This window comes from Lycium barbarum, chromosome 12, assembly GCF_019175385.1.
Source record: "Lycium barbarum isolate Lr01 chromosome 12, ASM1917538v2, whole genome shotgun sequence".
Classification (NCBI taxonomy): Eukaryota; Viridiplantae; Streptophyta; class Magnoliopsida; order Solanales; family Solanaceae; genus Lycium; species Lycium barbarum.
The window spans coordinates 72,024,182-72,096,270 of record NC_083348.1 but is presented as its reverse complement, the minus strand read 5'-3'; the positions used below and the strand labels follow the sequence as shown (position 1 = coordinate 72,096,270).

The window sequence follows — 72,089 nt, the reverse complement described above, 5'->3', positions numbered from 1 at the left end:
AAGACATCATCATTACCGCGACGTAGTTGGGCTATTCAAGGAAAAGAAATTATTATGTCTGATCCAGCCGCATCTATTTCAACTGGTTTGGAAAACATTGTGATCTCTAGTGGTCCGCTCGAGACTTCCAAACACAGAACTAATATTCAACATGATGAACATATCGCCCGCCTGACTCAAGAAATTGAGAATCTACGGGGAGAACTAAATTGGGTTAGGGACTTGACCAATTTATCCCTCACACTCCAAAGTCCACCCCCTGAACCTAGAAATACCGCACCAAACCCACCTTGTTTTCCATCACTCGAATCTCCAGTTCCTGAACATTTTCCTCCACAAAACAATGCACCTACCAACAACAACTTACCTCCGATCACCCCCGCAAATCCACCAAATCCATCATCCCTCTATACCCCTCCACAGAGTCAACCACCCACCTACACTACCTATGCTACTCCTACACTACCTATGCTACTCCTAATCCGGTCGGTCAATCATTGTTAATGGGTCTTAAAGGATGCCTAATACCTTCCCTTTAGACTAATTGAACCCTTACCTAGAATCTTAAGTTTCGCAGACCTTAAACAGAGCTAACTTTAGAAAATAACTTTAATAAACTTTAGGTGTCCTAATTCACCATAAATAATTAGGTGGTGACTCCTTAAAACAAATAAACAAAAAATAGGAATCACCAATATGTTGTACTCTGCTTTAACCCGGTTAAAATGGGGTATGACATCAGTTCTGTTCCATGAAAATGTGGTAAACAGGTCAGCTTTGGGTTTAGTTTCAGTGTCATATGTTGGAGCTTGGGTCGAGACATTCAATCCTGTTTGGTTCATGAAAATAGGGCCTAAACTTCATTCATTAGGATTAGAATGACATTGACCTGGTACTTTAAGTAAAAAGACTACTTGTGTGTTTATACGAATGACTCATGCTCAAACCATGAAGCCTTTTCCATTAATGTGGTGTTAGTATCAATATTACAAATTTAGAACATGTTAATAAGGCTGAACAACATTTTAGATTCAGCTTCAGTATCTTCAAATATATGCTAGGGACTCTGCTAAATTCTGAAAGTATATTTGAGGTTCCCTATTGATAAAACATGCTAATGGTATGCTATATGATCACTCCCTGTTGAGTTGAATATGTTAAGTTTAATTATGAGCATTGTATGAACCATGAGTTTTCTTCCATCTCTCTGCACATTTTGAATCTGTTCGCATTGGCTTATCCCTTCCCTACTCTTTTGTTGATCAATAAACATGTTTATGTGGTCATGTGTCTAGATCCACATACAGGTTTTAACTCTAAATGCCTGACCTTATATCTGTTGGAATCCTTTCGCTAAATGGAGACTGTCATTCTCTTGTCAATTAATCATATGCTAAGTCAATTCCTTTATGTCATTTGCATATTTTCTAGTTCTTTCCAAAATCTCTATGTGGTCTGATACATAATTATACTTGGAACAATTGGTGACTATTTTTCCCTATGTTTGTCCATGTCCACTTAGTTGTTAGATAAGTCTGATGTTGTGCTTTCTATGTTTGTTTCCTTTTCTCTAAATAAAGTGGATACATTATTGGTTATATCATTGAGACTCACCTTTTTTTTAAAACTAAAATAAGCTACTGTCATACTTTTTTTGCAAGTTGTTGTTTTCATTTAAACAAAAACGGATGCTACACTCGAGCTGTTACTCGTGGCTATTACCATGAATTATTACCCTTTGGCTGATGATATGCTCACTGATTGAACCACTATTATGTTCGAGACGTTGTCCTATATTGTTGTCTCGCGACTGTTTGTTGTGGCTGCCCTTCATTAATATCTACTGTCAAATAGGCCACTGATGGGCTGTTGTTATGTTTCTCCGAGAAACAAAATACTACCTTTAAAAAGGAAACAAGCTTCTCCCTGCTAGAAATAATTAATTGGTTCTCTGTTAAAAGCCGTTGTTTTGGCTTCGAATATTATGAGACTAAACATTGTCTGTTGCCCGATGGAATTGATCCCCTTCTTTCTCGCTCTGTTTTCATAGTGTTTTCATAGCAGCCCTCTCGTTTGGTCTGAAATCTGTTTTTCCCTGGTTTTCTTTTATGTGTAACAAGGTTTGTAATTTTGAATTTGTTCCTCGTTTTTGTCTCATCTTCCGGATACTTTTGAATAAAAGGAAATGAAAGGTAGTATATTTTGTTTAGTAGTTCGATGCCTTGAAACATGGTCCTTGTGCAATGTTGATGCGCAGGCTTGAGATGCTGAATATTCGACCTTTAAATGATTAGTTCGGTCCTAATTAATTCTGCACACTAGCTGCCCATTTAGTACATATCAGTAGTGTATAATAAAAATATATGTTAAGTGTATACATCAAGACACATTCCAAGTACACACTTATATATACCGGCACCTTTGTTAAAAGTATTGGTTTTTGGATTATTGACTGTGCAAACTGGACTGTTGCTGCAAATATTTTTTTTATATATTCAAAGAATATATTTTGCACATCTGCACTTTACTAATCTTTTTCTTTTGTTCTTATGCATGATTATCGCATACGAGTCCCTCAGACTCGTCATCTCCAGCATTCGGCGTCGGGCCAAAGCCCAACGGAATCCTCTTCTCGAGTCAGCCCATCCACACAATCTATTAAATTTCACTGGGCCGAAGCCCAACAGTAGCAGAACAGCGACAGTCCTCAATGGGCTGAACCCATTTAAATCATTTCATTCCTCTTTTTTTTTTTACTCTGTGCATTTAATTTGTACTGTATGACTAACACTTTACTTGTTTTATTTGCTTAGATTAGGTGAACCTTAGCGGAACTAGTGGGTTTGATTTTAGCAAAATGGGTAGGAAGAAACAATAATGAATTCCTTAGTTTCATTTTCTTCTTTCATATTAAATTATTTATAGTACCTCTAATATTTATCTATATTAAAGCCATTGATTTTCAAGTGCAAAGCCATAAATACATATTTTGAATTATATTTTCATTCCTACTATATCGAAAATCTCAAAGTATTATTGATATAGAAATATAAATTCAAGTATATTTTATAAATAACTCTCCAACTTTAAATCAGTCACGTACATTTTCAGCTAGGCGTACTTAGCAAACATAATAAAGAAGAAGGGAAAGTTCCATCTTGTCTGTACTCTTAAACAAAATTAGTTAAGGTCTCCCCCTTTTTGAGTTATTTTCAAATATATTCCGCGCTTCTTCAATTTATAACTAAACTCTTTTATACAAATTATTATTTTTACAAGTCTTATTTCTAATAACATTGTTACCTTTTCCTTTAAAACTTTAGCTATATTCATAAGTTATTTCCCAAACATTTATAATACTATATTTACCCTTAGCCTAACTAATCATAAGTCCGGTCGGTTAACCATTGTTAATGGGTCTTAAAGGGTGCCTAATACCTTCCCTTTAGACTAATTGAACCCTTACCTAGAATCTTAAGTTTCGCAGACTTTTAAAACAGAGTTAACTTTAAAATAACTTTAATTAACCATTAGGTGTCCTAATTCACCATAAATAATTAGGTGGCGACTCCTTAACATAAACAAAAATAGGAATCACCTATATGTCGTACTTCTAATTTAACCCGGTTAAAAAGGGGTATGACAGCTTGGCGACTCCGCTGGGGACTACTTAGGTTCTAACCATAACAGACTTAGTTCGAATAGGTTTTGTGTGCTTATTTTAATTACTTTATTTATTTGTTAACTGTTTTTACATGCTATTAATTGTGTGTTTGATATAAACTGTATGTTTGATATAAACTGTTTATGTGTTACTTGCTTTGATAAAACTGTCATTCCGTTCATATTTCTTCCACTCCTGGAAAACTCACACATATTCACACACTTAAAGCGGTTTCGCGGTTCGCGGCCGTACACTACTAAATCACCCTTAGTTGGATTGATCTTGTGGATTTAGTCGATCGGCGGTGCAGTCGACGGCCACGGACCTTCCACTCCCAAGTTGTCCGCTTGGGGGAGCCTTGTGTCATAGGAAAACAACTCTTAGTCAGCCTAAGATAGAGCTAAACCAACACCCTTTATTAGGAACATACATTTCATGACCAAGGAGGTTTAATACCCTTGGTGTATTAAACCCATTAGTTGACTTTACCCAAACGTCCAAGCGGGTTCACGGCCCCGAGTGACACCAATCATACTTTATGTGCATGTTTGAAGGATAATTGTGCCTAAATATTGACTATTTGCTCTAATTAATTAAGCTTTAGGAGGGAGGGAATGACTAATGTTTCTATGACAGGTATGGATTTGCAGCGGAGAACAACGAATGACGAAGACCAAAGACATCACAAAATAGAGCTAGACGTTGTATTACTTTACTTAGATTAGGAAACAGTTTATGTTGTATTCATTTGACATGTAATAAATATTACACTACTTTTGTACTTTATTTTCGGGAAATAGAATTTGTTTAATTAATCAAAGCAACGGGATGACGTATTATGGCACACTTTTGTCACGACCCAACCCCGTAGGCCGTGACTAGTGTCCGTGCTGGACACCCAAACGTACCCAATAATCCAAACCAGTAGACTAGCAGATTATATAAATATAAAAGTCAGTCGACATTACTAGTGTCATAGAGGAACATATATAACACATGGAAGCCGATAAGGCTATCACAAATCAAAGCAACCCAAAACATATACAGAACCCACATGTATGTCTACAGACCTCTACAGAACATAACAGAAACATAAGACAGGACAGGTCCCCGTCGTACCCCTGAATAGCGTACATATATCCAACAGCAGCAGACTGTACCAGAGTATAGGCTCTGGACAAAAGAGCGCTCCAGAATAGCAGAATAGGTGTCCTAGGCAGGTGGGTCAGCAAATCTGTAGTCTGTACCTGCGCGACATGAAAACGCAGCCCCCGAAGAAAGGGGGTCAGTACGAAATATGTACTGAGTATGTAAAGCATGGAACGTAGTAAACAAAGTCATAATCGGAACAGGAGGTGCAGAAAAATGAACGGAATATCCAGATTAGCAAAATGCTGATCATAAAGCATAAATAGTACTTACAGGAAACGTATGTCATACCTGGTCCCATTACAGAACAAAATCATAATCAGAACAGAACGTACAGAAATGTGAGTGAGATGTCCAGAGTATCAAATGCATATTTTCAAAACATGAAGAGTATGTACAGAAACATATGCCATATCATATCCGGCCCCTGCCAAGGGACTCGGCAGACAGAACGTGGTCACCCCCCGACACTGGTGCCACAACACATAAGGATCAGAAAAGGGGAATAACCCCGTAACATAGCATATCATATCAGATGGCCATATCAGATCATATCAGAACAAGCGTACATGGCACAACATACTCCACAAACCCATGTACGCGTATACCTGCCCCCTCACATCGAGGCACGGCGAACAATGCAAAGGATCACGCTTGACAACATATCCTGGCCCGGGCTCAGTGGGGGAAACATTGAGGCATCCACGAACGGAGTAGTGAGAAACTAAATGCACTAAAAATACCATATATATATTTCCAGAGACTCAATGAGGCATATCGAATGTCAAATAAAATCAATGAAATCGGACGGAAACATAGTAAGTAAATTTAGATGTCATAACGGGTTACGGAGGCATAATCTATCCGAGATCGTTTTCAAGATTCAAAACAATTTATAAGACTTAATGAAATATTTAAAATATTTTTTATTTAGTAGATAAAGGAGTAGTTAGAGTATCTCTAACGAAAACGCTCGAAGACAAGTCATAGACACATAAAGGGTAAAATTGGAAATAGTGGGCCCACCTCGGAACCAATGAAGCGGTGGGCTCAAATTACGTATTTTTAAGCTTATGGGGTCACCTACAAAGGTTCTAGGACATTCCATAACTTCCTAAGCAATTTGGGAAAAAATTTCATAATTTTTCATCAAAGCATACTTAAGGAATTCAATTCTATTGAATGAAAAAGCGACGATTTCAAACGCGGATTCCGATGGACAGAATATTCCCCGAGGCGTAAATCCAAGCCTAGTACATCTAGGACATGCCAAGAGAAGAATCGGGATAGCTTTACATACCTTTCTTGCCCTTTACGCTTGCCAAAACTCAAATCTTGCTTCGTCCAAAACCTACAAATGGTCACATTTACCAATTTACTATTCATAAGACTTAAAATTTCAACCTTAACCAATTCTTGTCTATAAAAATTTGAGCAGCATCTCCCCTATATATATATCATCCCCGAGGTTAAAACTCGGCTAAAACAACAACAACCATACCAACAACAATATATACAACATCAATAATCGACTAGGAACGCATTCTAGCGTAAATAGTCTTATTTTCCAAATAATGCGACAATTCCAAATCCAACTTTGCACTTACAACCCGATATCAATATTTTCATATTCACATACTAATATAAGACCATTCAAACATAAACCAAAAGTATTCCAAGCTATATATTCAATATTCAACAATTCCATCAACTTCCATATTCAATCCAAAATTCTTATATATGCAACAAAACCATTCCAACACATTTTCTACTTACTAATTCATCTCCAACAACAATCTACCACACGGCCAACATGGCTTCTTTCCAATTTCATCCAATTTTCATTCAACTTCCATTTCCAATACAAATTCCACAATAACCACAACTAGTATACAACTTAAAATTCAACTCATATATGTATACAACATATATACACCCATGGCTACATATATAATATATATACCCACTTTGCAAACTTTCATATTTCCATAAATTCTACTAATTTCTACATACTACAACACAAATAAACCTTCATAACATAAGAAAAAGGAATTGATTCTTACCTTGTTTTTATGAAAGTAGCAAATTCTTCAACATCTTATTGTTCCCATGCTCCTCTAACTCCAAACAAAATTATATTCGTGATTATGCGTTGCCCGGACTTCGATTAGTACTTCGTAGCTTGAAATTTCACTCACAATCCTCACTTTTATGTGAGATTTAGGCCCCTTTTTGTTGCTGAATTTTCTGGAAAATTTGAGAAGTTTTTAGATGATAAAAATGGGGGTTTGCCCCTTTTTATAAGGGCTGAAACGGCGTCACTGTAGCTACAGTACTGTAGCAGTGCTGTAGCGTGCTGTAGCAGTGCTGTTTCTGCGCGACAGTTCAGTTTGTAGCGTCTATAATTCTCTACTCCGACGTCCTATCGATGAGTGGTTTGTTGCATCATAAACTAGACTTGACGAACTTCATTTTAGGCTTTTGAAACGCCTTAAAACTCCAAATATGCATAGAGATATACCCCTCCAAAGTTGACTAAAAATCTGTCCAGCATTTCTCAAATTTTCGTCGAACTTATTTTCTTCAACTTGCTCGATCTCGAAATATTCCGAAACCCTCCATACATGATAATGACCATATTCTTGTGTTTTAAAATACTCTTTTTCGATTACGACTTACAAGATCATAATCATCCATTATTTAAACAATATACTTAATAATGCCTCATTGCTCATACTCCAAAGTTGTTTTACCTAGTCGTAACTCGACATTCTTACATTCAAATTTAACAGTGTTTCTTCGAAGTACGGGGTGTAACAACTTTACCCTTCAAACAAACGTTAGGCCTACCTCTGGCACAAAGAGGTCACATGCATATTAGGACGCGGTATTGTTTTACATTTGTTTGACAACTTTATGAATTATTTGCTACGTGACTTACTTGACTTTACGTGATCATGACTTTACCTAGATATGTTAATGAGACTAACATCATTTACACTTTATGTTTCTTTTATTTTATTCCCAAAAAGTTGATTCGTGTGGACACTCGATGGCCGACAATCCTTACCTCACAAGGTCAAAGACGTCATCGTTACCTCAACATAGTTGGGTCGTTCAAGGAAAGGAAATTATTATGTCTGATCTGGCCGCATCTATTGCAACTGGTTCGGAAAACATCGTGATCTCTAGTGATCCCCCTGAGACTTCCGAACATAGAACTACTATTCAACATGATGAACATATCGCCCGCCTGACTCAAGAGATCGAGGATCTACGTGGAGAACTAAATCGGGTTAGAGACTTGACCAACTTATCCGTTACACTCCAAAGTCCACCTCCTGAACCTAGGAATGTCGCACCAAACCCGCCTCGCACTAAAAAGAAGAAAAAAGATGTAGCTGCAGTCATGAACATCCAAGGGCATAAGCCGAGACAAGCCATTACCTACTTTAACCATCCACAACAACCTTTCTACCCTTACCGCTACACTGAACCCTACCAAGCTCCACTAATCTTTTACCCTGTCTACAATACTCAAGCAAATTACTACCAATCCCGAGCACCTCACTATCAAAACCCACATTCATACCAATCTGTTCAAACTCCCACTTACCAAAATCGACCACATACTACACATAAAGCCCGTCCAAACCATGACATCAAAAATACCCGAAATTACACTCGGTTCGCTAAACCCTTGGCTCAATTATTTGAAAGACTGAAAGCGGCTGGCGTGGTACAACCTATCGAAGGAAAAATTCCCGACCCTATTCCAAAATGGTTTGATGGCTCCAAGTGTTGTGCATATCATTCTGGAGTTGCTGGGCACGCCACTGAGGATTGCTATGGACTCAAAAACAAAATTGAAGCCCTGATCAAGGAAGGAGCAATCCAGCTCACTGGAGCTCGGCCCAACGTAGATAACAATCCTCTACCTACTCACGAAAATTCCAACGTGAACATGACAATTATCGAGGAATATAAGGATTTGAAAAGAACCATTATACTAGTCGGAAAAATGGAAAAGGGGATGTCATCAACTTTTTCTGCTCCCGTGGGAACAGTCCAAAGACAAACACCAACAGAGATTGCTGCAACAACTACTCACAACACCAAGACACCGACCATGCGGGGTGCCGAATCAGGAGAGACTCTGAAGACTTTGGCTTGTACTCCGTCCTTGGCTCGCCGAGAGTCTTGGTAGATTGAACTGTAGTGAACTTTTGAAACAGCACGATTTTAAAAATTGATGTTTGCCCAAAACTTTATTTGCTTTGCTTCATCTTTTAGATGTTTTAAAACCTATGAATGCATTTCTGAGTTGCCTCAATTGTCTATTACTGTTATTTCTACTTTATTTATCAAAACTGCCAACTCTATGATTGTGACATGAAATGAACGAATGAATAACGTACATCTCGAGAGAGTAACAAAGAAAACTAGAGGAAAATACAGGATTCCACTTGGAAGAAATGGATATAGCCGATAGACAATGACACAAGCATGAAAGCTATCAGTCAACAAGACATTGAAAGACAATATTAGATCAGACTACATAGTTTGCAACCTTTCCTTTAAACACGGTACGAACTACGTTCCGACCTGATTCCCGTGGTGGGATACGTAGGCAGCCCACATAGGGTTCGGTTGCATTATAACAAAAAATCCAAAAATCCTTATACAAGGAGAACAACACATGGCTTAATTCCCTCGGTGGGATTCGTAGACTATCAACATGCAGGTCATTCACATTTAGGTAGAAATCCAACAAACCTTTATCATTTACATAACAGAACTACGCTGACCTGATTCCCTTGGTGGGATACATAGGCAATCCACATCGGTTTCGGTCCCTTTATGAGAAAATTTCAAACCATTTTTTGTGAACCTTACGAACTACGTTCTGACCTGATTCCTTGGCAGGATACGTAGGCAACCTATATAAGGTTCGGTCACACCACAACATAAGTTTAGTATACCCCCACGAGGACAAAACTGGGGCATATTTTGAAAGATTAGACAAGAGCAGAGTTAGACATTGATAATATTAAGACTATCAGACACGAAGTACTTTAGACAAATGACCTTTCAATTGTTTAGAAATGTCACAATTTGAAGTTGGAAGAAATATTTTACAACTTACATACATATATATATATATATATATATATATATATATATATATATATATTTCACAATTTATATATAGTTATATTTCCTCATACATATACTTACATACCTACCCTGAAAATGAAATACTTTCTTTCAATTGATTCACTACTGTTCATCTACCGAGGCTTGAACGGAGATCGCAAGATCCAAACAAACAAGACGAATGGAGCGCCAACAACGTCAAGCTTCGAGTCAAACACGAATCAACTTCCCCCTCCCAAACTAAGAATTCTTCTTTGAGTGCAGGAACCTAAAATCGCGAGATCAACAGTCAAGTCTATCAATCAGGGCCAAAAAGCATCATTTGGCTCATTATGGCCTCGCCTCAAAAGCCATACGGCTTTACTTCCAACTTTATCTTTTAATTTATTTTATTTTTATCACAATAATTTTATGACTTTATATACCTGTTTTTGTAGGTTGACGAGATTGAAGGCGAATTAAATCAGGATTACGTGTCCTTAATTTGGCCTGTCACGATACCATCAATATCATTAGCCGAGCGAACTGACTCTTACTTTACTCTCCGTTTTATTATTTATTTTAAATACTTTAATGACTTTACTTTAAGTTTTGTAGAAATCAATATCACACTCCGAGGATAACTATACACTTTAAGCTCGTCCGCCTTTAATAGGACATTTTAGGCTCGTCCGCCTTTAATAGGACATTTTAGGCTCGTCCGCCTTTAATAGGACACTTTAGGCTCGTCCGCCTTTAATAGGACACTTTAGGCTCGTCCGCCTTGAATAGGACATCTTAGGCTCGTCCGCCTTTAATAGGACATCATTTCTTCAAAGGCACCGCACTGCATATGCACTACTGCTTTCAAATGCCCGCACTGCAAAGGCACCGCACCGGCATTGCATTATTATCTTCAAATGCCCTGCAAAGGGACAACATCATTGTTCGCAAACGCACAGCATTTAGGCTCGTCCGCCTTTAATAGGACACTTTAGGCTAGTCCGCCTTTAATAGGACACTTTAGGCTCGTCCGCCTTGAATAGGACATTTTAGGCTCGTCCGCCTTTAATAGGATATCATTTCTTTAAATGCCTCACACGGCATATGCATCATGTCCTCGAAAACAACCGGAGACATACACGGGTTTGTCCACCCTAAAATAGGATACATCGGGTTCGTCCACCCTAAAATAGGACATATTGGGTCCTTCCACCCTAAAATAAGAATTCACATTTTTATCTTGAATTTTACAGGATTGGCGTCGAGTCTCCGAAGACAACCGGGGGCATCATTCGGCTATACAGTCTCATATGCATAAGCCAAACGGCTACACTATGACTTTACTCTCTACTTTATCATTCAGTTTACCAACTCTAACGATTTTACCCTGAACTTTGCAGGAATTATCATTAAATCTTCGAAGACAACCGAAGACATCATCCATTTTACGACTTTACCCCGGACTTTACGGGAATCTTCATCAAATCTCCGAAGACAACCGGAGATATCATATCATCGAGTCCCGATAACAACCGGAGACATCACATGGCTACACAGCCTCACCTGCATAAGCCAAACGGCTATACACCTACTTTACTCTTTACTTTATTACTTTACTTTATCATCTACCTTACCTACTTTAACGACTTTACCTTAAATTCCAAAGACATCATTTATCATCAAGTCCAGGGAGATAGCCGGAGGCCTCATTACTATCATTAAAATCTCCAAATAAAACTGGAGATATTATTACATCCCCGGCATACACATCCCACATTCATTCAAGTCCCTGAAGACAACTACAGACAACATTTGGCCACACTGCCTCATCATAAGCCACACGGCTTCATACACACTCTCACACTCATATTTATTATCATTTTTTTTACATTCTTTTGTGCACTTTCAACTTTATCCCAGACTTTATTACTAATTTTGACATGAATTTCAGTTCTGACAGAAGGTACAATCTACAGAGACACAGCACAACGTGGAACTTTATCTTACGCAGTGAACTGGGGGCAAATTTGCTGAAGAGGAATATCAAACTCATAAGCAAAGGTCACGAATCTACTCTTGAACTCGATTCCGCCTACGTCCCCAAACATGTGATACGTAGGTTATCCAAAAAAAAAAGTTCTTTCATATACATCGCTAAGACTCTATTCAATCAACTCTTTTCACAATCTCGTATCCTTTTCTATATCCCAGTGTCTCCATAACTCAACACTGGGGTATTTTTGAGAATTTACATCGTGTCTAGTAGAGTCCTACTTATGGGTGTGTTGCGCGCCACATTTATAATTAGGAGACTATAGGCGTATGTTCCATTCTCATCACCTGTCCACAACCCTTGCAAAGTTATAAATCCATAAATAACATTCTCTCGACAGGTTCGACCATAATTCCTCCTGCCCTCATAATATTTTCCACCAATTCCCCTATCCTATATTTTCTCAAGTTCGTATTTCTTGGTCGGAACGAAATTGGCTACTACGTCAACTTCTTCGCCCGAAGACTCTTACATCATCTCCGGTTGAAGAGGGGCATCTGTTGACACCCAATTTTGTCCCTCCTTTATTTCAATTTATTTTACTCGGGCTTCTAAATTTACTGAAGAGCTAAATACTTTATTTTCACTATTTTTATTTTTTATTGCTACTACTATTAATATCGCTACTGTTATTTTCAACATTACGAGCATTACTTTACCACAAATTTTAAATGATTCGTCATCATTTCATTTTTTTCAGGTTTGGACTCGTTAAATTAATTACAGAACAACACTTTGTTAAATCCTTATTTTTTTTACATATTAATTATTAATTGTCTTCATATATTATATATTGTACTAATTGTTAATTAGAAGCCCAAGAATAATTAAAATAGAGGATGAAGGGTCAACAATTTCAGCCAAATAAATGGCCCAAATTATCAGCCCATACTCTAATTAATTCAACCAACCCACATTATTCCCTACCCAAAACAATTCAGCCCACATTATTTCCCTACCCAGCCCATTACCTAATTCTACCCGGTCCAACCCAAAAAACTACCCGACCCGGCCCACTTATTCTTTTCCTAAACCCTACCTCTCTTCCCCTTTTCTCCTTTTCCTTTTCTTTCTCCGCCCCCCTCGTCTCTCTCTACCCTACCTCTTTTCTCCGCCTCCCCCATCCCCTTCAGCTCTCTCTCTACTCTCCCTCTCTCGCCTCCCTCACGCTCCTCTCTTCCCCACACCACTACCCCACTCCCGCTCTTTATCTACCCTACTTCCCTCTTTTTTTCTCCTTTCATCATCATCATCATCGCCGCACCCCGCTACCCCACTCTCTACTCACCGCCGCTCCCCTTCCCTTTTCTCCCTCCTCTCACGCTCTCTCCCACTCACCACTGTCCCCCACTTCGCTCCTCCCACTTCCACCACGCCTGTCCCCCGCTCCCGTCTCTCTCATACGCTTCTCTCTTTTCTTTAATACAATCAAAACCCTATAAATGAATCGAAGTTGAATCGTATTAGGGGGGGGGGGGGGGATTTGTCAATGGTTTTGAGGGACATGGAACCCGAAATCAACTAAAAAGGGAAGAAGAGACTGGATAATCACAAGATCTGGAACCCCAAAATTCCCCTACAAAACACAAGTTCTAATCGCCTCAAATTTTCCAGAAATCCTTAGATTTTACAACTTTCATTCGTTCGATTATCGTTCTAACTTTAAGACCGTTAAACATTCGCTCTGTCTTGGTGGACTTTGACCACGACAGAGATTTTGGACTCATTTGTATCGAGTCCTAATCTGTTCCCAACGAGATTAGATTCGAGGCCTCAACGCCCCCGATTCACTGCACCAACAAAAGGTCAGTAAACATCTCTACCTTATATATCTATCGGCGAATTAAATATGTCCTGTTATCTTATGTGTTTTATATGTTTGTGTACTTATTAGTTAGCTGATGGACTAGTCTAACAGTCGTTGATAATAGATGTTGAGTTGGTTTCTGTTTGGATTAGGCTTGTGAAGTTTTCATATAGATACAGGTCATAAATTAGTTGATTAATTTGGCTTTGCTGTGGACTAGCATATAAGTTAGTTTTGTTCCAGTTTATCCACCTGTGTTAGTATGCAATGGTTGGATTTAAGTGGGCAAAAAAAAAAATCAGATTTAGACTAACGACAATTATTTTGCGATAGGTTAGTATGTGTCAGTTTGGTTGTGTGTGTGAGTGTAAAATCTGAGTGCCTTCATGTGGTTTATTTGCGACTAGTTTAATTCATAATGGTCCCTCGTTTAATCCAAATCAGTAATCTTGGTTTTTTAACTTGTGGTGTGTTTGGTTGCCTGAATTTAGTTATATAGGGAAGTGGCAATGTTTGTATAGGTGTGTTTCCCCTTTACTCCCTGATGCCTAGCTCAATTTTCTTTCCCTTTCATCTTTGGTTTCAGTTCTGTTCCATGAAAATGTGGTAAACAGGTCAGCTTTGGGTTTAGTTTCAGTGTCATATATTGGAGCTTGGGTCGAGACATTCAATCCTGTTTGGTTCATGAAAATAGGGCCTAAACTGCATTCATTAGGATTAGAATGACATTGACCTGGTACTTTAAGTAAAAAGACTACTTGTGTGTTTATCCGAATGACTCATGCTCAAACCATGAAGCCTTTTCCATTAATGTGCTGTTAGTATCAATATTACAAATTTAGAACATGTTAATAAGGCTGAACAACATTTTAGATTCAGCTTCAGTATCTTCAAATATATGCTAGGGACTCTGCTAAATTCTGAAAGTATATTTGAGGTTCCCTATTGATAAAACATGCTAATGGTATGCTATATGATCACTCTCTGTTGAGTTGAATATGTTAAGTTTAATTATGAGCATTGTATGAACCATGAGTTTTTTTCCATCTCTCTGCACATTTTGAATCTGTTCGCATTGGCTTATCCCTTCCCTACTCTTTTGTTGATCAATAAACATGTTTATGTGGTCATGTGTCTAGATCCACATACAGGTTTTAACTCTAAATGCCTGACCTTATATCTGTTGGAATCCTTTCGCTAAATGGAGACTGTCATTCTCTTGTCAATTAATCATATGCTAAGTCAATTCCTATATGTCATTTGCATATTTCCTAGTTCTTTCCAAAATCTCTATGTGGTCTGATACATACTTATACTTGGAACAATTGGTGACTATTTTTCCCTATGTTTGTACATGTCCACTTAGTTGTTAGATAAGTTTGCTGTTGTGCTTTCTATGTTTGTTTCCTTTTCTCTAAATAAAGTGGATACATTATTGGTTATATCATTGAGACTCACCTTTTTTTTAAAACTAAAATAAGCTACTGTCATACTTTTTTTGCAAGTTGTTGTTTTCATTTAAACAAAAACGGATGCTACACTCGAGCTGTTACTCGTGGCTATTACCATGAATTATTACCCTTTGGCTGATGATATGCTCACTGATTGAACCACTATTATGTTCGAGACGTTGTCCTATATTGTTGTCTCGCGACTGTTTGTTGTGGCTGCCCTTCATTAATATCTGCTGTCAAATAGGCCACTGATGGGCTGTTGTTATGTTTCTCCGAGAAACAAAATACTACCTTTAAAAAGGAAACAAGCTTCTCCCTGCTAGAAATAATTAATTGGTTCTCTGTTAAAAGCCGTTGTTTTGGCTTCGAATATTATGAGACTAAACATTGTCTGTTGCCCGATGGAATTGATCCCCTTCTTTCTCGCTCTGTTTTCATAATGTTTTCATAGCAGCCCTCTCGTTTGGTCTGAAATCTGTTTTTCCCTGGTTTTCTTTTATGTGTAACAAGGTTTGTAATTTTGAATTTGTTCCTCGTTTTTGTCTCAGCTTCCGGATACTTTTGAATAAACGGAAATGAAAGATAGTATATTTTGTTTAGTAGTTCGATGCCTTGAAACATGGTCCTTGTGCAATGTTGATGCGCAGACTTGAGATGCTGAATATTCGACCTTTAAATGATTAGTTCAGTCCTAATTAATTCTGCACACTAGCTGCCCATTTAGTACATATCAGTAGTGTATAATAAAAATATATGTTAAGTGTATACATCAAGACACATTCCAAGTACACACTTATATATACCGGCACCTTTGTTAAAAGTATTGGTTTTTGGATTATTGACTGTGCAAACTGGACTGTTGCTGCAAATATTTTTTTTTATATATTCAAAGAATATATTTTGCACATCTTCACTTTACTAATCTTTTTCTATTGTTCTTATGCATGATTATCGCATACGAGTCCCTCGGACTCGTCATCTCCAGCATTCGGCGTCGGGCCAAAGCCCAACGGAATCCTCTTCTCGAGTCAGCCCATCCACACAATCTATTAAATTTCACTGGGCCGAAGCCCAACAGTAGCAGAACAGCGACAGTCCTCAATGGGCTGAACCCATTTAAATCATTTCATTCCTCTTTTTTTTTTTACTCTGTGCATTTAATTTGTACTGTATGACTAACACTTTACTTGTTTTATTTGCTTAGATTAGGTGAACCTTAGCGGAACTAGTGGGTTTGATTTTAGCAAAATGGGTAGGAAGAAACAATAATTAATTCCTTAGTTTCATTTTCTTCTTTCATATTAAATTATTTATAGTACCTCTAATATTTATCTATATTAAAGCCATTGATTTTCAAGTGCAAAGCCATAAATACATATTTTGAATTATATTTTCATTCCTACTATATCGAAAATCTCAAAGTATTATTGATATAGAAATATAAATTCAAGTATATTTTATAAATAACTCTCCAACTTTAAATCAGTCACGTACATTTTCAGCTAGGCGTACTTAGCAAACATAATAAAGAAGAAGGGAAAGTTCCATCTTGTCTGTACTCTTAAACAAAATTAGTTAAGGTCTCCCCCTTTTTGAGTTATTTTCAAATATCCCGCGCTCCTTCAATTTATAACTAAACTCTTTTATTCAAATTATTATTTTTACAAGTCTTATTTCTAATAACATTATTACCTTTTCCTTTAAAACTTTAGCTATATTCATAAGTTATTTCCCAAACATTTATAATACTATATTTACCCTTAGCCTAACTAATCATAAGTCTGGTCGGTTAACCATTGTTAATGGGTCTTAAAGGGTGCCTAATACCTTCCCTTTAGACTAATTGAACTCTTACCTAGAATCTTAACTTTCGCAGATTTTTAAAACAGAGTTAACTTTAAAATAACTTTAATTAACCATTAGGTGTCCTAATTCACCATAAATAATTAGGTGGCGACTCCTTAACATAAACAAAAATAGGAATCACCAATATGTCGTACTTCTAATTTAACCCGGTTAAAAAGGGGTATGACAAGCACAACCTTAATGACAGAATTGTCCATATATAATGTTGGGTTAGCTCCGCTCAAAGGTATTTTTATCACGGTGTGATATTATTCCTTTAGACCAAGAACTTTCCTTTAAAAGAACTCGCACTATTAAGAGTATCTTAAACCTTATATTAGTTTATTTTTCTTTTCAATTATCATGTGTGACTTTTGTTGGCACACCAGATAATTTTTCTTTCACAGTACTTATCACTAAACTTCTCAAACTAAGGTTTACATGGCACATCGTCAAACCCGTTAAAATAAGTTTCACATAGCCCATCACTATGATTCATGAGCTAATTAATTATTATATGGAATTATTCGAGTATTTATGACCATGTCCACATGCAAGCGTCTCTTTGTATGTGCATTTTTAGGTTCTAGGTAAAGGCAATGAACAAACTCCGCGCTATCACTCTCATACGCATCTTGTCGAACTATTGACTCTAATTTCAGTTACTGAGACAAGCCAGCCCAAATATACATGGATCAATCCATCACTAATTTCCCCCAAAAGGAACCATCAAAAGTATTTTTTACCTTATTATATGCAAGGTCGGATTTATCATTAGCTTTTGTCAAATTCTATATTTGTCTTAGAAAGATCATATGTAAAATTAAAATTATAAATTTAGAACTCAGTAACTCGATAAATAATGCTAAGTGATGACGACATACTTCTCCGTATATACTTCAAATTGGAAAATCATAAAATTGAAAATACATAGCAAGTTGTCTGATAAAATTGAAAATTAAAACGATTCTCAGATTGATTAAAACCTGATTATTAGCATCAAGCTCTAGCTAGCTAGCTGAGTTAGCTTGATTCTATGACAAAAGTCAAGGAGTTGAGAGTGAAATTAGGATCTATTTCCAAGGGTGAGCTCAAGAGAGATAGTATTATTCACATGATCTAAACTGGAAGATGGCTCTAAGGACATGGTGCTACCAGAGGCTTCCTCTTCTTCAAGATTGATAATTGTAGCTGCACTCTTGTTTAACCAACTGCTACCATATTGTTGTACCACTTTATTCCCATTCCCTTCCTGCAAAAAACAAATTTAATTCTAATTAGTTAAGTAGTCACAAGTCACACCAATCTATTGTTTCTAATTTATTGTATCAAGTTAAAGGAAGTCATTAACTTATAAAAAGAAGTGAAGGATTTCGTTAATTACTTGAACACTGCAGCCATTGAAGAAATCCTTGAACATGGTGCAAGAGTTGGACCTTCCTAATTCCAACCTTGTGATATTATTGTAATTTTCCCTCATCTCTTGCATCTGTTTCCTATTCAATTGAAACAATGGAAAGGTGTGAAGGCAACGCCGTTCCATTTTAGTGTTTATGCATAACCAAGGAAAAAAAAAATGGTGCCTAATTAATTAAGCAAGAGTTGTAATTAATTTAACATATTATAATTGGTATAGGTCAACTTAGTCTCAGAGAATGTAAATATCATATAATAATAATAATTATTTTGCTATGATTGCTTGCAATCAGTGGTTGTATATTAGGAGTAAGGTCTAGTCCCCCATTTATTGCTTTCAATAAGGGGTCGTTTGGTTTAAGGTATAAGTTGGGTTATCTCAGCACTAATTTTTATACCATGTTTGGTATAAGGTATAAATTAGTGCTGGGATAAATTTATACCTTGTACCAAACATGGTATAAAAATTAGTGCTGGTATAACCCAGCTTATACCTTCTTAACCCACTTATACTGGAATTATTTTATACCATCTTTTAGATGGTATAAAATAATCCCAATAGATGGGATAAATTAGTCCCGGGATTATAATCCCGGGACTAATGAATCCTTAAACCAAACGACCCCTAATAATATACAACGTAACTCTAGCAGGATTCATCCTGGGATTATTTTTATTTTATTTTTAAAAAAAAACATGAGATAGTATAATTGGTTAGCCGCCTTATTTTTCAGGTTCCATAATTCCACTTGTTAATGAGCTAATTAAGCAAAGAGTCTAACTTATATAACGCAGCTCATAATAACTTGAAAATATGGCAGACCACCTGTTTTTACAGGTTATATTACGCTATTCCTACAAAAATTATTCACACTATGTATATAGAGAAAGTTATACTCAGGAAGGAATTATATAGGAAATACTCTAACATCAATTCATAGATGAGCAAAACAAAAAGATTTGAGAAATGAGACAAACCATGGAGGAGGCAAAATAGTAGGCCTGGAGGCAAGTTCCGCATAGTTACTGTTTAATGTCAAATTAGGATTGCCATCAAAGAATGCTTTGCTATTATAGTAATGATGATAGTTCCCATGGAGATAATTCATTTGATCTGAGCCTTCCATTCTATTCTTCTTGCTCGCATTTGCAGCTTCTGATTAACAAAAAAAAAAAAAAAAAAAAAAAATCAAATGAATTTGTGGTGAACCTAATTAACTCGTAACATGAGTATATGCGTAAGAAAAATAAATTAAGATGAATTTGTGGTGAACCTAATTAACTCGTAACATGAGTATATGCGTAAGAAAAATAAATTAAGAAGAAAAATTATAAACGAAATGTATAGGATTCACTACCCAAACACTAATTTTAAATTTTGAATCCACATTCTATTATATGAACAGTACTTTCCTTGTACTATTAAAGAGTCTTTGTTTGGATAGTAGAATGCAACTACCACCACATGGCAATTTCTCAGACATATTTTTAACCCTTCCAACAAATTCTACCTAAAATAATATAAAGGATGAAAATGGGAAAGTGAATTCTCACTTTTGGTCTTGCGAGCAATAGACTAGCTAGTAACAGTAGTTCTATATGAACCTTTTCCATTTGAGTAACCAAAAGGAGTTATCGTATGGAATATATATGGAGTCAGCAAAACATAAAGGGTGAAATGAAACATAAAAAGATTCCTCAAATGGAATTTCACTTCAGTCTTTTCTTGATTGCATCACTGGTCACTCATTTACTTACAATTATTTTCTAAAAAACAAATGATAAAATAAGCATATATAAATTTTCAAATGACTCATCAGCTTCTTTAGATAATAAAATCATGCTTCAAGCCGGTCAAAATTTTCCTTGCTATAAAGACCAGAAATACTTTTTTTTTTTTTCAAAAAGAACAAATCAAAAAAAGTTAATTTGGTGCGCCTGAACATAGAAGAAATGGAGTTTGATGAAAAGAAGCAAATGTATACCTTGCATCATCTGTTCGTGCTTCATGCTTCGGTACATCTGTTCATAACAAAATAAATCTTAAAGCTAGCTATATGAAACCTAAAAATAAAAATAAAAAATAAAGAAGAAGAAGAAGAAAAAACTTGCATTTCAAATAATAACCTAAAGGTGACTCTTAACTTGAGCTATGGTCAGGCCCTTCACATCCATCAGTTGTAGCACCATCTTTGAAGTTGCTCCTAATTATTAGTACCACAACAATTCAACAAATAAATATTAGTCGCCAAAAAATCATTAGAGAACGTATCACACTTTTCCTAGATAGTTAGTGGAATATTAAACCTTTCCTCTTAAGCCGTCATAGATCCACTCCTCTTTTTTAGAGAACCAAAAGGAATGGAAATTAAATCCTTAATTAAGAAAGGAAAATTTTCTCCTTTTCATGCACTTAACTCTCTCTCTCTCTCTCTCTCTCTCTCTCTCTCTCTCTCTCTCTCTCTCTCTCTCTATATATATATATATATATATATATATATATATATATATATATATATATATATATATATATAACTGATTTCATGCAAGAAGAGATAGGTAGGCTTACGATCTGCTCCACCAAGTCTTTCAACAGCATGTACAAAGCTGCGGTGAAGATCATGCGTCCATTTCAGCCTCGGCATTCTTGATCTAACATATGGTCTTACCCCTGATGATGATTTATTATCATTGCTGTTTTCTAATGTTAATGGCTGCTCCACACTAACTCTCATGGATAAAGATGGAGAATTTTCGGAAGAATTCTCAGAAAACTGTAGCCCCTTCATCATGTTAAAGGATGATGAGGTTGGGAAGATGGAGATATGATGGGGGAAGGTGGAAATTAAAGGAGTTGTGGTCTATGTTGAACTATACAACCAAAAGGGAATAAATCTTAGTGAGTCTGTTGTCTCCTTTTGTCTACTTGTGCAGGCTTTTAGAACAAGGTTTTTCTTGCAAAAAATTGAGTTCTCCAACAGTTAAATTAAAGTCTCTTGAATTTTGATTATGAATCTGGAAAACAAAAATCACGGAGTTTAATAAGCTCTAGTTATATATGTGTCACGACCCAACCCCGTAGGCCGTGACTGGCGCCCGAGTTGAGCACCCAAACGTACCTATCCATATCGAATCACATACAAATAGCATATACGGCCATAAATACTATATGCCGTCTCAAACTATATCAAACTATTTCAAACACATCTCAACGCAACCGTATGCGGATATATATATCAAAAGCCGACCAGGCTATCAAATGGCACAACGGCCCCAAAACATATACAAAATGTACGCCGACAAGGCTGCCATAGCGAATAAGATCATACAACTACATCTGAACAGAAGTAGGCACACACACCCACAAATATGTCTACAGACCTCTAAACAGACCAACCGAAACATATGACGGGACAGGGCCCCGCTGTACCCCTGAACAAATATATACATACACAGCGAATGAATATATACCAAAATATATGCTCTGAAATGAGAAGAGCACTCCAAACGGCAGAAGAGGGTGTCCTAGACTGGTGGATCACCAAACTGTGCGTCTGTACCTGCGGGCATGAAACGCAGCCCCCGAAGAAAGGGGGTCAGTACGAAACATGTACTGAGTATGCAAAGCAGAAGATACAGAAACAAATCTGAGACATAAACAAAATAGTGGTACAGAAAATAAGTACAAATCCACTATATCAAAATGTTTAATTTTAAAAAATATAAGTCATGCATAAGGTACAAAAGAATATGGTCGCCCGCCCGTCAATGGCGCCATAACACAGCATAACACCAGAAAGTTTCAAATCTCCATATTCCCCGTCACATATCATAACACAGCATAACGCCATACACAGCATAACACCAAATGTAAATGGAACATAGCCCTCTAACGAGTGGCTCGATGAATCATAAACACAGCATAACTCCGGAGTATATCAAAGTGCGCACGACAACAGAACCGGCCCGGGACTCGGCGAAAGGGATAACAGAATGCACGAGTAGAGTCGTGAGTAGTCATATGCATAAAATCATTATCATAAACTCAAACATAAGTAAAATGATCATACTTGAAAATCGAATCATAGTCATAACAAATTCTTTCAAAGGTTCTTCGAATTATATGAAAGAAAGTCACGGGACCCACGGACGGGCATTTACCCGAGTCGGGCCCGCCTATGGAAAACATACATATCATATTTCATATAGACTCCTACAAAAATATTGAGGTAATCCGAGCATTTATGTGCAAGATATGACATTCAAGAATTACGAAATTCCTTAAAGCGAAACCTTTCTATACAAAGTTCGGAATGCAACTATTTCAAAGACGTAACGGTTCATACTTTTATCAAATCAAACATAAGAGTGCCAAGGAATATATAGATATCATATCATGCTCGGATTTCAAATCATAGGATTTTCCTAAAGGCTCGTAATCTAGCCTATCCAAAACTAAGGCATGCCAAAAGAAAGAAAGATTAGGCTTTACATACCTCGTACGCACTCTAAGCTAGCCAATCTAAAGTAAATCCCAATCTACGCCTCGGGATCCCCAAGGTCTACAAATATGCCAACGAATATCCAATATTAAACATAGGCACTTAAGCGATTTACTCCAAACTAACTCTAAATTCTACAGAAAATTCGGCAGCATTTCCCCTGTAAATAGGCCAACCCGAGAATTTAACTCGCTCAAAATCAACAACAACAACCACCACAATAACCAACCTAGCCACATCGATAATCAATTCGAAAGGCAAAATAACAATAGTAACTCTCTTTTACATCATTCAACAACTTTCCAAATATTCATATCAACGGCTTGCCTTCAAGCCAACATCAACGCTTATACATTCAAATACTAACCCAAACTCATACTAACAATATTCAAGAACACTTTGAACAATTTGCATAGTATTTCAACAATCCAACAATTGCTCCAATTTCACCCGAAAGCTGTCCCAACCGAGAGCAGCCCCTAAAACCGAAACAGTCCCCCATAACACATTCCTCAATTTCAATTCATGATTTGTATCAACAATCCACACTATAACGATATAATTCTCATAAAATATACAAGTTACATCAACGCACAATATTCTCCAAATCAGTCCGCAACACTTACCATATCATTCTTGAGTCCTTGAATGCTAAATTTCAAACTAGAATTCATAACGACGACAACTAAAATACTAAGCGATATCAATTCGTCCTTTGTCACACATTGGGACTATATACACGGCTACACTACACATACATATGTATTGAAGATTCTTAGCCATTCTACACACCACAACAATTAAACATGATACAAGAATTAATTCATCAATTCTATTTTCCCCACCCATATACACGGCTAGCTCCTCAAGCACACAACCCACTTCCAACATACAATATTTCATGATTTCCATCCATATTAACATACTACAATATGCATACAACATTTATAACTCATAAAACAAGAGAATTTCTCACCTTTCCTCTTCAACTCCACAATGGGTTAGGGTTTGCAATCTCTTAAATGGATGCCTTGATCGCTCCAAAAATGCTTCCACGCTACTTAGGGACCTCTAATTAGTTGATTTGAACCAAGGAAATATTTTTAGAGTGGCTTGAAATGGGACTTGGTTTTTCCAAGTCTTGGCCGAGAATGGTGATGGTCTTCACCTTCTTGATGTATATTTTTTTTTTTGCTATGTTTCAAATGAAGAAAGATGACTAAGTGGTCGTCTTTTAAGTCCCCTTAAAAATATCTCCATGACTTTGGCCCACACATGTGTTGGACCAATTAAAATTGGCCACACAATGTGTGGGACCATTTGAGGGCCACAAGGCCTCATTTGCAAGATTTTTAAATTCCAATTTTTGAATTTTGGTCCCAATTTTTCCTAAGTGTTCAATGCCAACAATTTCATATATAACTTATGTCTCCAAATAAAATCACAAGTCAAAAGTCCCGACTTCAAATCCCGGAATAGTCCTGGCCCAAAATTATCATAGTTAATCCGGGTTGTCCCAATGTATAAAAATACGGGACATAACAATATGTTCAACTTTGCACTCATAATTGGATGAGAATAGTGAAAAAGGACTTGGAAAAAGGGAAGAAATGAATAAGGAAAAGAATAATTCCACAGAAAAGATTCTATTACAGGATATTCTTTGTTTGAGGTCAGTATCAAAACATTCTCGTGTGCTCTCATATGAGCAATACTCTACCATATGAGTTTGAGGTCATTACAGGATATTCTTTGTTTGAGGTCAGTATCATATTCTTTGTTTGAGGTCAGTATCAAAACATTCTCGTGTGCCCTCATATGAGCAATACTCTACCATAAGGTTATTGGCGCATTTACACTTCAAGTTATGAGTTCGATAAAACTCAGTAGCTTTAGTTTGACATAAATTTTATATTTCTATTAAAAAACTTATTTAATAAATATAAATAATCGTCCAATACACAATAAGTAAAAAGGTTATGATCCAAAACCCCATATATTTAAAATTCTGAATTTAAATTGCATACGCATAAACAACCTCATCCCTACCCAGCCCACCTTTTATCCTTAAAATACCCCTCCAAAAGGGGCAAAAAGGGGATGGATTAGTGACTATTCACTGGTGATCGCACTTAGAAATGATCGACAACTTCAAGACTAGCTAAAAGACAATTGTGAGAAAACCTCTTTTGGCATTTGGTGAAGCCTTTGGAAGTCAGTTACGACCAATGAATTTAGACTTCAAGCGTGTACATGATGAGTTATACATGTTTGTTTCACAAAGTTTAACATACCTATTATATTGTTATTCCTCCGTGCATTTTTGCTTGTCCATGTTTGACTCGGCACATCCCATATAAAGTACGTAATTAATAAAATGATAAACTTACTATATCACCCTTTGTATAATAAATTCAATATTTTGGGAAATGCATTGAAAAATGATTATAGTTAATAATAAGGGTAAATTAGGAACTCAGTGATAAATTCTGTCTTAATTTGCTAAGCCGAACAAATAAAAATGGACATATATTTTTATTATAGTGGACAAGTAAAATTGGACGAAGAGAGTATTATTTCCAAAAATTATGTAGCTTCATATTTCTCAAAATGAGACTAATAACATATAGTTTTGCTCCATCCCACAAAGATAGGGGTAGGATTTGCATACATTCTACTCTTTTCGGACCCAATTTGTGAAACTACACTAGATATGTTGTTGTTATTGTTATTGTTGTTATTTGACCTTTCTCGTTGTGTTTCCACGGGTACAATCCATTAACCAAAAGGCAACAATCCAAACCACTTGAATGAGTTTAGCTAAGAAAAGTACAATAGCCACCTTCTTTGGCAGTTGGCAGAGCTAAATAATTTTATTAGCTTATTTTAGGAACAAGATAATGAAGAGCGGTGAAGTGAGGCCAAATAAGGAAAAGACGAGGGTGACATAGGCAAATGCATGTCCTCAATGAAACATACCAAATCCCCCACAAATTCTCCAAATCCTCTTTTTGGAGACCATAACTCCCTCCATCTGTAAAGTAGCTTCAATCTTTTTTTTTTTTTTTTCTTTTTTTGGCTCCGAACATAATCAATGTTACACTGGCTAGACGAAGCCAATGAAATAGTAACGCGCAATTATACATCTAAAAGTTTCATGACATGTGGCTCATTCGTGATAACTTCTGCGAATAAATGAGGATATCGATCATTAAATGAGATCTTGACATATCATACATGTTCAAGATATGTTTTTGAACGGCGACACGTTACACATTCTAGGTCATCACTGTCCGGACTTTCGTAAGATACTTATCATCTAGTGGGGCGGGTGCAAAAATTCTAAATGTCTTACGTCGACACTGGTGGATGGATGGAATTTAGGAGAAATCCATTCCCAAATTCCATTTGACGGCCGAATGTAGCCAAAACTTGGAACGTAAATAACTTTTTTTTTTAAGCCATCACCTTAGGTTGTGATCCCTATGGTGTGGGGGGTTAGGCTCGACCCCTACCATGTCTATTGATGCAAAAGTATTACATATGTTAGAGGGGGACATGGACCAAACCTATAACCAAGAGATAACTGCACATATATCCAAAAAAATTAGAAGAAGGAAGCAGCCTATACAATGTCCTTCTCTATTTAGAAAAGTTCTATCAACTTACAAAACAATTACATTTGCCGTATCTTCTTCTCAAGGAAGGGAGTTTCCACTTATCAAGTTGGATTAATCCCTTCACTTCTTGTGGAAGTTCATGAAATGAAGTGTAGATAATGTCGTTACCACTAGGTGAAGCTTGTTTGGCAAGAAAATCGACAATCTTGTTGGACTCTCTAAAGCAATGATTGAAGTCCACTGAGTCGTTTTCCCTTATGGTACTTTGGATCAAATGCTTTAGTTTTATATTGGTAGTAGCCTTTTTGTTGAGCATGTCACAAATGATCTTAACGTCCATCTCTATAATAACCATGTTAAGGCCTATTACCTTACACCACTGGACGACAAAGTTAGCAGCCTTTGCTTCAGAGAAATTATTGCTGATACAGTCAATGGGTTTAGAAAAAGCCTTATAGAAGTCTCCATTACTGTCTCGAATGATCCCTGAACTTAAATAACTTAGTGTACGAAAATTCGGGATCAACAATAATTTAGAAAATTGCAGGAATATTCTCTGGAAGAACTTGGCAGAGACATGGACAAGTGTTTGGCAAATTCATAAGCATGAACAATGGACATTTGTGAAATTTGAGAATTTCCTTTGGATAGTTTCTCAAGCGGTGATCACTCAAATTAAAGGTGTCACTCGATGTCTTTTTTTTTTTTCACCCCTCCCCTCAGGAGCTCCTCCCCTTTTTGCTCCCTTAGTGACTTGAACCCACAACCTTTGGAGTGGAGGTGGAGGATACTTACCATTTGAGCAATCCCTTCTTGTCTCAGTGATTTTTTTTTTTTTTTGGTAAACTGTGAAAACTTACCATAACCAACAAAGCAACAATTACAAACTAAAGAGCACCAAACTACCTATGCCACCTTCCAGGAAGAGTACACAGGTAAAAGAGGCCTCAAGCATAACAAGTAAACTAGTTACAAATCAAATTATGTATAAACCTATGACAACTATTAGCTCTTCTAGATAACTTAAAAAAAGGTCTAACCTCTCTACAATTTCCTTCTTTATCTGGCCTATCGCAATCTCTGTCTGTACAACTATATGTTTAAAAATCTTTCAGTTTCTAGCTTTTCATGTATGGTATATGACAGCCCCCCAAATAGAAGTAACAATTTCTTTCTTTAAATGCTTCCAATGTTTAGCTTTGATCCTTTATAGTACTGAACTTCACCAGTTTGAATCTGCACATCAGCCTATCTCATGAGTTATGTGCTAACTGTTTTGAATCAGTCACACTCAGCAAATAGGTGCAGGGCAGTCTTTAACACATTATTGTTACATAATCAGTAAGTATCATCTTCCACAGGAATGTGAATTTCATTTAGTCTCTCCTTTGTCAATAATCTCCTTTGAAGAGCTAACCATAACACAAACAAGTGCTTTGGCTGAGCAGCAGTAGTCTACACCAGTTTAGAAATTCTCCATCTCCTATGCAAGCCTAGTATCTGAATGTACTCCTGGTAATAGAATACTTGTCAGGAGTAAGATTACCTTCCATGAGTGTACCAAATTAACATACTGTCTTTGGGCCCATTTAATTTCCTCCAATACTAGCTACTGTCAGCTGGAGCCCTGTGTGCCCAAATAATTTCATCATCCTTTATGTAGATTCCATGTAACCATTTCACCCATAAAGAATCTTATTTCTCAGGTACTTGCCATAATTTTTTCCCAACAGTAGCTACATTTCAGTTTTTGCAGCCTTTTATATTCAATCCTCCAACCTTTATTGGATAGCAGATCTTGTCCCATGCCACAAGTAATACTTTCCTCTTGTAATTTGCTTTTCCCCGAAGAAATTCCCTACAAATCTCATACACCTCCTTAAGAATACTGTGAGGGAGTATGAATACAAACCCCCACCCAAAAAAAATGGAAATGAAAAATAGCACAACAATAATAATCTAAAGACTACCAGCATAGGATAATTGAGTAGCATATGCAGTCTCAATCCTATTGCTAATCTTTACAACAAGCTGGTGGCAGTCAAACCTGTTCCATTTCTTGGATGAGAAAGGGAGGCCAAGGTACCTGATTGGGAAAGTACCAATAGCAAAATCAATTTATTGCAACAACCTTTCTTTTGTAGTATCATCCACCCCAACAATAAACAAATTAGACTTATCCATGTTAGCAATAAGTCTAGTGACAGCACTGAAATGCCTCAAAGCTTCCATAACTATTGTTACAGATTCAACATCCCTCTTGTAAAAAATCATCAAGTCAACAACAAATATTAAATGAGTAAGTCTTAGTTGTTTGCACATAGGATGGAACTCAAAATCTGGAAGTTCACTCATGCGTTTGAGAATCTTGATAAGTATTCCATTACTAAGAAAAATAATAGTGGAGACATTAGATCCCCTGCCTCAACCCTTTTTTCCTGCAAGGTAGTCATGGCTTTCACCATTTACCTTTATAGTGTACATTGGAGAAGTAACACAAATCATCAACAAATGTATGAATATGATAGGAAATCCATATCCCATAAGAGCCTCTTCCACAAAATCTCAACTCACCACATCATAGGCCTTTCACAGATCAATTTTCATTAAACACCTAGGAGAGATCTTTCTATTATAATATCTAAGAATATCACAACAAATTAAACGGTTATGTACCATAGATCTACCTTGTACAATGGCAGCCTGATTTCCAACAAGGTGAGGACATCTTTTAGTCATTGCTTCTCTGTTGTAAAAATATCTCAGCCATGTAGGATGATTGTTTAAACTTCTGGAACCTCTTCTTTTTCTTCTGTTGTAATACCGCATTCATAGGATCAGTCTGCAATATGTTTTGTGCTATCTTGAGTGCCACTCTATCTTCATTTGTCTCTACTACTATATTCCTGAAGAACTGGGTATTCAACTCTTTCAGTTCTTTCTTCAATAGTTTCAGCTTCTTCACAATTTGGAACATCTCGCATCCAACAATAGTAACATCCCATATACATAAATGAAATGACTTTCTAGTGTTAGACCTCTCTCCTTCAAAAGTAACTTTGATGGGGGCAGTGGTCACTAATCCCTTCACGAAGATAACTATCTTTACAGTCAGGCATGGAAGCAAGCCAAGCATCTTAGTGAATATTAAAATAATGAAAACTATGAAAATCACAGTTCAAATAGAACGAAAACAAAAACAAAAAAAAGTATTGGGTGATTAATTTTTTCTATTTGTCTAAGTGATGATGAACAGAGTATACATATATTAGTGAAGATTGCAAATATCCGTAAAATAGTAAATGTGTGCTTAAATTGTCTAGTGTCTTTCATATTACAAATGATTTCTGAATGATTATATTTGGCGGGAGCGGAGTAGCGACAAAGGGGTTCATTAGAATTCTCTTGTTGGAAAATTCCATTATACATAATTATTTTTACATATAGTATATGTTGAATCCTCTTGAATTCTTCATGTATTCAATTTCTTTATAATATAAATTCTTTTAGTGAGAAATTTTAGTGTGTTCAAAATAGTTCCTTAACTACAAGGGTAGGTTCAAAATAATTCCTTAACTATGCACTTAATAGTTTTGCTCCTTTAAGTTTGCCACTTTGCCACAAGTTAACTAAAATGGTCCCTTAACTATGAGGGTAGGTTAAAAATAGTCCCTTAAGTATAAACTTAACAGTTTTGGTCAAGTTTGCCAAAAGTTAATACTTTTAGTCTTTGGAAAAATATTCATTGAACTCTGTTTGTTAGATTTGACGAGAACTATTGAAAAAAAAGGTAAATTAGGGAGAACTCACATTTAGAGGTACGAATTACCAAAGAAAAGGCCAAAACTCAGAACAAAATCGATGGACGTCCGTCGGTTATAGTGCAAAACTGAGGAAAAACCAACACACTTGATAATTTCAGATAATAGTGCCTCGGAACATAAAAACCGACCGACTATGTCAGTTAAAACTTAGGGACTCCATCGGCTAGGGACTCCGAATGGTGACCCGTAGTCAAAGAGGTATTTTTAAGCCAAAACAACTGTTTAATTTAAATACCACGGTTACGAAGTCTCCTTTACCTCGTACCCCTTTGATCGCCCTTCGTGACCCGAATTGGAAAATGGCTATGAATGATGAATTTGATGCTCTTATTACTAATAAGACGTAGGAGTTGGTTCCCCGTCCACCTAATGTGAATGTTATTCGTTCAATGTGTATTTTCAATCATAAGGAAAAAGGTAATGGTGATTTTGAGAGGCATAAGGCACGTCTTGTAGGTGATGGCAAAACTCAACAGGTTGGCATTGATTGTGGGGAACTTTCAGTCCAGTAGTTAAACCGGCAACGATCCGCACGGTTCTTAGTCTCTCCTTGTCCAAGAATTGGCCCATCCATCAACTGGACGTTAAAAATTCTTTTCTCTACGGTTAACTTAAGGAAACAGTGTACATGCATCAACCTATGGCATTCAGGGATCCCACTCATCCAGATCATGTATGTTTGTTACGTAAGTCTTTGTATGGACTTAAACAGGCTCCACGGGCATGGTATAAACGGTTTGCAAATTATGTAACTTCCATTGGTTTTACTAACAGCAGATCTGATAATTCTTTGTTCATCTACCAGAAGGGGTCCTGTATGGCATACATTTTATTATATGTTGATGATATTATTCTCACTGCTTCCTCAGATTCACTCAGATGCTCGATTATGACAATTCTAGCCTCGGAATTTGCTATGAAGGATATGGGTCCCTTGAATTATTTCCTTGGCATTGCTGTCTCTCGTCGCAAGGATGGTATGTTTCTTTCGCAACGTAAGTATGCGGAAGAGATAATTGATCGTGCTGGCATGTCTTCCTGTAAGCCATCTTTTACCCCTGTTGATACTAAGCCAAAGGTGAGCAGCAGTTCTGGTGCTCTGTATGATAATCCGAGTCATTACCGCAGTCTTGCAGGTGCTCTTCAGTATCTCACATTCACACGGCCGGATATTTCTTATGCTGTTCAACAGGTTTTCTTACACATGCATGCTCCGAGTGATGATCATATGCACGCCCTCAAACGTATTATCCGGTACATTCAGGGCACACTTGATTATGGTTTGCATCTCTATCCCTCCTCAGTTGCTGATCTCATTTCTTATACGGATGCTGATTGGGGAGGTTGCCCTGACACACGTCGTTCGACGTCTGGTTATTGTCTGTTTCTTGGAGATAACTTGATCTCTTAGTCTTCCAAACGCCAACCCACTCTTTCTCGATCTAGTGCCGAGGCAGAGTATAGAGGGGTTGCTAATGTTGTCTCCGAGTCCTGCTGGATTCGTAATCTTCTATTGGAGTTACATTGTCCGATACGTAAGGCAACACTGGTTTACTGTGATAATGTGAGTGCCATATACCTTTCAGGAAATCCCGTACAACATCAGCGCACCAACCACATTGAAATGGACATCCACTTTGTTCGTGAGAAAGTTGCCCGTGGACAGGTTCGTGTACTACATGTTCCGTCTAGATATCAGATTGCCGATATTTTCACTAAGGTCCTTCCACAAGTCTTGTTTGAAGATTTCCGGGACAGTCTCAGCGTTCGAAAGTCTCCCGTTTCGACTGCGGGGGAGTGTTAGAATATATGTAAATATATTCCTTAGGTGTAAAATAATGTAAATGATTTGTTAGCATAATTAGTCAAATATTGTTAGCATAATTAGCCGTAATTGGCGCCTAGAATTAGGTTGTATCTCTTGTATATATTGACACCTCAGCTAATGAAACAGGCACGGAATATAATTCTTTCAGTAATATGCTCATTTGTCGTTTTCTCTTTACCCTTTTGTTCAAGGAAATAAAATGATAGTTTGTGTGATCTCTTAAGGTCATTAGATGTTTCTTTTTGAAATTTGTGATTGGTTAGTTTAGAATAGAGTATGATCCTTTCCTTCTACTTTATAGCCTAAATATATTCTCAGATATGCTCAATGATGATTTGAGCTTAAGCCTGCTATTCTGTTAAAAGCTGATGCAGTAAAGTGTGAATTGTCTTGAAGTATTTTTAGCACCATGTGTCTAATAGCTAAATGTATCTGTGTTGTTTAGGTTGTTCAAAATTAAGTTTAATACCAGTCCGCTGTTTAGAATACTAATTCCTTATCTCTTTTTCTTTTGATGCGTGAATGAACATGGTAGTTCCCTTTTATAATTCTGTTGTGAGATTGGCTTAGGACATGCCAATGTATAAATACTCCGAGTTTAAATTGTTTGTTTGTGGTCTGTTGTGTTCGGGTCATTTTAAACCCTAAAAAATAGTCAATCTTGACTTAAATAACTCTGCCTAAACTATATGGTTTGTGCTATTAACTTGCTGATCGTGGCAGTGCCTAAACTATATGGTCTGTTTTGAATTTACATTATATATGTTTAGTCTTATTTATTGATTACCTACCAATCCTTTTCTTTCGTTCTTATGCATGACCATCGCGTACGAGTCCAAGTGATTCGTCATCTTCCGCATTCGGTGTTGGGCCAAAGCCCAACGAGACTTTCTTCTCGAGTCAGCCCCAACCCGCAGTGTATAAAAAAGATTCTTGGGCCAAAGCCCATGTGGCGAAAGGAAAAATTGATTGCAGCCGTGCTTAAATGGGCTAAGCCCATTTAGTTATATTCGCTCTTTTACTTTATTGTGTGTGTTTGGTTTGTATTATACGACTAACACTTTATCTTGTTTGGTTTTTCTTGACTTAGACGGATCTTGGCGGGGTTCGTAGGAATTGTAGTTTGGGAAGATTAAGTATGATCGTTTAGAACTTAGAATGAATTTAAGTGTTTGATTAATCGTTAAAATTTTGGCTAAACGAAATGATTTTCCAAGAAAGACGCCAAAGGCTGAATAACAACAATGCCCTTTTCAAACAAATCATGTTGATTTCATAATATCTTAAATGAGGAAGGCTTGGATCACATTCTTAGACATCAAAATCCTTTTCGATTTCTGACGATTTCGTCATATTTTAATGCTATAAAACCTTAACATTTTACTCATATCAATCTTATAATGATTCTTTACTTTGTTAGTTGATATAACTTATTTTTTCACAAATATTCATAAAACGTTGCACAATCCCGCGCTTTCTTCAGTTTACTTATAACTAAAATCTTTTATGCAAAATATTATTTTTCTATATGTCTTATTTTGAAAAGGATTATCACGTTTCTATCTATAACTTTAGCAATACTTACCAGATACTTTCTTAAATGTTGTAAAATGTTATTTTTGCATTTTAGCTTTAATTAACTAACATAAGTCCGGTCGGTTAACCATTTATTAAATGAATTTTAAAGGGTGCCTAATACCTTCCCTTTAGATTAATTGAACCCTTACCTAGAATCTTTAAGTTAGTAGACCTTAAAACGGAGATAACTTTAGAAAATAACATTAATGAACTTTAGGTGTCCTAATTCACCATAAATAATTAGGTGGCGACTCCTTCACTTTAATTAACCCCGGAATTACCAGGATGTTGTAAACTATTTTGACTCCGGTTAAAATAGGGTATAACAAATGGCAAATTACATTTGTGAAATAATAATTAGTTGATAGAATCCATGTCTCGACTTTGAGATTGATGATACCCCTTTATGGATGCTTATAAGTCTCATGTGAAAACCCAGCAGGTGGATTTTGTATCCATCACATGATGAAAGTTAAGCAGAAATATAAAGGATTCATTTAGTCAATGAATTAAATTGTGAGTAATTTAATTTAATTGATTGGTATCTGTAATTTTAACACGGGGAGTTAAATAAGTTTTAATGTATGATTTCGAAATTGAACTGAGGAGTGCAGTTACGATTTTTTAGTGGAATAATTCGTAATTTATTATGGTAGGATTAATTCAGAATTTTTGAATTAATTCCATAATCGGAAGCCTCGTTAATTAAATTCTGTGGTCCCTGTTGTGCCCGAATAATAAAGAATTAAATGGAATATTATTTCTTGGTGGAAAATAAAAACCCAATAGGTTTTAGAAAAGGGTGAAAACCCTAAACATGTGGTTATAAAATAGGGGTCTTATTCCATAAAAAAAAAAGTGTTTTAGAAGTTTCTTCAACTTTTCCATGGAAATTCGCTCACATGAATTTTGCAAATTCTTGTATTATTCGGGTTACACAGCAGAAGACTGTGGAACTGAAAGATGAACTCGTGGACAGCTTTTGCTCGTGGTTGAGGGTTTGATTTGCAGCCGCGGTCACGCTCCAAGAGATAAGTATCGATTTTATGATTGATTAAAATCTTTGATTATGCGTTATCTATATTACATGCAAGTTCAATCCTGGCTATTTGCTTCCGCTGCGTATGCCTGTATTCCAACAGTCTCTTCATCACGTAAATGTTATATGTCCACATGAGCCCTAAACATGTTCTATATTTAAGAAAAGCTATAGTATTCCTTTCATAATAATATTTCCAAGAAAATGAAAACCCGTGGGGTTGGCCGTTTCAAAATTCAAACCCTACAAAAGTTTGTGTTGAAAGTCAATGTCAAAGCAGCCAATTATACTTGAAACAATGACAATATCAAAGCTTATGACTGAGCCAAATAACTAAGACTGAACCCCAGAAACATAGTCTAATAAGCCAATTACCCGTTCAAATCAACTGCTGAAAAACAAAACTATGATACAGCTATTTCTATCATGCACCAACTTCCCTTATATATATATGCCATCTCCTTTCCCTCCTTTTTCATAATACAAACATATTACCAACTCGAAGCATTCAGCATAACCCCAAAAAATTCAAAGGAGAATCAGTTTTTGACTCTTAATTTTCAAGCCTAAACAAAAATTTTACATAACAGACTTAGAGAAAATATATGGCAACTCTTCAAGCATCAAGTTTCTTGAGCTCATCTTGTTCGGCTACCTCTTTTTCATCTTGCCGAAGAGGAACCATTACAGCAAAGATCAATATTCCCAAGATACAGACCAACAAAACCTCTCTCCCTAGGATAATTCAAAGAAGAGGATTGCCAGAGCATGAACAATTTAGCAACAACACAATAGAGGAACTGCTTAGTCCATCAAGAATATTAAGTGATACAAATGATGGTCCTGATCTGATGGTTATCGAGAAGCTTTATGCTATCAAAGAGGCAGTTGCAGATAGAGTAGAAATGCACAGAAATATTGGAGAGCAGAGAAGCCAGTGGAATAGTATGCTTTTGACATCCATTAATGGGATAACTTTAGCTGCTGCTACAATGGCTGGCATTGCAGCTAGCAGTGGTGCTGGTGGTGATTCTATTTTGGGACTAAAAATGTCTTCCACTTTGATGTATTTGGCTGCCACCGGCATGTTGGCTATCATCAACAAGATTCAACCATCCCAGCTTGCTGAAGAACAAAGAAACGCAACAAGGCTTTTTCAAGATCTCCACAACCAAATAGAAACAACTTTATCAATCGGTCATCCTTCTGCTATTGATGTCAAAGAATCTATGGCCAAAGTATTGGCTCTTGGCAAGGCCTACCCACTTCCTCTTCTTGGCGTAATGCTAGACAAATTTCCATCTTCCGTTGAACCTGCTGTTTGGTGGCCTCAACAACGTCGAAGACAGCCCAAAACAGCAAGTGATAATACTGAAAACAAGCGGAACGGATGGAATGCTAAATTGGAGGAGGATATGACAGAAATAATGGGAGTTTTAGGCAGAAAATACCAGGAAGAATATATTAGCCTGGGGAAAAAGGCCTTGAAATTAAACAAGCTGTTAGCCATCTCTGGTCCATTGCTCACAGGCCTAGCAGCAATTGGCTCGATGTTTATAGAATCTTCTCCTTCTCATGGATCTAATTGGGCAGCTATGCTTGGAATTGTTGGTAGCGCATTGGCAAGTGTAGTAAACACAATTGAGCATGGTGGACAAGTTGGAATGGTATTCGAGATTCATAGAAGCAACGCTGGTTTCTTCCAGTACATGCAAGAATCTATTGAATCAAACTTGACAGTAACAGAAACGGAGAGAAGAGAAAATGGCGAAGTGTTTGAGATGAAGGTGGCTTTGAAATTAGGAAGGAGCTTGTCTGACCTAAGAAATCTTGCAGCTTCTTCATCATGGAAAGCAGAAAATATTGACGAGTTTGCAAGCAAGCTTTTTTAAAGTTTCAACTGTTTATTGTATAGCGCATGGAGACAAGAGTAGGGACTAACTCATTCTTTTGATTCAATTATTAATGCAAATGGCTTGATTCGTGATCTTATTTCTTGACTCCATGAGGAATGAATCATCTCTTTAGGTTTAATGGCTTCCCTAATCAGTGACATACACAAAAAAATTCATAAACGGCGTCAACATTTAATTAAAGAAGTAAATAAAGAACCAATCACAATAACGACACCATACTTAAAAAAGAAAAGAAAAAAAAAAGAATATTACTACATCTCAGCTTTCATATCTTGAAACGTATTCATAATAGTCTCATAAGAAATACTCCCTCTGTTTCAATTTATGTGCACCTATTACTGTTTGGGGAGTCTCCGAGATGGTACTTTGACTGCATTTTCCTTGCGTTGTTTCAAAATTATTTGAATTATAAATTATCATGACTTATAATAATTTTTATGTAGTTTCTGAATATATAAATTTTATTTTTACAAACTTATAAAATCTATGTCAAAATTTACGGTCAAAGTTATAAAGTTTAACTCTCGTACTCCGAAAAGATTCACATAAATTGAAACGGATAGAGTAGTAGTAATACATAGTAGTGCTAAACTTTACATCTTTGAGGCCCCGAATAATTGTAAGTAAACGTATTTTATATGTATTCATTTTGAACACTTATTTTTCTATTGTTATTACTTTATCCAGTGTTTGGTTTGTATTCGAATCTTGCACGTATATAGCTAATCCTGATATAGTTTAATACAACAGTTGGTATATTATTTTATACTTTCTAATATAGCAATATGAGATAACAATACATGGATAAAAACTAATTAAAAAATAAATTACTCTTTTTGTCTTTTCCTCAAACACATCAATATTATCCTTTCAATTTTATTTAAATTTAAGAAGCATATATATATATATATATATATATATATATATATATATATATATATATATATATATATATATATATATTACAAAGAATCAAACACCCGATAAAAAATCATTTCTGCATAACAATCCTTGTACAAATCTCCGCCCTACTAATCTGTGTATTACACTTCATGCATAACTTGTTTCTAAACCAAACAACCCCTTAGGTATAGTTAGGGGTTGTTTGGTTGGTTTTTCAGTAAAGTTAATCAATGTATATAATTCAACATTATTTAATACATATTATTTTGTAAATTAATACTCGTATCATACAATTGTTTGATTGGTGTTTTAAGGAGAATTAGTCTTGGTATGAAATCTAGCATATAGTTAATACTATAATGTTTGGTTAGCTTCTTCTAATATCCACACATAAGTTAATGAGAAAATCTATGATTTTATCGCATAAATTGTAGAATAAAAATAATTGTATTAAATAATACCTGGATTAAAACATTAAAATGACAAAAATTAACCCCCATAATCATGAACAAACTTTTTTTGTACTGAAAAAATAAGCAAATATTTAGATATACACTATATAGTATTCTTTAATGTAATCAAGCTAAACATCGAACAAAAAATAACGCTACATTATAATTTTTGCATTACTAATCCCTCATAACAATTCTTGCATTACTAATTACTGCACAATTCTTGAAGAATCAGAATGGCTATTTGAGGACATTCACAAGCAAACTGTTATATCCCGTATTTTTTAACGTCAGATTATTTGTTGAGGTGGGGCCCACACATCGAGATTTTTTTTGGGACACCTGAAAAGTCATATGAATCACATATGTGAAGTTAAACACAACTCAAGTTAAACACATCGAGATTTTTTAAGAAAACGTTTTCGGGTGATCTGACTTCTAGGGGCAAAACCGGTATTATAAGTTTGGAATTTGGAAAAATACCAAGAAATAGAAGTTGTAGATAATTGAATTAGCTTTCCAACCATAGGTCGTGGGTTCCCAAGTGATGTCGGTACAAGGAGATATGGACGTTTTAAGGTCGAAAGGTCAGTGGGCTAGGCCCAACTCGGGACCAACCGGGTTGGCCCAAAAAAATCAAAAAAATATAATAAGGCCCAAATGAGAGAGGGGTGGCCGGCCAACAATGGCCCAAGCCCATGGACTTTATTAATTTCCATGTGCTAATTAATATAAGGGTCATATATGAGTCATAAACTCATAGAACCTTCAAGAAATTAGAAAGGGGAGAAAAACAAAAGAGAGGGAGAAACCTAAGGGCCATTTTCGGCCAAGCTCAAGACCAAAAAAAAAAAAAAAAATTCAAAAATCATTTTCTACCAATTAAAGGGTCCTTAGCAAGGTAGAGTAGTCATTGGAGCAAGAAACCACATATTTTTGTGAGTTACAAGTCCTAGCCAAGAAGGAAGAAAAGAGAGAAAGGTAAGAATTAATTCCTTTTTATTATGTTATGAAGGTTGGTTTATGTTGTAGTATGTAGAAATGAGTAGAAATTATGGAAATATGGAAGTTTACAAAGTGGGTGTGCATATATGTAAGTGGACATATATGTATATTGTTGTATAAATAATATGAGTTGAATTTTATGTTGTATTCTAGTTGTGGTTATGGTGAAATTTATATTGGAAATGAAAGTTGAATAAATTTGGTGGAAGTTGGAAATATGGAATGTAGAAGATTATGTCACTTTAGAATGATTTTGTGATATTATGGAAATGAAGTTGTTAAGATGTGAATTATGATTATGGTTGATGAAATTGGAAGGTGGAAATATGTTATGAATATGAATGTTGAAGATTAGAAGTTTTGGATGGATTATGGTTTGGTGGAAAATTTGTATATTTTGTATATTTTGTGAATATTTTGTAAAGTGATATGAAATGTTTCGAATTGTATAGGAGTGATCTTGATTAGTAAATGAATATGAGAATGTTGGTATTGAATTGAAAATGTGAAGTTGGAATGAAAACTATTACACTATGTTGGAAAGGGGACTAGTTATGCTATATTGTGTTTTGTGATGATTATTGATATTGTTGTTGGTGTGGTTGTTGATATTTGAGCCGAGTTAAATCTCGGGGATGTTGTATGTATAGGGGAGATGCTGCCCAAATTTTTGTAGACAAGTATTGGTTAAGATTGAAATCTTAAAGCCTTACAATTAACATTTGGTAATTGTGACCAAATTGTAGATTTTGGCGAACTTGAAACTTGATTTTGGAGACGTGTATGAAGCGGAAAAGGTATGTAAGGCTTCACCCTTCCTTCTTTGGCATGTCTTAGACATAATAGGGTGGATACGAGCCTCGGGGACAATCCTATTCCTAGAAATCCGAGTTTGAAGTTGACCCTTTTTCATTCAGTAGAATTGAATTAAATATTGTATGAAATGTTGAAAAATTGCCTAAACATCTAGAACTTGCACAAATAGGACCCGACTACCTTAAAGCTCTCACAAGTGACGTCATGAAATGTAACGTATGTAAATCGTGTACGCCACCTCATTTGACCCGAGGTGGGCCCGTTATTCCCGGATTTTCTTAATTGTTTCGTTTATCGAACGATAAGTATTGTAACTATTCTAATGAGAATATTTTTGTGATGATTATGACGAACATGATTTCATAGTTGAAAATCTCGAATTATGGACTCAATATGAACATGAGAAAATAGAGTTAGTTCCTAATCCTCAATCTTATTTCTTTGAACATGATTCTACTTTCTAAAGACTTCAAGAATACAAGTTGACACCTTATGAGGTTTGTGATCTTATTATATGTCTTCTCTTAATACTACTCTTTATTTATAGTCTTGCCTTATAGTACTAGTTCCTCCAAGGCGAGACAAAGTGACCATGGTTATTCCATAAGATAATCGGAGACTACCGACCTTATGTCACTCCGATACGGACATGATTTCCTTTGGGCTCTAATGCATGCTGCTTATATGTTATAAGTATATGTACATGTATATGGGAAAGATTGGGAAAGAGAAGGCGCTATAGACGCATAGCCACCTGATCAGTTGGAGTATGGTACATGATATCGTCCCGGACGTGGGATGCCCGGACGCGGGATATATGGTTAAATGGATCGGAGCCGACGCCTCGGCAATATGATATGTTCTATGTTATATATATATATGAAAAGAAATGTTTTCCAAGAAAGCAAAGTATTATATGTATATGGATCGGGCTGCACGTGCCGCAGCAATACGTTATAGTTTATGCACATATGGATCGGGCTGCACGTTCCGCAGCGCTAAGCACGCATGGTATCCGCCAACGTGCACTTATATGTACAGGTTATGTTTCTACTTCATGACATGCGCTATATCTCTTTTACGCCATTATCCATGTTCTATATTTTCTGTATGTTATTATTCATGCCTTACATACTCGGTACATTACTAGTACTGACGTCCCTTCTTGTGGACGCTGCGTTTCATGCCGCGCAGGTCAACAGGTAGACAGATTTGACTCTTAGAAGCTCCATCAGCAGTATTGTGGCAGCGCTCCAGTTGTTCCGGAGCCTCAGTTTCTTGGTACTACTTTTGTGTACATATTCGGGCACGGTAGAACCGGTCCTTCTTGTATATGTAGATGTACTTTGTTTAGAGGCTCGTAGACAGATATGTACAGTCAGATGTTTTGTACTTTTGTGGTCCTCGTCGTTGTATAATGTGCTAGCAAAGTTTATAAGTCCATGTCTACAATTATGCCATTAATGTTAGCGTTAAGCAACAGAAAAAAAAAGATACGATATAGTCTATACGGCCCACCTAGTAGTAAAACTACGATACGAGATAAGGGGTGCTCGGTACAAGTATCGGGTACCCGTCGCGGCCCCTAGTTGGGTCGTGACAGAAGTAGTATCAGAGCAGTTCGTCCTAGGGGTTTGTCTACGAGCCGTGTCCAGTAGAGTCCTGTTTATGGGTGTGTAGCGCGCCACACTTATAAACAAGAGACTATAGGGCATTTAGGAAAAATGACCGTCTTTCATCTTAAGAAATCGTGCGATAGAGCCAAGTTAAGGATGCAACTATCTAATCTTTTCTGTTTAATTTTCAGCAATGCCTTTGAGAAAGAAGAAGAAAGTCAGCACAATACTAGGCGCTGCGGGAGAAGGCACCAGCCGAGAGCCCCCGATTGTACTAGGACATAGTGAGTCTCCGAGTGCCACTCCCTCGCGTGCTACCTCTATCCCTCCAGTAGCAGAAGAGCACGAAGAGGTCTCCACTCCAGCTCCAGTGCATCCAGTCCCTCCACCGGTTGCTTCGGGTCAACAAGTGACCGAGGCTATCCATTTACTGACACAGTTGGTCGCCGCCCAGGCACAGCGGCAGAATGTGAGTTCAAGTGATCAGTCAGCTAGTACCAGCGCTCGTGATTTTATCACCTTGAAACCTCCGGAGTTTTATGGATCGAAACCAGAGGAAGACCCGCAGAATTTTATAGATGAGATGCTGAGGACACTGAGGATCATACATGCTTCGGATACAGAGTCAGTGGAATTGGCTTCATACAGGTTGCGGGATGTAGCAGTTCAGTGGTATAATAACTGGATATCTTCGAGGGGAGCAAATGCGCCTCCCCCGGTTTGGCAGGAGTTCACTGAAGCATTCCTGCGACATTACTTACCACCGGAGGTCCGACGGGCTCGAGCCGATATGTTCTTGAATCTCAAGCAGGGAAATATGAGTGTCAGGGAGTATAGTCTTCGTTTTAATTCTTTAGCCAGGTATGCCCCAGCCATGATAGCTGATAGGGGAGATCACGTACACCGGTTTGTGAGTGGATTGGGGCCACATTTAATTAAGGAGTGTCTGACAGCTTCCCTCCAGGATGGAATGACTATTGCTCGTATCCAGGCCCATGCCCAAAATCTGGAGGAACAACATCAGTTACGGAGAGAGGAACGCTATTCGGATAAGGGTTCTAGAAAGAGGGGCAGATCTTTCGGGTCTAGAAGTGGGTATAGAGGAGGGCAGGCACAGCAACATTCCGGGTATCTAGTCCAATCAGTGGCCAGTGCACCTCCTTGATTTACGGATAGAGGATTTGACCATCCTACCCATTCAGGACCGGATCAGGGTGCCAGAGCTTCAGGGTCCCAGTATAGAGCTGATTCTAGCAGGACGATGCCACCCCCGCCACGGTGTCCTCGATGTGGTAGGCCACACTCTGGAGAGTGTCGCGCAGGTACAGGTGCTTGTTATACTTGTGGGCGGGTTGGCCATCTAATGCGTGATTGCCCACTGAGGAATGAGGGAGACCAAACCCAGCCCGCCGGGTCAGCAATCGGTTCATCATCGACCGTGCGCCCTCCTAGACAGGATTCCTAGGCCTCAGCAGGTCGTGGTCGAGGTAGAGGAGGGGCACCCAGTTCAGCCGGTCCTCCGCACCGCCTATATGCATTGACAGGACGGCAGGACCCTGAACCTTCCGCAGACGCGACCATAGGTACACTTTTGGCATTTTCTATGATATATGTGTGTTAATTGATCTGGAATCCACTTTATCATACACCGTCCCTTGTGTTGCTGAAAATTTCACAAATGTAAGAATAAGAGACGAATGTAAAAAAATAAAATAAAAAAAAATAATCAGGCAACCTAAGTCCCTAAAATGGATATGTTAAGCGACGTGTGAGATAACTACAAAGGAGACCTCCCCGAAGTATTATAATACACTATGAGGCCAGTTTAACATTCGAGGACGAATGTTCTAAAGGGGGGGAGGATGTTATATCCCGTATTTTTGAACGTCAGATTATTTGTTGAGGTGGGGCCCACACATCGAGATTTTTTTTGGGACATCTGAAAAGTCATATGAATCACATATGTGAAGTTAAAAACAACTCAAGAACGACCCTTGGGCAAAATCAAAGTGGAAGTCTTCCAAACGAATATTTTTAAGAAAACGTTTTCGGGTGATCTGACTTCTAGGGGCAAAAACGGTATTATAAGTTTGGAATTTGGAAAAATACCAAGAAATAGAAGTTGTAGATAATTGAATTAGCTTTCCAACCATAGGTCGTGGGTTCCCAAGTGATGTCAGTACAAGGAGATATGGACATTTTAAGGTCGAAAGGTCAGCGGGCTAGGCCCAACTCGGGACCAACCGGGTTGGCCCAAAAAAATCAAAAAAATATAATAAGGCCCAAATGAGAGAGGGGTGGCCGGCCAACAATGGCCCAAGCCCATGGACTTTATTAATTTCCATGTGCTAATTAATATAAGGGTCATATATGAGTCATAAACTCATAGAACCTTCAAGAAATTAGAAAGGGGAGAAAAACAAAAGAGAGGGAGAAACCTAAGGGCCATTTTCGGCCAAGCTCAAGACCAAAAAAAAAAAAAAAAAATTCAAAAATCATTTTCTACCAATTAAAGGGTCCTTAGCAAGGTAGAGTAGTCATTGGAGCAAGAAACCACATATTTTTGTGAGTTACAAGTCCTAGCCAAGAAGGAAGAAAAGAGAGAAAGGTAAGAATTAATTCCTTTTTATTATGTTATGAAGGTTGGTTTATGTTGTAGTATGTAGAAATGAGTAGAATTTATGGAAATATGGAAGTTTACAAAGTGGGTGTGCATATATGTAAGTGGACATATATGTATATTGTTGTATAAATAATATGAGTTGAATTTTATGTTGTATTCTAGTTGTGGTTATGGTGAAATTTATATTGGAAATGAAAGTTGAATAAATTTGGTGGAAGTTGGAAATATGGAATGTAGAAGATTATGTCACTTTAGAATGATTTTGTGATATTATGGAAATGAAGTTGTTAAGATGTGAATTATGATTATGGTTGATGAAATTGGAAGGTGGAAATATGTTATGAATATGTATGTTGAAGATTAGAAGTTTTGGATGGATTATGGTTTGGTGGAAAATTTGTATATTTTGTATATTTTGTGAATATTTTGTAAAGTGATATGAAATGTTTCGAATTGTATTGGAGTGATCTTGATTAGTAAATGAATATGAGAATGTTGGTATTGAATTGAAAATGTGAAGTTGGAATGAAAACTATTACACTATGTTGGAAAGGGGACTAGTTATGCTATATTGTGTTTTGTGATGATTATTGATATTGTTGTTGGTATGGTTGTTGATATTTGAGCCGAGTTAAATCTCGGGGATGTTGTATGTATAGGGGAGATGCTGCCCAAATTTTTGTAGACAAGTATTGGTTAAGATTGAAATCTTAAAGCCTTACAATTAACATTTGGTAATTGTGACCAAATTGTAGATTTTGGCGAACTTGAAACTTGATTTTGGAGACGTGTATGAAGCGGAAAAGGTATGTAAGGCTTCACCCTTCCTTCTTTGGCATGTCTTAGACATAATAGGGTGGATACGAGCCTCGGGGACAATCTTATTCCTAGAAATCCGAGTTTGAAGTTGACCCTTTTTCATTCAGTAGAATTGAATTAAATATTGTATGAAATGTTGGAAAATTGCCTAAACATCTAGAACTTGCACAAATAGGACCCGACTACCTTAAAGCTCTCACAAGTGACGTCATGAAATGTAACGTATGTAAATCGTGTACGCCACCTCATTTGACCCGAGGTGGACCCGTTATTCCCGGATTTTCTTAATTGTTTCGTTTATCGAACGATAAGTATTGTAACTATTCTAATGAGAATATTTTTGTGATGATTATGACGAACATGATTTCATAGTTGAAAATCTCGAATTATGGACTCAATATGAACATGAGAAAATAGAGTTAGTTCCTAATCCTCAATCTTATTTCTTTGAACATGATTCTACTTTCTAAAGACTTCAAGAATACAAGTTGACACCTTATGAGGTTTGTGATCTTATTATATGTCTTCTCTTAATACTACTCTTTATTTATAGTCTTGCCTTATAGTACTAGTTCCTCCAAGGCGAGACAAAGTGACCATGGTTATTCCATAAGATAATCGGAGACTACCGACCTTATGTCACTCCGATACGGACATGATTTCCTTTGGGCTCTAATGCATGCTGCTTATATGTTATAAGTATATGTACATGTATATGGGAAAGATTGGGAAAGAGAAGGCGCTATAGACGCATAGCCACCTGATCAGTTGGAGTATGGTACATGATATCGTCCCGGACGTGGGATGCCCGGACGCGGGATATATGGTTAAATGGATCGGAGCCGACGCCTCGGCAATATGATATGTTCTATGTTATATATATATATGAAAAGAAATGTTTTCCAAGAAAGCAAAGTATTATATGTATATGGATCGGGCTGCACGTGCCGCAACAATACGTTATAGTTTATGCACATATGGATCGGGCTGCACGTTCCGCAGCGCTAAGCACGCATGGTATCCGCCAACGTGCACTTATATGTACAGGTTATGTTTCTACTTCATGACATGCGCTATATCTCTTTTACGTCATTATCCATGTTCTATATTTTCTGTATGTTATTATTCATGCCTTACATACTCGGTACATTACTCGTACTGACGTCCCTTCTTGTGGACGCTGCGTTTCATGCCACGCAGGTCAACAGGTAGACAGATTTGACTCTTAGAAGCTCCATCAGCAGTATTGTGGCAGCGCTCCAGTTGTTCCGGAGCCTCAGTTTCTTGGTACTACTTTTGTGTACATATTCGGGCACGGTAGAACCGGTCCTTCTTGTATATGTAGATGTACTTTGTTTAGAGGCTCGTAGACAGATATGTACAGTCAGATGTTTTGTACTTTTGTGGTCCTCGTCGTTGTATAATGTGCTAGCAAAGTTTATAAGTCCATGTCTACAATTATGCCATTAATGTTAGCGTTAAGCAACAGAAAAAAAAAAAAAGATACGATATAGTCTATACGGCCCACCTAGTAGTAAAACTACGATACGAGATAAGGGGTGCTCGGTACAAGTATCGGGTACCCGTCGCGGCCCCTAGTTGGGTCGTGACACAAACAATCACTCCCTCTGTTCCAATTTATTTGAAGAAGTTCGGAGTACGAGGGTCAAATACATAATTTAGATTATGAATGCGGGTATAGATTCTTAAAATATTTTGAAATAAAATATACATATTTAGAAACTACACGAAAAATACTACAAGTCAATATTACTAATGATTGAAAATATATTTAAAAAAGGGAAAGGGGTAAAAAATGCCCCTCTACTTTGGGAAAAAGGGCTAAAAATATTCTTCATTACAAATTAGGGTAAAAAATACCCCTCCCGTTATTAAAGTTTTCAAATATACCTCTGTCTTAACGGAAATTCCCAAAATTACCTGATTTCATTTTTAAACCCACTCCATTTAAAACCGACCCAACTGAATAAAAAACGCATATGGGTTACCCGCTCTTATGCCTAGTGGCTCCAGATGTAGGACTCGGGAACAGTGTTTTAAAAGGCGCGAGCGTAAGGCGGGGCGTTTTACATACGCCTCGACGAGGCGTAAGCCTCGAGGCACGAGGCGTAAGCCCCATGGGTATTTAATTTTTAGTATTTCTTAAAATAATATAATTACAATAAATATTTTTAAATAGGTAAAATTACATAAAAAAATAAAAGAAAACTGTAAATAAATGAAATATATATATATGTGTGTGTGTGTGTATATGTATGTATGTATATGTGTGTGTGAGAGCGCGCGCGCGCTTGATCTTCACAAAAAAATGATCAAAGCAATCCATTATACACCGCTTATAACTTGTAATTATATATAACATAATTTTACAAGTATAAACAATACAATGAAATAAAAGCTATTATGAAATGCAAAACAATTCTAACATTTTAACTTTCAAACAAGGAAAAAAACACAGTTTCTTAAAACACTATTACTATCATACTATTCATTTTATCTCCCTATAAGCAAATAATCAATAAAATTTATCAATATTACAATTAAAACATAACTTCTTCATGAACAAAAAATAAAATTATATGATAATTCTAATACATAGGACTTATGACCAATGACAAGTGAAAATGTACAATTCCGCTATGTGTTTTTTTTTAAAAAAAATTGAGTGATATTCACCCTCACGACGTTCTCAAATAGTAAATATTCAATACTACGACTTGTTATATGAGTTACACCCAATCTTCTATTTCTATAGATGAAAAACTATTAAGTATCATTATTTTGTTAAACAATTATGAGGGTGAATGATTTTAATTAAGGAATTTAAAATATAATTTGTGTAAGAACTGTTAGGCGAGCCCTGGGCGTTGGGCGTTAGGCGTGTTTAGGGCGTATGGTTGGGCGCTTAGGGCGTAAGCCTCATAGGAACTAAGCCCCGCACGTTAGCCCCAGGGCGTTTTGCCACTGCCCTGCCTCGAGGTGAGCCTCGGGGCGAGTCCTGACACTGCCTTTTAAAACAATGCTCGAGAATAAGTTGGTCGCATATGGATTTTTTATATAGTTGGGTCAGGTTTAAATGTAGTAGGTTTAAAAATGAAATCGGGTTATGTTGAGGATTTCCGTTAAGACTGGTGTATATTTGAAAACTTTAATTACGGGAGAAGTATTTTTGACCCAAAGTTGTAACGGAAGATATTTTTGGCCTTTTTCCCAAAATAGAGGAGCATTTTTGACCCTTTTCAAATGCAGAGTCAAACAATTGTCTAATTTTTACTTCAAAATTGAGGTTGACCTTAATGCTATTCCATAATATAAAGAACAAACTGATTGTTTATGCCAAGTGTTACTATCATGCATGAAACATATAATTTGGATAGGATGTTTAGTTGGTCAGGTTGGCGATTTCTAAATTGAGACACCAGAAAAGTTTTCCTATGTTGAAAGTCAATATAAGGGGCACGTGCAAGCAGTCAAAACATGAAACCATAACAAATAAACAAAGGGGGCTGAAAAAAAATTTGTGATCCAAAATTAACGGAAGCCAAATAAGAAAGAGTCTTGGCCATGTACCCGTTCAATTCAAACTTTGTATAGTAGTAGCTCTTGTTTTCAGTCAAGTCTTATTTCAATGTCAACTCTCCCTATATATATATGTCCCATATTCTGTCTTTTTTTTTAATAATCACAACTAAATCGATCTCTTTCCCCTCTTCTCTACCATAATCTCTCTACTACACAAAAATATTTTCCATCCTAAATCAGTAAACATCCTGTTGTAGAAAGAAAAGATGACAGTCCTCCAATCTTCAAGTTTCTTGAGTTCATGTAGTTCTGCTCCCTCAACTTCATCTTGTAGTTGTGGAAGAGGATTGATAAGAGCGAATATTAATAATCCAAGAATTAAAACAAGCAAAACCTCTCTTCCCATTCTTCAATCAGTGCATGAACAAGCGTTGATTAGCTATTCAACCATATCAAACAACAACCTAGTTGAGATACAACTTAGCCCAGCTACAAGAAGAAGGCAAATGGTTAATGGTCCTGATCCCCTGGTTATCAAGAAGCTTTATGCAATCAAAGAGGCAGTTGCAGATAGAGTGGAGATGCATAGAAATATAGGTGAACAAAGAAGCCAATGGAACAATATGCTGTTGACATCCATTAATGGGATTACATTAGCAGCTGCTACAATGGTTGGAATTGCAGCTAGCAGTGGTGCTGACGGCGATTCTGTTTTGGGACTGAAAATGTCATCCACTTTGATGTATTTGGCTGCTAGTGGCATGATGGCGATCATCAACAAGATTCAACCATCCCAGCTTGCTGAAGAACAAAGAAATGCAACAAGGCTGTTTCAAGATCTCCATAACCAAATCGAAACAACTTTATCAATCGGTCATCCTTCAGCTATTGATGTGAAAGAAACTATGGACAAAGTCTTGGCTCTTGACAAGGCGTACCCATTACCTCTACTCGGAGTAATGCTAGAGAAATTTCCATCTTCTGTGGAACCTGCTATTTGATGGCCTCAGCAACGTCGAAGACAGCCCAAAAGGGCCAGTGACAGTGAAAACAATTGGAACGGATGGAATGGCAAACAGGAGGAGGAAATGAGAGAAATAATGGGAGTATTGGGTAGAAAAGACCAAGAAGAATATATTAGGCTAGGGGAAAAGGCCTTGAAACTCAACAAAGTTTTAGCCTTGTCTGGTCCTTTGCTCACAGGCCTAGCAGCGATTGGCTCTGCATTTGCTGGTCATTCTACTCATGGATCTTGGGCAGCCATGCTTGGAATTGTTGGTGGAGCATTGGCAAGTGCAGTTAACACAGTAGAGCATGGTGGACAAATCGGAATGGTATTCGAAATGTATAGGAGTAACGCCGGTTTCTTCCAGTACATGCAAGAATCTATTGAATCTAACTTGACAGAAACAGACGAGGAGAGAAGAGAAAATGGCGAAGTTTTTGAAATGAAGGTGGCTTTGAAGTTAGGAAGGAGCTTATCAGATCTGAGAAATCTTGCTGCTTCTTCGTCATTGAAAGAAGAACATTTGGATGAGTTTGCAAGCAAGCTTTTCTGATGTTGCACACTAATGTTGTTACATATATTTGTATTATAAGTAGCGGAACATACTCTTTAATTTTTTTTCAAATATACATTCTTTTACAAAGTTAATTGGTAGAAAGCAGTGTTGGCTATTAGCATATTTTACTAATTTATTCATTAGTTCTTCAAATTTCTTTAGAGCAACGAAAGGTAGATGTTTCTTACCAAATCCTAGGTGTCACGATCCAAATTCATGAGACCGCCGTGGCTGGCACTTAGCGAGCATCTACCACACTAAGTGAATCAGTATTCATCGCTAAGTGAATCAATATTCATCTTAGTTTATAAGCATAACTCTACGCACACAAGAATAAACGTAGTAATTAAACGTAAGTATGCCATAGCAACGAAAACAGTACAAAGCATCATAATACACCATAAACCCACAATCTAATCATGGAGCATGAAACACAATCTGAGTGCAAAAGTTGGGATGTAGCCAGAAAACATAACTAAGTAAAACTAGAAATAACAGAATGACTTACCCTTGTGGTGTGCAGTGGCGGAGCCAGAAATTTTGGTAAGATTTTTCAAATGTTGACGAGTATATAATTTTTTTTCGATGAATGAGTGCAACCAATTTTTTTTTAACATCATCACTGCACACCCGCTTAAAAATTTATTGTTCATTTGATTTCGCAAGTTATTCTTGATAAATTTCATTGCTAGAAAACTCTTACGGTGATTACAGTATCAAATGACAGCAACAATAAATAACAACATGTGTACGTTATCCCACAAGTGGAGAACAACAAGGGGCATTTCGAGAATGTTACAAAGCGAGAGATAACGACTAAATAATTTTCTTTGAAAAAAAAAAGAATGAGAACAAAGTTGGATAATTATAATGTTCATAGAAGCAATTAAAAAAAGAAAAGAGACAAAATAAGTGGTAGCTAACTTGCTATTAGTGATAAATAGTGTAAATATGTAGTAAAATAATATTTTGTAAATCTTCTATTTTAGGTTAGTATAGTTTGTATCCTAATAGGACATTGTAACTATGGTATATTTACCAACTCAATCAATGAGAATAATCACGGAATTAATCTCTTTCATGGTATCAGATACTAGGGTTTCTTTTCCTTCTCTTCCGCTGCCCTAATTCTCTGACGTCCTCTACCCACTTTTCCGACGTCTTCTTCTTCTTCTTCTTCTTCGATTTCTGTTCATTTTTCTTGCCTTCCATCAATGGCAGACACCAAGTTCCATCCTGCTTTGGCTGTCTCCAACATCAAGAATCACATCCCAATCATTCTTGAGATGGAAACGGATCATTATTCGGCTTGGGCCGAATTATTCAAACTTCATGCCCGGTCTCACCGTGTCCTTTCCCACATTCTGCCAACCGGAAAGGAGAAGGCTCCTACCACCGACGACAAAAAGGAGTTGTGTTCCACTTTGGATGCCACGGTACTTCAATGGGTATATGCAACCATCTCCACGGACTTATTGCATACAATCATCGAAGAAGACCTATCGGCAAAGGAGGCCTGGGATCGCCTCCGTAATCTTTTTCAAGACAACAAAAACTCCCGTCCGTTGCTTTGGAACATGATTTCTCTCATGTCAAGATGCGGGATTTTCCAAACGCTTCGGCGTATTGCCAACGTCTCAAGACCTTGGCCGATCAACTTAAGAGTGTGGGGGCTCCGGTGACCGACAACTGCCTCGTTCTCCAACTGGTGGCAGGACTCCCAGAGGCATACAAGAATTTGGGTACCTACATCCGCCAAAGTAAGCCTTTTCCACCATTCTCCGAAGCTCGGTCAAGTTTGTGCCTTGAGGAAAAGGCGTTGGCTGAAATGCACGATGACTCGCCCGCGGCTATGGTGGCTAATTCCAAACGTGATTTTGATGACTCTTCTCATCTGGAAAATTCTGGTCGTTCTCACCATCATCGGGGCAAAAATAACAACAAAAACCACGGCTCTAGCGGAGGGAATAATAACGGCGGTGGTCGTGGTTCGGGCGGCGGCAGTGGCAGCCGACGTCGTGGAGGACGCCCCTCAGGTGACCAGCAGCAGTGGCAACAGCCCTCCTCACCGTGGCAGTGGGGTTGGATGCCTCAGTGGGCTCCCCCTTGCCCGTATCCTACCACGCAGTGGGCTCGGCCACAGCAGCAGTGGCAGCCGCCATCTTCTTCGTCTGGCCCGAGGTCGCTGGCCCAGCCTAGCATTTTGGGCTCGCGACCACAGCAGTAGGCATATGCAGTCGCGGGCCCCCCGATGCAATGCACTCCGACGGATATTGAATCGGCCATGCACACGATGACGTTGAACCAACCCGATTCGAATTGGTACTCTCTCATCTTATTTTAATTTGAGCAATCGTAATACTGGCATTGTTGTTGGTAATGGTAATTCAATTCCAATTCGAGGTTGTGGTCATGCTAAATTGCCTCCCCCGAACCCTCCTTTATTGTTAAACAATGTCCTTCATGCGCCAAAACTCATAAACAATTTGATATCGGTTCGTAAATTTACTACTGATAACTATGTGAGTGTTGAATTTGATCCTTATGGGTTTTCTGTGAAGGATTTCCGGACGGGGATGGCTCTCATGAGATGTAATAGTAGGGGTGCTCTCTATCCATTGTCCACCTTCAAATTTTCCACCAATTCACCGTCGACGTTTGCTGCCTTGTCTTCTACCCGTTGGCATGACCGTTTGGGCCACCCGGGAGCTTCTATTTTGGATTTTCTTAGGCGTAATAAAAGCATTGAATGTAATAGTTCTAGTTCATCTAGTATTTGTCATTCTTGCATTCTTGGTAAACATGTTAAGTTGCCATTTGCTAGTTCTATTTCCAAAACTTTGTTTCCATTTGACATTATTCATAGTGATTTGTGGACTTCTCCAATTTTGAGTTCTATGGGCCATCGTTATTATGCTATGTTTTTGGATGATTTTACCAACTATTTGTGGGCTTTCCCTTTGGCTAGAAAATCTGATGTTTACTCAAAATTCATGGATTTTAAGACCCATATTCTTACTCAATTTGAACGTCCTATCAAGAATGTCCAATGTGATAATGGGAGGGAATATACTAATAGTCAATTCGGAAAATTTTGTGCATCCAATGGGATGTCTTTCCGTCTTTCGTGTCCTCATACATCCTCTCAAAATGGGAAAGCAGAAAGAAAAATTTGTTCACTAAATAATGTCATCCGGACTCTTCTTGCTCATGCCTCCTTTCCTCCGTCTTTTTGGCATCATGCATTGCAAATGGCGACATATCTCATTAATATTTTACCAAGTAAGCTATTGGGTCACAAATCACCTTTAGAGGTCCTTTACCAACGGAAACCATCTTATTCTCATCTCCGAGTCTTTGGGTGTTTATGTTATCCCCCTTTTCCGTCTACTACTATTCACAAGTTGCACCCTCGGTCAACTCCATGTGTCTTTTTGGGATATCCACCAAACCATCGTGGCTACAAATGTTTTGATTTATCCTCAAATAAAATCACTATTTGTCATCACGTTTTATTTGATGAGACTCAATTTCCGTTTTCCAAAATCCATACTCCGGCTCCCACCTCTTATGACTTCTTTGATGATGGTCTCTCTCCTTACTTGATCCATCATATAGCCGCCAGCCCTCCACCGCTGCCCTGTCCCCCTCCGTCGCTGCCCGTGACTCAGGACCACGCCGACCCCTCCCCACCTGGGCAGCAGCCTCCATCGTCCTATACGCAGTACCAGTCCGCCCCTCTCCCCCACCAGCTTCCCACCACCCCGCAAAACTCGACCATTTCTCCACTTGTCCAGCCCAATACCCACACACGCATGGTCACTCCTAGTCAACGCGGGATTTTCAAACCCAAGCACCCATTTAATCTACATACGGCGGTTACCAAGTCCCCATACCTCGTAAACCGTTGGATGCGCTACGTGACCCGAATTGGAAATTGGCCATGGATGATGAATATGATGCTCTTATTAAAAATAAGACGTGGGATTTGGTACCCCGTCCACCTAATGTGAATGTTATTTGGTCTATGTGGATTTTTACTCATAAAGAAAAGTCTAATGGTGATTTTGAGAGGCATAAAGCCCGTCTTGTAGGTGATGGCAAAACACAACAGGTTGGCATTGATTGTGGTGAGACTTTCAGTCCGGTCGTGAAGCCAGCAACGATCCGCACTGTCTTAAGTCTAGCTCTATCTCAACATTGGCCCATTCATCAGTTGGATGTCAAAAATGCATTTCTTCATGGCGAGCTCAAGGAGACGGTTTATATGCATCAGCCTATGGGTTTTAGAGACCCATCTCGTCCCGATTATGTGTGTTTGTTGCGCAAGTCCTTATATGGGCTTAAACAGGCACCGAGAGCTTGGTATAAAAGATTTGCTGACTTTGTTTCTTCCATTGGTTTTGCTAATAGCAGGTCTGACCACTCCTTGTTCATCTATCGCAAAGGGCACCACTTGGCTTACAGTTTACTATATATGGATGATATTATTCTTACTGCTTCTTCAGATGCTCTCCGTTGTTCTATTATGGGCCTTCTTGGCTCAGAATTTGCTATGAAGGACTTAGGTCCTTTGAACTATTTTCTTGGCATTGCGGTGACCCGTCACAAGGGTGGTATGTTTCTATCACAACGAAGTTATGCTACGGACATTATTGAACGTGCAGGGATGTCCTCGTGTAAGCCTTCTTCCACTCCGGTTGACACTAAACCGAAGGTCAGTGCCTCTTCTGGCGATCTGTGTGACGATCCCACTCATTTCCGGAGCCTTGCAGGTGCTCTTCAGTATCTTACCTTCACCAGACCGGATATTTCTTATGTTGTACAACAGATTTGTCTTCATATGCATGCTCCACGAGATACGCATATGCTTGCTCTTAAGCGGATTATTCGGTATATTCAGGGTACTCTTGATCATGGTTTGCATCTCTACTCATCTTCAGTTACAGATTTGGTTTCATACACTGATGCTGATTGGGGGGATGTCCAGACACCAGATGCTCGACGTCGGGTTATTGCGTGTTTTTGGGAGATAATTTGATATCCTGGTCATCTAAGCGCCAACCTACTCTTTCCCGCTCTAGTGCGGAAGCAGAATATAGGGGGGTTGCTAATGTTGTCTCTGAATCATGTTGGATACGTAACCTCCTCTTGGAACTACATTGTTCGATCCCTAAGGCTACTTTAGTTTATTGTGATAATGTCAGTGCCATTTACCTGTCAGGAAATCCAGTCCAACATCAGCGCACCAAGCACATTGAGATGGATATACATTTTGTTCGTGAAAAGGTGGCGCGCGGCCACGTCCGTGTCCTTCATGTTCCATCCCGATATCAGCTCGCCGATATTTTCACTAAAGGACTGCCACAGGTCTTATTTGAAGATTTTCGGGACAGTCTCAGCGTTCGTAAACCTCCCGTTTCGACTGCGGGGGTGTGATAAATAGTGTAAATATGTAGTAAAAGAATATTTTGTAAATCTTCTATTTTAGGTTAGTATAGTTTGTATCCTAATAGGACATTGTAACTATGGTATATTTACCAACTCAATCAATGAGAATAATCACGGAATTAATCTCTTTCAATTAGACCTCGTTTTCTTCTTTTTAACAATACGACTTCTTCTTTTCTAGGAAATAGGAAGGAAAGAAGAAAGAATAAAGGAGTTTCAACACATGAGTCCAACGTAACTCCAAACCAACATATGAATAAACCAAATGCAAATCATAACTCAAATACAAATAAGGTTAGTCGGAGCATGGAAGAAAATAAGTGCAAATGCAAATCAACCAAGTAGCTTCAGACATTGTTTGTATGTTTTCTTTTAAAGAAAGAAGATGACCAACGTTTGACGCAAGCTTTAAACCGTGACTTTTAGGTAAAATTGAACACCCTTTACCTCTAAGCTATTTAACTCAATTATTTTAAGGGTGTTCAAAATTTAATTTTTATCCAGTTAACTATAAGATCTAATCCATATACTAGCACCATTTTCCAGCCAAGGGTGTGCAGGTGACCACCCTTGGCCATGAGTGGCTTTGCCACTCGTGGTGCATTGTGCCTCAAACCTGTTGGGCTAAACGGTCCAAAGATAATCTTAACATGATATTGTCCGCTTTGGGCCAAGCCCGCACGGTTTTCTCCAGATGGATATTAAATCATGTATTTATGGAAAACACGCATCTAGAGGTTAAGGTCTCCACTGACCTCGAATCCAAGCTAAGTAGGCGTTTGGACATGCGATTTGAAACCATGAGTTGAAATCAGCGTTTGGACATGTGATTTCATCTCATGGTTTCATGTCATGGGATGGAATCCCAAATCATCCAAAAAGGCATGTTTTGGGATTTCAAACCATGTCCAAACGGCATCTAAGTGTACAACTTTTACCCTTCTTTTCCCCGTGTCCAAACTCAGCCACACATTTCCAATCTACACAAAATATCAATTATCGAGGTCAAATATACCTCTCTCTTATAATTGCAACTCCGCCAAAGACAGTCAAAAAAGTCAACCCTCGATCAACGGGTCAAATATATGGACCCTATATGTTTTATATCCAAATTATAATTAGTTTCCTTATTGGAGCCTGAAAAGTCGATCAAATCCTCAACTTATCAATTGGGATTTTAGGGATAAACCATGAACTCCTATATACATGAAATTCATGATTTAGCCTTAAAAGGCAACTTGATAAACCATGATTTTCTATATTTAAATCCTCAATCTCAAGGCAAATACATACATAGATGCATGTACATAATCTTGAGTCTATGAATCCAATCAATTTCATTGGAATATAACATCACCCAATTGCAATAACACCATTTAAATTCAACCATAATTAATTATCATATCTCTATCCCAATAATAGTTGCGCATAATATTGATAATTAAATGGAAAGAAAAAGAGACTAATACCTTAAATAATTAGTAGCTCAAGGCTTGAGTTTCTATTCCTCTATTCCTTTTATATTATCTGTTTCTCTCCCTTGTTCGAGGTGTTTGTAAAAAATCAGTTTGTAGATGTTTCAGGTGCATAAGACCTTAAATCCCTTTTGATCTTGAGAATTTTGGGTTTGGAACTGATTTTATGTCGCTGCATGTCGAGAACTACCACCTTACAGTAAACAAATTGATTCATACTAATTCAAATTTTCTCTAAGATTCAATTTGAGGTTTGATTACTTTATATAGGAAGTTTGTTAATAATTTCGCACTTACTTTCGTGGGTTTGGTCCTTAATCAACCAAGCACAACCTTAATGACAGAATTGTCCATATATAATGTTGGGTTAGCTCCGCTCAAAGGTATTTTTATCACGGTGTGATATTATTCCTTTAGACCAAGAACTTTCCTTTAAAAAGACTCGCACTATTAAGAGTATCTTAAACCTTATATTAGTTTATTTTTCTTTTCAATTATCATGTGTGACTTTTGTTGGCACACCAGATAATTTTTCTTTCACAGTACTTATCACTAAACTTCTCAAACTAAGGTTTACATGGCACATCGTCAAACCCGTTAAAATAAGTTTCACATAGTCTATCACTATGATTCATGAGCTAATTAATTATTATATGGAATTATTCGAGTATTTATGACCATGTCCACATGCAAGCGTCTCTTTGTATGTGCATTTTTAGGTTCTAGGTAAAGGCAATAAACAAACTCCGCGCTATAACTCTCATACGCATCTTGTCGAACTATTGACTCTAATTTCAGTTACTGAGACAAGCCAACCCAAATATACATGGATCAATCCGTCACTATTTTCCCCCAAAAGGCACCATCAAAAGTATTTTTTACCTTATTATATGCAAGGTCGGATTTATCATTAGCTTTTGTCAAATTCTATATTTGTCTTAGAAAGATCATATGTAAAATTAAAATTACAAATTTAGAACTCAGTAACTCGATAAATAATGCTAAGTGATGACAACATACTTCTCCGTATATACTTCAAATTGGAAAATCATAAAATTGAAAATACATAGCAAGTTGTCTGATATTCTTCAGATATAATACACCACCTATTAGAACCAGTAGTTACTTAAAAAAAAAAAATCTAAAGCAAGTTTAAACGATTCTCAGATTGATTAAAACCTGATTATTAGCATCAAGCTCTAGCTAGCTAGCTGAGTTAGCTTGATTCTATGACAAAAGTCAAGGAGTTGAGAGTGAAATTAGGATCTATTTCCAAGGGTGAGCTCAAGAGAGATAGTATTATTCACATGATCTAAACTGGAAGATGGCTCTAAGGACATGGTGCTTCCAGAGGCTTCCTCTTCTTCAAGATTGATAATTGTAGCTGCACTCTTGTTTAACCAACTGCTACCATATTGTTGTACCCCTTTATTCCCATTCCGTTCCTGGAAAAAACAAATTTAATTCTAATTAGTTAAGTAGTCACAAGTCACACCAATCTATTGTTTCTAATTTATTGTATCAAGTTAAAGGAAGTCATTAACTTATAAAAAGAAGTGAAGGATTTCGTTAATTACTTGAACACTGCAGCCATTGAAGAAATCCTTGAACATGGTGCAAGAGTTGGACCTTCCTAATTCCAACCTTGTGATATTATTGTAATTTTCCCTCATCTCTTGCATCTGTTTCCTATTCAATTGAAACAAGGGAAAGGTGTGAAGGCAACGCCGTTCCATTTTAGTGTTTATGCATAACCAAGGAAAAAAAAATGGTGCCTAGTTAATTAAGCAAGAGTTGCACTTAATGTACTAGGTACTAACAAGAGTGAAGATATAATTTAACATGTTATAATTGGTATAGGTCAACTTAGTCTCAGAGAATGTAAATATCATATAATAATAATTAGCATTCTCTTTTTTTGCTATGATTGCTTGCAATCAGTAGTGGTTGTATATTAGGAGTAAGGTCTAGTCTCCCATTTATTGCTTTCAATAATAATATACAACGTAACTGTAGCAGGATTCATCCTGGGATTATTTTTTATTTATTTTTAAAAAAAAACATATGATAATATAATTGGTTAGCCGCCTTATTTTTCGGGTTCCACAATTCCACTTGTTAATGAGCTAATTAAGCAAAGAGTCTAACTTATATAACGCAGCTCATAATAACTTGAAAATATGGCAGACCACCTGTTTTTACAGGTTATGTTACGCTATTCCTACAAAAATTATTCACACTATGTATATAGAGAAAGTTATACTCAGGAAGGAATTATATAGGAAATACTCTAACATCAATTCATAGATGAGCAAAACAAAAAGATTTGAGAAATGAGACAAACCATGGAGGAGGCAAAATAGTAGGCCTGGAGGCAAGTTCCGCATAGTTACTGTTTAATGTCAAATTAGGATTGCCATCAAAGAATGCTTTGCTATTATAGTAATGATGATAGTTCCCATGGAGATAATTCATTTGATCTGAGCCTTCCATTCTATTCTTCTTGCCCGCATTTGCAGCTTCTGATTAACAAAAAAAAAAAAAAAAAAAGTCAAATGAATTTGTGGTGAACCTAATTAATTCGTAACATGAGTATATGCGTAAGAAAAATAAATTAAGAAGAAAAATTATAAACGAAATGTATAGGATTCACTACCCAAACACTAATTTTAAATTTTGAATCCACATTCTATTATATGAACAGTACTTTCCTTGTACTATTAAAGAGTCTTTGTTTGGATAGTAGAATGCAACTACCACCACATGGCAATTTCTCAGACATATTTTTAACCCTTCCAACAAATTCTACCTAAAATAATATAAAGGATGAAAATGGGAAAGTGAATTCTCACTTTTGGTCTTGCGAGCAATAGACTAGCTAGTAACAGTAGTTCTATATGAACCTTTTCCATTTGAGTAACCAAAAGGAGTTATCGTATGGAATATATATGGAGTCAGCAAAACATAAAGGGTGAAATGAAACATAAAAAGATTCCTCAAATGGAATTTCACTTCAGTCTTTTCTTGATTGCATCACTGGTCACTCATTTACTTACAATTATTTTCTTAAAAAAATGATAAAATAAGCATATATAAACTTTCAAATGACTCATCAGCTTCTTTAGATAATAAAATCATGCTTCAAGCCGGTCAAAATTTTCTTGCTATAAAGACCAGAAATACTTTTTTTTTTTTCCAAAAGAACAAATCAAAAAAAGTTAATTTGGTGCGCCTGAACATAGAAGAAATGGAGTTTGATGAAAAGAAGCAAATGTATACCTTGCATCATCTGTTCGTGCTTCATGCTTCGGTACATCTGTTCATAACAAAATAAATCTTAAAGCTAGCTATATGAAACCTAAAAATAAAAATAAAAAATAAAGAAGAAGAAGAAGAAGAAGAAAAAACTTGCATTTCAAATAATAACCTGAAGGTGACTCTTAACTTGAGCTATGGTCAGGCCCTTCACATCCATCAGTTGTAGCACCATCTTTGGAGTTGCTCCTAATTATTAGTACCACAACAATTCAATAAATAAATATTAGTCGCCAAAAAATCATTAGAGAACGTATCACACTTTTCCTAGATAGTTAGTGGAATATTAAACCTTTCATCTTAAGCCGTCATAGATCCACTCCTCTTTTTTAGAGAACCAAAAGGAATGGAAATTAAATCCTTAATTAAGAAAGGAAAATTTTCTCCTTTTCATGCACTTAACTCTCTCTCTCTCTCTCTCTCTCTCTCTCTCTCTATATATATATATATATATATATATATATATATATATATATAACTGATTTCATGCAAGAAGAGATAGGTAGGCTTACGATCTGCTCCACCAAGTCTTTCAACAGCATGTACAAAGCTGCGGTGAAGATCATGCGTCCATTTCAGCCTCGGCATTCTTGATCTAACATATGGTCTTACCCCTGATGATGATTTATTATCATTGCTGTTTTCTAATGTTAATGGCTGCTCCACACTAACTCTCATGGATAAAGATGGAGAATTTTCGGAAGAATTCTCAGAAAACTGTAGCCCCTTCATCATGTTAAAGGATGATGAGGTTGGGAAGATGGAGATATGATGGGGGAAGGTGGAAATTAAAGGAGTTGTGGTCTATGTTGAAGTATACAACCAAAAGGGAATAAATCTTAGTGAGTCTGTTGTCACCTTTTGTCTACTTGTGCAGGCTTTTAGAACAAGGTTTTTCTTGCAAAAAATTGAGTTCTCCAACAGTTAAATTAAAGTCTCTTGAATTTTGATTATGAATCTGGAAAACAAAAATCACGGAGTTTAATAAGCTCTAGTTATATATGTTCAACTTTGCACTCATAATTGGATGAGAATAGTGAAAAAGGACTTGGAAAAAGGGAAGAAATGAATAAGGAAAAGAATAATTCCACAGAAAAGATTCTATTACAGGATATTCTTTGTTTGAGGTCAGTATCAAAACATTCTCGTGTGCCCTCATATGAGCAATACTCTACCATATGAGTTTGAGGTCATTACAGGATATTCTTTGTTTGAGGTCAGTATCATATTCTTTGTTTGAGGTCAGTATCAAAACATTCTCGTGTGCCCTCATATGAGCAATACTCTACCATAAGGTTATTGGCGCATTTACACTTCAAGTTATGAGTTCGATAAAACTCAGTAGCTTTAGTTTGACATAAATTTTATATTTCTATTAAAAACTTATTTAATAAATATAAATAATCGTCCAATACACAATAAGTAAAAAGGTTATGATCCAAAACCCCATATATTTAAAATTCTGAATTTAAATTGCATACGCATAAACAACCTCATCCCTACCCAGCCCACCTTTTATCCTTAAAATACCCCTCCAAAAGGGGCAAAAAGGGGATGGATTAGTGACTATTCACTGGTGATCGCACTTAGAAATGATCGACAACTTCAAGACTAGCTAAAAGACAATTGTGAGAAAACCTCTTTTGGCATTTGGTGAAGCCTTTGGAAGTCAGTTACGACCAATGAATTTAGACTTCAAGCGTGTACATGATGAGTTATACATGTTTGTTTCACAAAGTTTAACATACCTATTATATTGTTATTCCTCCGTGCATTTTTGCTTGTCCATGTTTGACTCGGCACATCCCATATAAAGTACGTAATTAATAAAATGATAAACTTACTATATCACCCTTTGTATAATAAATTCAATATTTTGGGAAATGCATTGAAAATGATTATAGTTAATAATAAGGGTAAATTAGGAACTCAATGATAAATTGTCTTAATTTGCTAAGCCGAACAAGTAAAAATGGACATATATTTTTATTATAGTGGACAAGTAAAATTGGACGAAGAGAGTATTATTTCCAAAAATTATGTAGCTTCATATTTCTCAAAATGAGACTAATAACATATAGTTTTGCTCCATCCCACAAAGATAGGGGTAGGATTTGCATACATTCTACTCTTTCCGGACCCAATTTGTGAAACTACACTAGATATGTTGTTGTTATTGTTATTGTTGTTATTTGACCTTTCTCGTTGTGTTTCCACGGGTACAATCCATTAACCAAAAGGCAACAATCCAAACCACTTGAATGAGTTTAGCTAAGAAAAGTACAATAGCCACCTTCTTTGGCAGTTGGCAGAGCTAAATAATTTTATTAGCTTATTTTAGGAACAAGATAATGAAGAGCGGTGAAGTGAGGCCAAATAAGGAAAAGACGAGGGTGACATAGGCAAATGCATGTCCTCAATGAAACATACCAAATCCCCCCACAAATTCTCCAAATCCTCTTTTTGGAGACCATAACTCCCTCCATCTGTAAAGTAGCTTCAATCTTTCTTCTTCTTTTTTTCTTTTTTTGGCTCCGAACCTAATCAACGTTACACTGGCTAGACGGAGCCAATGAAATAGTAACGCGCAATTATACATCTAAAAGTTTCATGACATGTGGCTCATTCGTGATAACTTCTGCGAATAAATGAGGATACCGATCATTAAATGAGATCTTGACATATCATACATGTTCAAGATATGTTTTTGAATGGCGACACGTTACACATTCTAGGTCATCACTGTCCGGACTTTCATAAGATACTTATCATCTAGTGGGGCGGGTGCAAAAATTCTAAATGTCTTACGTCGACACTGGTGGATGGATGGAATTTAGGAGAAATCCATTCCCAAATTCCATTTGACGGCCGAATGTAGCCAAAACTTGGAACGTAAATAACTTTTTTTTTTTAAGCCATCACCTTAGGTTGTGATCCCTATGGTGTGGGGGGTTAGGCTCGACCCCTACCATGTCTATTGATGCAAAAGTATTACATATGTTAGAGGGGGACATGGACCAAACCTCTAACCAAGAGATAACTGCACATATATCCAAAAAAATTAGAAGAAGGAAGCAGCCTATACAATGTCCTTCTCTATTTAGAAAAGTTCTATCAACTTACAAAAAAATTACATTTGTCGTATCTTCTTCTCAAGGAAGGGAGTTTCCACTTATCAAGTTGGATTAATCCCTTCACTTCTTGTGGAAGTTCATGAAATGAAGTGTAGATAATGTCGTTACCACTAGTTGAAGCTTGTTTGGCAAGAAAATCGGCAATCCTGTTGGACTCTCTGTAGCAATGATTGAAGTCCACTGAGTCGTTTTCCCTTATGGTACTTTGGATCAAATGCTTTAGTTTCATATTGGTAGTAGCCTTTTTGTTGAGCATGTCACAAATGATCTTAGCGTCCATCTCTATAATAACCTTGTTAAGGCCTATTACCTTACACCACTGGACTGCAAAGTTAGCAACCTTTGTTTCAGAGAAATTATTGCTGATACAGTCAATGGGTTTAGAAAAAGCCTTATAAAAGTCTCCATTACTGTCTCGAATGATCCCTGAACGTAAATAACTTAGTGTACGAAAATTCGGGATCAACAGTAATTTAGAAAATTGCAGGAATATTCTCTGGAAGAACTTGGCAGAGACATGGACAAGTGTTTGGCAAATTCATAAGCATGAACAATGGACACTTGTGAAATTTGAGAATTTCCTTTGGATAGTTTCTCAAGCGGTGATCACTCAAATTAAAGGTGTCACTCGATGTCTTTTTTTTTCACCCCTCCCCTCAGGAGCTCCTCCCCTTTTTGCTCCCTTAGTGACTTGAACCCACAACCTTTGGGGTGGAGGTGGAGGATACTTACCATTTGAGCAATCCCTTCTTGTCTCAGTGATTTTTTTTTTTTTGATAAACTGTGAAAACTTACCATAACCAACAAAGCAACAATTACAAACTAAAGAGCACCAAACTACCTATGCCACCTTCCAGGAAGAGTACACAGGTAAAAGAGGCCTCAAGCATAACAAGTAAACTAGTTACAAATCAAATTATGTATAAACCTATGAAAACTATTAGCTCTTCTAGACAACTTAAAAAAAGGTCTAACCTCTCTACAATTTCCTTCTTTATCTGGCCTATCGCAATCTCTGTCTGTACAACTATATGTTTAAAAATCTTTCAGTTTCTAGCTTTTCATGTATGGTATATGACAGCCCCCCAAATAGCAGTAACAATTTCTTTCTTTAAATGCTTCCAATGTTTAGCTTTGATCCTTTATAGTACTGAACTTCACCAGTTTGTATCTGCACATCAGCCTATCTCATGAGTTATGTGCTAACTGTTTTGAATCAGTCACACTCAGCAAATAGGTGCAGGGCAGTCTTTAACACATTATTGTTACATAATCAGTAAGTATCATCTTCCACAGGAATGTGAATTTCATGTAGTCTCTCCTTTGTCAATAATCTCCTTTGAAGAGCTAACCATAACACAAACAAGTGCTTTGGCTGAGCAGCAGTAGTCTAGACCAGTTTAGCTATTCTCCATCTCCTATGCAAGCCTAGTATCTGAATGTACTCCTGGTAATAGAACACTTGTCAGGAGTAAGATTACCTTCCATGAGCGTACCAAATTAACATACTGTCTTTGGGCCCATTTAATTTCCTCCAATACTAGCTACTGTTAGCTGGAGCCCTGTGTGCCCAAATAATTTCATCATCCTTTATGTAGATTCCATGTAACCATTTCACCCATAAAGAATCTTATTTCTCAGGTACTTGCCATAATTTTTTCCCAACAGTAGCTACATTTCAGTTTTTGCAGCCTTTTATATTCAATCCTCCAACCTTTATTGGATAGCAAATCTTGTCCCATGCCACAAGTAATACTTTCCTCTTGTAATTAGTTTTTCCCCTAAGAAATTCCCTACAAATCTCATACACCTCCTTAAGAATACTGTGAGGGAGTATGAATACAAACCCCCACCCCAAAAAAAAATGGAAATGAAAAAGAGCACAACAATAATAATCTAAAGACTACCAGCATAGGATAATTGAGTAGCATATGCAGTCTCAATCCTATTGCTAATCTTTACAAAAAGCTGGTGGCAGTCAAACCTGTTCCATTTCTTGGATGAGAAAGGGAGGCCAAGGTACCTGATTGGGAAAGTACCAATAGCAAAATCAGTTTATTGCAACAACCTTTCTTTTGTAGTATCATCCACCCTAACAATAAACAAATTAGACTTATCCATGTTAGCAATAAGTCTAGTGACAGCACTGAAATGCCTCAAAGCTTCCATAACTATTGCTACAGATTCAACATCCCTCTTGTAAAAAATCATCAAGTCAACAACAAATATTAAATGAGTAAGTCTTAGTTGTTTGCACATAGGATGGAACTCAAAATCTGGAAGTTCACTCATGCGTTTGAGAATCTTGATAAGTATTCCATTACTAAGAAAAATAATAGTGGAGACATTAGATCCCCTGCCTCAACCCTTTTTTCCTGCAAGGTAGTCATGGCTTTCACCATTTACCTTTATAGTGTACATTGGAGAAGTAACACAAATCATCAACAAATGTATGAATATGATAGGAAATCCATATCCCATAAGAGCCTCCTCCACAAAATCTCAACTCACCACATCATAGGACTTTCACAGATCAATTTTCATTAAACACCTTGGAGAGATCTTTCTATTATAATATCTAAGAATATCACAACAAATTAAACGGTTATGTACCATAGATCTACCTTGTACAATGGCAGCCTGATTTCCAACAAGGTGAGGACATCTTTTAGTCATTGCTTCTCTGTTGTAAAAACATCTCAGCCATGTAGGATGATTGTTTAAACTTTTGGAACCTCTTCTTTTTCTTCTGTTGTAATACCACATTCATAGGATCAGTCTGCAATATGTTTTGTGCTATCTTGAGTGCCACTCTATCTTCATTTGTCTCTACTACTATATTCCTGAAGAACTGGGTATTCAACTCTTTCAGTTCTTTCTTCAATAGTTTCAGCTTCTTCACAATTTGGAACATCTCGCATCCAACAATAGTAACATCCCATATACATAAATTAAATGACTTTCTAGTGTTAGACCTCTCTCCTTCAAAAGTAACTTTGATGGGGCAGTGGTCACTAATCCCTTCACGAAGATGACTATCTTTACAGTCAGGCATGGAAGCAAGCCAAGCATCTTAGTGAATATTAAAATAATGAAAACTATGAAAATCACGGTTCAAATAGAACGAAAACAAAAAAAAAGTATTGGGTGATTAATTTTTTCTATTTGTCTAAGTGATGATGAACAGAGTATACATATATTAGTGAAGATTGCAAATATCCGTAAAATAGTAAATGTGTGCTTAAATTGTCTAATGTCTTTCATATTACAAATGATTTCTGAATGATTATATTTGGCGGGAGCGGAGTAGCGACAAAGGGGTTCATTAGAATTCTCTTGTTGGAAAATTCCATTATACATAATTATTTTTACATATAGTATATGTTGAATCCTCTTGAATTCTCCATGTATTCAATTTCTTTATAATATGAATTCTTTTAGTGAGAAATTTTAGTGTGTTCAAAATAGTTCCTTAACTACAAGGGTAGGTTCAAAATAATTCCTTAACTATGCACTTAATAGTTTTGCTCCTTTAAGTTTGCCACTTTGCCACAAGTTAACTAAAATGGTCCCTTAACTATGATGGTAGGTTAAAAATAGTCCCTTAAGTATAAACTTAACAGTTTTGGTCAAGTTTGCCAAAAGTTAATACTTTTAGTCTTTGGAAAAATATTCATCGAACTCTGTTTGTTAGATTTGACGAGAACTATTGAAAAAAAGGTAAATTAGGGAGAACTCACATTTAGAGGTACGAATTACCAAAGAAAAGGCCAAAACTCAGAACAAAATCGATGGACGTCCGTCGGTTTTAGTGCAAAACTGAGGAAAAACCAACACACTTGATAATTTCAGATAATAGTGCCTCGGAACATAAAAACCGACCGACTCTGTCAGTTAAAACTTAGGGACTCTATCGGCTAGGTAAAATACACTAGACTTGATTTTTGTTGTAAACTTGGTATAAAAATAAATACTTCCATTGTAGTGAGTTTGTTTTAAGAAAAAATAGTTTCAGCGCATTTTTGCCCGAAAATAACTGACGGACGTCCGTTGGATTTCGTAAAAGAAATTAAAAATTAAAAAGAAAAATCATTATGTTTTCTGATAGTGTCCCTCGATTTTATCCGTCAGTTTTCATTTAGTAGTGATTTTTTTTTACTTTCTGCTATTTTTAATTTATTTCTAAAGTCCGGTGTATTTTACTTCCCTGATAGACTCCCTCGGATTTGAACCAAGAGAGTCTGTCAGTTTCGTGTTCCGAGACACTATTTTCTGATATTATCAAGTCCCTCGGCTTTTCCCTATAACCGACAATCGTCAGTAAGTTTCATCCCCAGGTATTTGGCCTTTTCTTTAGTAATGTATACCTCTAAATGTGAGTTCTCGCTAATTTTCCTTTTTTTTTTTCATAATTCTCATCAAATCTAAGAAATAGAGTTTGATGAATATTTTGTCGGAGAACTTAAAGGACCAAAACTGTTAAGTGTATTCTTAAGGGGATATTTTTAACCTACCCTCATAGTTAAGGGATCATTTTTGTTAACTTGTGGTAAACTTAAAGGACCAAAATTGTTAAATGCATAGTTATGGGACTATTTTGAACCTACTCTCATAGTTAAGGGACCATTTATGTCATTTTCTCGAAATCCTAGCTTCATCACTAATATCTGGGGCGGGTGACTTGGGGTTAGTGTCACGACCCAACCAGAGGGCCATGACGGGCACCCGGAGCTAACACACCGAGCACCTCTAAACATACATATCATAATTGTCATACCCCATTTTAACCGGGTTAAATTAGAAGTACAACATATTGGTGATTCCTATTTTGTTTATTTTAAGGAGTCGCCACCTAATTATTTATGGTGAATTAGGACACCTAAAGTTTATTAAAGTTATGTTTAAAGTTAACTCTGTTTAAGGTCTGCGAAACTTAAGATTCTGGGTAAGGGTTCAATTAGTCTAAAGGGAAGGTATTAGGCATCCTTTAAGATCCATTAACAATGGTTAACCGACCGGACTTGCAATTAATTAGGCTAAGTGTAAATATAGTGATATAAAAAATATAGCTTGTAAATATGGCTAAAGTTATAGATAGACATGTAAGAATACTATTTAAAATAGAACTTGTAAAAAATAATAATTTGTATAAAAGAGTACTTTTAATGCTACTTTGAAATACGACTTGTAAATGTTGTCAAGGTTTCAAACGAAAGTATAATAGTATTGTTTAAAATAATACTCGTAGAAAACATAATAATTTGCGTAAAAGAAGATTCTAAATGTTAAATGAGACTTAAAGATATTGCTAAGGCCTTAAATGAAAACATATAGTAATGTTATTTAAAAATACGATTTGTAGAAAATAGGATGATTTGCCTATGAATAATAGTCTTTTAAAAGATAACTTGACAAATGTGATCTTTAAGTAAAATGATATTATATGAATATGATGGTATAGAAATGCCTGGACTTATATTCTTAAACATGATGAAAAGGGCATGAATTTCTTTTTTTTTTATCACTCTTTATTTAACCAATTTCGGCTAAAATATGTATAATTGGGTAAATCTTGAAAATGTTTATAAAATACAATTGGATTCATATTTTGTGTTTTAGTGACATTTTGAAATTCCTAAGATGGTAATAATGAGAAATGATTCCTTTAACCCAAAAATATGTAGGCATATTGTTTGAAAATCAATTACTCAAATAAATATCATAGATACTATAAATAGTTTAGAAAATAGAAGTGAATGTAATTTGTGGAATTAACTACTCATTACTAAACTAAAACCCTTAATGTCACTAAGGTTTATCTAAATTAACAAACAAGAAAAAAAATGTTAGTCATACAATACACATTAAATGCATACAAAAATAAAGATAGAGTAGGTATGATGTAAATGGGCTCAGCCCACTTTCCAAAGAAAACTGATGTGGTTTGTTGCGGCTGGGTTTCGGATTGGGCTGACACCAGAGGAATCACGTTGGGCTTTTAGCCCAACGCCAAATGCGGAAGGAAATGACGAGTCGCTTGGACTCGTATGCGATAGTCATGCATAAAAATAAAAGGAAAAGGATTAGTAAAGTGAAGATATACCAGAAAATAATACCCAATATACAGGGCGATATACACTGAAATATATAAACATTACATATATGTGTGTACCCTATGTATAGATTTATTCATAGTAGCTTCACCAGACAACGCAGCAAAGAGGGCAGAAGACAGTAATGAACATGTCGTAGGATATGTTAGGCATGTATCACGCTATACATAGATCTTGATTCCTAGTGAGTTCACCACATGTTGATGTCAAGAGATAATTACCATAGACGTGCATTTCATAACTCTAAGTTAAACCAACAATGTTTTGTTCTAAAATAAGAGCAAATACATGATACACAACCTGGAGACTACAGGGGCAAAGACCTCCATCATACTTTCTAGACACCAAGAAAGCAAACCATAACAATTTAAGGGATGAGATATCCATATTTAGGTATTTAAAAATTTGGCAAGTTCAAACATATGTCCGGATAATGGGCAGCAAGATCCAATATCAAACAAAGCAGTGAAGGAAAACGGATGTAGGCCCAAATCAGAAAAAGGAAAATGGTACAAAAGGGAGGCCCAAATTGCGCATAAGTATATCAGCGTACAGAAATAAAACTCAATAAGGAAAAACAAATAGAAGACATACTCAAATCAGGTATTACATAATGTGCAGGAAGAAATATCCCAGTCTAGGGGATTGATATACCAAGATTATACCTGATATACAAAGCCTTCGTATATAGGGAGTATATAAGGATTGTATACATCTGGTATGCCTAGATATACAGTCCATATATAGCAGCCGAAACAGAAATCAAAGCTTAATTTAGAGGATGCTATACTATACTTTATTTTGAACTTTAATACACATGTGTTCCTGCTAAGACATGCAATATACTTGGGAACCACTTTGACAGAGAAATGCGTACAAGCTGAGCTAAGAAGAATGCATTGTCTCGTGCTATTATGCTTTTAACATGAAATGTTCAAAAGAAAAAAAAAAAAGAAAAAAAAGGGGGACCGTCACAACCAAGCATGGAAACTCAATATGCAGAGATGACCAACTACCCAACAAACATGCTTATAGAGCTAACCTCCCGTGTTACCAGACCATTTTATGACAGATAAGACATTTGCCTTTTATGCAACATGTCAAATGCGAAAGAAAGATCTCAGGGTTTTCAAATACATAATATGAGCATATATATAAATGCTTGTCAGATATACGCATAGACCTCAGACAGTCCTCAAAAATTTCATTTACTCAACATAACGCAAGGGATGCTAAGAAGCACTACATTAAACCATCACATATATGAGTACAAAGTCTAAGAAAACTATGCTATTTTTTTTTTTGTTAATTCCCTTTAGCTCAATAAATTCAACAAAGAGCAGGTTAATACGTGACGACTTTAAAGGGTATATAAGTTGTTCCCCCTAGAATTTCTTCTTTTGTCTTATCTTTCAAATGATCAAATAAACTACAGGCCATTCAAGCAGGCAGTACTTAATCCAAGTTAGGTGAACACTTACTCCCTTAAGCCTTAATAGTCCTTACCCTTTTTATCAAACAACACATATGAAAAATCTAGACAGTTTAACCCTCTGCTAATGCATCATTGATCACATAGAGAACTCAAATTAGTATACAGATGCTTGTTTGGCAAAACTATGACCATTTGAGATTAAAACCTTAGCTACATTAGACAATTTCTGATTAACCATGAAAACAGATAAAAAGTGTTCGTTGAGAGACTAAAACATGCTAACTTTACGCAAAGCAGTTCAAACAATTTCTATGCCAAATTAAATAGAATCAGGTTCAAATAGTCACATTAAAGCTTTTAAATGCTACTACAAATTAGTTTACATATAAAAAATCCATATAACCAGTTTAAACTCTCATTTTGCCATTTATTTTGGGACTTAAACTATTCAGGAATCATTCGATGATGAACTAGTGCAATGTTTTGAACTAATCAGGTATCCATAAGTTTATCTAGTTTTTGACCTCCAAAGAAATATTTAATCCTACAAATGCACATTTCTCAAATGAAGATTATTTAACATACATCATACCAATCTGTTTTTATGGCAAAGAGAATCCTAGATCCTAGCAAAGTAACAACACAAGTAATTTTAACAGCAGCCTAACACAGAATGAGGATTTAAGACCAAATGAGGCCAATAAACAATATAGACATGCTATGTAGTCATTTCACTACATCCAAACCAAACAGAGAAATCCTTACTTAAACTTCATAATACGGTACAAGTATCGACAAGGGGAATGCTCGACGTCTCTTCTCACAATACATCAACATGACAGATATCAAAAATATCGACACAAGCATCAGATATTCAACATTAACATGCTCTGAGGGCCTGATTTTACACTAGAGAACTCTAATTCATGCTTTCACTTCAAACGAGCAGATTCATTACATGCTATCAGTGAAAGAAAACAGAGAAACGATTAA

At 36.7% G+C, this 72,089-nt stretch overlaps 5 protein-coding genes and 2 long non-coding RNA genes across 7 annotated transcripts; 5 read left to right on the top strand and 2 right to left on the bottom strand.

The window, feature by feature from the left end:
- Window positions 1-18,020: 18,020 nt before the first annotated feature.
- On the bottom strand, window positions 18,021-21,411 carry LOC132622296 (uncharacterized). Its single transcript, XM_060336881.1, has 6 exons — window positions 21,097-21,411; window positions 20,673-20,731; window positions 20,513-20,549; window positions 19,506-19,683; window positions 18,496-18,607; window positions 18,021-18,363 (listed from the first exon to the last, which is right to left on the bottom strand). Exons 1-6 carry the CDS (start codon window positions 21,317-21,319, stop codon window positions 18,178-18,180), a joined length of 795 nt encoding a protein of 264 aa, XP_060192864.1. The 5' UTR covers window positions 21,320-21,411; the 3' UTR covers window positions 18,021-18,177.
- Window positions 21,412-35,412: 14,001 nt separating this feature from the next.
- LOC132623400 (probable F-box protein At4g22030) lies at window positions 35,413-37,161 on the top strand. Its single transcript, XM_060338146.1, has one exon. The coding sequence runs from the start codon at window positions 35,524-35,526 to the stop codon at window positions 36,808-36,810; it is 1,287 nt and encodes a 428-aa protein (XP_060194129.1). The 5' UTR covers window positions 35,413-35,523; the 3' UTR covers window positions 36,811-37,161.
- A 1,642-nt stretch (window positions 37,162-38,803) lies between these two features.
- On the top strand, window positions 38,804-41,493 carry LOC132623873 (uncharacterized). The gene is made up of 3 exons (XR_009576453.1): window positions 38,804-39,170; window positions 39,941-39,991; window positions 41,205-41,493. It is a non-coding gene; the product is annotated as an uncharacterized LOC132623873 (long non-coding RNA).
- A 2,442-nt stretch (window positions 41,494-43,935) lies between these two features.
- LOC132624854 (uncharacterized) lies at window positions 43,936-46,557 on the top strand. Its single transcript, XR_009576549.1, has 3 exons — window positions 43,936-44,234; window positions 45,005-45,055; window positions 46,269-46,557. It is a non-coding gene; the product is annotated as an uncharacterized LOC132624854 (long non-coding RNA).
- A 2,320-nt stretch (window positions 46,558-48,877) lies between these two features.
- On the top strand, window positions 48,878-50,328 carry LOC132622798 (probable F-box protein At4g22030). The gene has a single exon (XM_060337472.1). The coding sequence runs from the start codon at window positions 48,878-48,880 to the stop codon at window positions 49,610-49,612; it is 735 nt and encodes a 244-aa protein (XP_060193455.1). The 3' UTR covers window positions 49,613-50,328.
- LOC132622797 (probable F-box protein At4g22030) lies at window positions 49,700-50,328 on the top strand. Its single transcript, XM_060337471.1, has one exon. The coding sequence runs from the start codon at window positions 49,700-49,702 to the stop codon at window positions 50,168-50,170; it is 471 nt and encodes a 156-aa protein (XP_060193454.1). The 3' UTR covers window positions 50,171-50,328.
- Window positions 50,329-58,114: 7,786 nt separating this feature from the next.
- On the bottom strand, window positions 58,115-61,558 carry LOC132622294 (uncharacterized). The gene is made up of 6 exons (XM_060336880.1): window positions 60,927-61,558; window positions 60,527-60,603; window positions 60,379-60,415; window positions 59,444-59,621; window positions 58,677-58,788; window positions 58,115-58,544 (listed from the first exon to the last, which is right to left on the bottom strand). The coding sequence occupies exons 1-6, from the start codon at window positions 61,147-61,149 to the stop codon at window positions 58,359-58,361; spliced, it is 813 nt and encodes a 270-aa protein (XP_060192863.1). The 5' UTR covers window positions 61,150-61,558; the 3' UTR covers window positions 58,115-58,358.
- Window positions 61,559-72,089: the final 10,531 nt, after the last annotated feature.

Excerpts from the sequence above, each read along its gene's own strand:
- LOC132622294 (XM_060336880.1), bottom strand. The coding sequence starts at position 61,149 with ATGATGAAGGGGCTACAGTTTTCTGAGAATTCTTCCGAAAATTCTCCA. Across the intron at positions 60,604-60,926 it reads AAGACTTGGTGGAGCAGATC|GAGCAACTCCAAAGATGGTG; the intron begins GTAAGCCTACCT and ends ACTAATAATTAG. Across the intron at positions 59,622-60,378 it reads GCACGAACAGATGATGCAAG|AAGCTGCAAATGCGGGCAAG; the intron begins GTATACATTTGC and ends TTTGTTAATCAG.
- LOC132623400 (XM_060338146.1), top strand. The coding sequence starts at position 35,524 with ATGGCAACTCTTCAAGCATCAAGTTTCTTGAGCTCATCTTGTTCGGCT.
- LOC132622296 (XM_060336881.1), bottom strand. The coding sequence starts at position 21,319 with ATGATGAAGGGGCTACAGTTTTCTGAGAATTCTTCCGAAAATTCTCCA. Across the intron at positions 20,732-21,096 it reads AAGACTTGGTGGAGCAGATC|GAGCAACTTCAAAGATGGTG; the intron begins GTAAGCCTACCT and ends ACTAATAATTAG. Across the intron at positions 18,364-18,495 it reads TCAATGGCTGCAGTGTTCAA|GAAGGGAATGGGAATAAAGT; the intron begins GTAATTAACGAA and ends TGTTTTTTGCAG.
- LOC132622798 (XM_060337472.1), top strand. The coding sequence starts at position 48,878 with ATGACAGTCCTCCAATCTTCAAGTTTCTTGAGTTCATGTAGTTCTGCT.
- LOC132622797 (XM_060337471.1), top strand. The coding sequence starts at position 49,700 with ATGAGAGAAATAATGGGAGTATTGGGTAGAAAAGACCAAGAAGAATAT.